We start from the raw sequence: 65,159 nt of genomic DNA, 5'->3' as shown, positions 1-65,159 counted from the left end.
CACACAAGCATGATCCCAGGGAACACAAGCAATGACAGGAATGCAGCACCCAGGCATCCCCCTTGGAACACAAGCATCCCCCTGGGGTCCCAGGCATTCCCCTGGAGCAGAGGAATGTCTGAGGCTGAGCAGGGCCAGAGTCCCGCTGCAGCCTGAGCAGGGGCTGGAGCTCAGCAGCTGCTCGAGCAGGGGCTGGCTTTGAGCAGCCCCCACAGCACAACGGGAACCAAGTGTTTGCTGCAGAAACGGTGTTGCAGACCTTCCACCCAAGTGGTGGTATGAAGGTTTTTGGGTGTCCTAGGAAGATGTTTGGGTATCCTGGCGAGACGCTTGGTTGCTCCGGGAAGAGGCATGGGTTCTCCAGGGATATGTTTCGATGTCAAGGGAGGTGTTTGGTTGCCCCGAGTAAGAAAGCTGGGTGCTCCAGGAGGGTGCTGGATTCCCAGGGGAGTTGCTTGTCTGCTCCAAGAAGATGGGTGTTGTGCCCAGGGAGGTGCTTGCGTGTTCCACCGAGATGCTTAGGACCTGCAGGGAGATGCTTGATGGACCACGGGAGAACCTTGGGTGCAGCAGGGATATTCTTCTGTGCCCTGGGGAGGGAGGTGCTTGTGTGCCCGGGGAATGTCCTTGGGCTCTCTAGGAAGATGCTCTATTCCTCTGGGAGATACTTGGGCGCCCCAGGATGTGCATGAGTACTGCAGAGAGCAGTTTGTGTGCTCCAGGGAGGTGCTGGAGTGCTCCAAGAGTGTTGTTGAGTTCCCTGAGAAGGTGTCTGTTTGCCCCGCTGAGGTGCTTGCATGCTCCAACGAGACTGCTGAGTGCTGGAGAACGATGCGTGGGTGCTGTGGGGATCTGTGTGTTTCCTCAGGTGAGAAGCATTGGTTTCCTGGAAAGAAGCTTGTGTCCCCCTGGGAAGTGCTTGTGGACCACAGGGAAGTGCTGGGGGTCCCCAGGAAGATGCCTGGATGCCCCTGGAGGTGCTTGTGTACCCTGAGGAGATGCTCCCTTGCACGAAGGAGATGCTTGGGTGCTTTCGAGACATGGCCGGGTGCCCCTGTGTTGTGCTTTCTTGCTCCAAATCGATGCTTGGGTGCCCTGGGAATGTTCTTGGGTGCCTCCAGGAGAAGACTGTGTGCTCCTGGAATGTGCTTGAACGCCCTGAGGAGATGCCAGCATGGCGTGGGAAATGCTTGGGTCCCCCAGGGAGATCTTTGGTCTTCAAGGGAGGTGATTGCGTTCCCCAGCAAGGTGTTTGGCTGTCCCAGGGAAATGGGACCCAGGCAATGTGTGACCCAGGCGTCACAGTGGGCAGCGGGGCAGCGGTGGCTGTGTCACCCAGGCGTCACAGTGGGGCCGTGACACGGCAGCCCAGTCGGGATAAAAGGCCCCTGGTTGCGGGCAGGCCCCAGTCGGGATGGAAGCCCCTGGCAGCAGGCAGCAGAGGGCAGAGCAGGGCAGGACAGGGAGGTGAGTGCGCGATGGAGCAGGGGCTGAAGTGCAGGGCGAGCCTGAATGGTCCAGGAAACGATGTGGGGAGGAGATGCTTGTGTGCTCATCACAGTGCAGAGATGACGCCTGGGTGCCTCAGAAGATGCCCGCGGGACTCAGGAGACGCTTTCTTGCTCGATGGAGGTTCTGGGCTATGGCAAGAACAATCTGGGTGCTCCCCAGGCTTCTTAGCTGCTGTGTGCAGATGCTCCCTGGGTGTGCAGGGAGCTGCTTGGTTTCTCCAAGAAGACAGCTGGGTGATGCAGAGATTTTTTTGGAAGTGCCAGGAAGATGGATTGGTGACCCTGGACGTTTCTTGGTGGCTCCAGAGAAATGCTTGAGTGCTATTTGGGGATGCTTGTGTACCCTAGGAGATGTGCTTGTGTGCCCAAGGGAGAGGCTAGTTTGATCGAGGGTAAAGCTTTGTTTCTCCAGGGAAGCTTTTGGGTGCTCCAGGGAGATGGTTGGGTGCTTTTTGTGTGATGCTTGGCTCCAGGGAGATGCTGGAGTGCTGTGGGGAGATGCTTGGTTCCTGCTCTTTGGTATGTGTGTCCCCTGGGGGATGCCTGCATGAGCACGGGGACATACTTGAATGAGCCTGGTAGGTACTTGTGCAGGCCTCGGAAGCTCTTGGCTGCCAAGGGAGGTGCTTCCCATCTCCAGTGAGATGTTTGTGTGCCCCAGGTGGTGTTTTGGTGCCCTGGGGAGATGCTTGGGTTCTCCAGTGAGATGTAGGACTGTGGTGGGAAGATTCCTGTGTGAGGTGCAATGAGGTGCTTGGGTGTTCCAGGGAGGTGCTTCTGTGCTGCAGGGAGATGCTTGGGTGACTGGGGCAGAACTTTGTGTGATTAGGGGATAGATTTTTGTGCTCTAAGGTGCACCCAAACATTCCCCAGACCATTCCCCATCTTGGGAGCACGCAAGCATCTCCCCAGACCACCTAACTATCTGACTACGTGTACCCAAGCACCTCCCCAAAGCACACAATCTTTTCCAAGGAGCATTCAGGCACCTCCCTGGAGAAACCACGTACCTTGCTAGGGAAAGCAACCATCATCTCCCCTGGGAATACAAGCATCTTCCTGGAGCACTTGGGTCCCCCAGGGAGATCTTTGGTCTTCAAGGGAGGTGATTGCGCTCCCCAGCAAGGTGTTTGGCTGTCCCAGGGAAATGGATGGTTTCTCTCGGAACATGTTGGTTTGCCTTCAGGAGATGCTTGGGTCCTACAAGGATGTTCCTGGGTGCCCCTTTGAGACAGCTGGATGCCCACGGTTGATCCTACTGTTTCCCAGGGAAATGCTTGGGTCCTCCAATGAGATGCTTCTTTTCTAAGGGGAGATTCTTTGGGGTAATGCAAAGACGTGTTGGGATGCAACAGGAGAGATACTTGAAGGACGTACTTGGGTGCCCTAGGGAGATGCTTCCGTGCTCTAGGTAGATTCCTAACTTCTCCAAGGAGATGCTTTTGTGGTGTGGAAGAATTTTTCAGTGCATCCGGAGTGAGATGCTTGAGTGCTAATAGGAGATACATGGGTCCACCAGGAAAATGCTGGTGTCCCCTGGGGAGATGCCTGGGTGCCCTGGATGGACATACTTGAATGACCTAGGAAGGGGCTTCTGCACTCCACGGAAGCTCTTGGGTGCCAAGGGAGGTGCTTCCCATCTCCAGTGAGATGTTTGTGTGCCCCAGGTGGTGTTGCGGAGCCCTGGGGAGATGCTTGCGTTCTCCACTCAGATGCAGGAGTGCTGTGGGAAGAGTCTTGGGTACTCCAGTGAGGTGCTTGGGTGTCCCAGGGAGGTGCTTCTGTGCTGCAGGGAGAAGCTTGGGTGACAGGGGGAGAATCTCGTGTGATTAGGGGGTAATTTTGTGTGCTCCAGGAAGGATTTTCTTGTGCCTTAGATACGCTTTAGAATCATAGAATCATAGAATCATAGAATGGCCTGGGTTGGAATGGAACTCGAGGATCATCTAACTCCAAACCCCCTGCCATAGGCAGGGACACGACCCACTAGATCAAGTTGCTCAGGCATTCATCTAACCTGGTTTTGAATCAGCTAACCCGGTCATTTTACCTGGCCTTCTGTGTACTGTGGAGAAGCTTGTGTGCCCTGGGAATATCCTTGGGATCTCTAGGAAGATGCTCGATTATCAGGGGTTACTTGGATGCCGAAGAAAGTGGTTGGGTACTGCAGAGAGCAGTGTGTGTCCTACAGGAAGGTGCTGCAGTGCTCCAGTTGTGCTCTTGATTGCCTTAGGAAATTGCTTGGGTGTCCCTGTGAGATGTTTGAGTGCTTCTGGGAGGAGCTTGTGACCCAGAGGCAGGTGCTGGCAATCTCTAGGGAGGTGCTTAGGTGCCACTTGTGGTGCTGGCGTGCCATGGGAAAATGCTTGCATACCCCGAGGAGCTCCTTGGGTCCTCCAGGAAGGTGCTTGGGTGCCTCAGGGAGAAGCTTGTGTACCCAGCGAGATGTTGGCTGACCCAGGGCAATGTATGGTTTCTCCAGAGAGGTGCTTCATTGCTGGAGGGAGGTTCTTGGGTGCTTGAAAAGTATTCTTGGTTGCTCCCGAGAGGTGTTTACGTGCCCCAGGCATATGATTCTGTGCCCACAGGAGATGCCTGTGTGCCCTTGGAAATGCTTTTCTGCTCCTGTTGCTTGCTTGGGTTCTGAAAATATTCATTCTTGGGTGCCCAGCAATAATGTTTGGGTGGTCCAGGGAGATTTCTGGGGCCTTCAGGGACACACAAAGCGCCTTGGAATGCTCCTTGGGTGGTCCAGAAACATGCTGGGAACACCGTGGGAGATTCTAGGATCCCCCAGTGACATTCTTACATGTCCCAGAAAGTTACTTGAATGTTCCAGGGAGGTTCTTGGATACCCTGGGGAGATGCTTGGGTGCTGCAGAAAGGTGCTTGTATGCCCTGATGGAGATGCTTCTGTGTCCTGGGGAGGTACTTGATTGCTCCAGGGGGATGTTTGAGTATTGCGCAGAGATGCTTGGTGCCTCAAGAGAGGTGCTTGTTTCCCTTGGGAAGATGATTGGGTGCCCCGTGGAAATGCCTTGCTACCACAAGGAGGTCCTTGGCTCCTCAAGGAAGATCCTTGTCTACCCTTTGGATAAGCTTGGGAGCTCCAAAGAGATGGTTCAGTGCCCCAGAGACATGTGGTGTGCCAGGCTGAGGGGCTTTGGTAGTCCATGGAGGTTTGTGGGTGACCCAGGGAAATCCTGGGCATCCCAGGGAAATCCTGGGCATCCCAGGGAGATGCGTCTTCTCCTGGGAGGTGCTTGATGGCTGTAGGGAGGTGCTTGGGAGCTCCAAGGATGTTCATGCATGCCCTATGGAGATGCTGGGGTGCCCATGAGTGATGCTTTTGTGTGCCATGGAGGTGCTCACTTGCTCCAAGCTCAAGCAACTCCCTGTATCCCACACTCATCTCACCCAGGTACTGAGGCATTTCCAAGGGAAATCAAGCATCTCCACAACATATTGGCATCTTGCTTTGGCACCCAAGCATCTCCCTTTGGCAACCAGGTCCATGCTGTGAGAAGCCAGGCACCTCTGCTGGGCACACAAACATTTGCCTGGGGAACCCACGCACCTCCTGAGGCACTCAGAAATCTCCACAGGGCACCCAAGCACCTCTTTGGGGAATGTGAATGCTTACCTGCAGCACCCAAGCATCATCCCAAGGCACCCAAGCACCCCTTTGGAGTTCCCAAGCATCTCCCCAAGACTTGGAAGAAAACCTCCTTGGATGACACAAGCCTTTTGTAACAGCACAGAGGCGTCTTCCTGGAAAACACAAGGATCTTTGTGGTGCACCCAAACCTTCCCAGGCATCCAAACAATCCCCTCATGCTCCAAAGCAGATCCCTTGACATGCAAGATTCAAGCTATGGAACCTAAGCACCTCCTGAAGTCATCATGACAGGACGCACAAGCAGCTCCTTGGAGACATCAAGCACCTACCCAGAGCATTGAAGAATCTACCCTAGATAAGAATATCCTTCAAGCACCCAAGCATTCTCCATAGTTCTATCTAATACCTTCTTGGAAGACCCAAAGCACCTCTCTGCAGAAGAGTAGCATCAACCGTGGGCACCCACGTGTCTCCATGGTACACCCAAGAAAATCCTTGAAGGACCCAAGCATATCCACACAGCCGTGAAGTACCTCCTTGGAGAAACCACACAAGCACCTCCCTGAGGAACACAAGCACCTTCCTGGAGGACCCAAGGATCTCCCTGGAATCCCCAAGCATTTTTCCAGGGCACGCTAGCATCTCTTCGCTTGAGCCAAGCAACGTTCCTGGAGCACCCAAGCATCTCTCTGGACCACCCAAGCATCACCCCAGAGCATCCATGCGCTTTTGTGAGACACGCAGGTTCCTCCCATTGATGACAAACATGTCCCAGGGCACACAGGCACTACTTTGGGCACCCAAGTAATTCCCAGATCACACAAGCATCTCCCAGAGGCACCCAAGTACATTCTGAGAACACGCAAGCATCTAATTGGAGCAATAAAGCACTCACTGCAGCACCCAGGCATGTCCCTGGAGCACCCAGACGTGCCCCTGGGGCACCCAGGCACCTCCTTTGAGCATTGTAACATCTCCCCAGGGCACACAAGCACCTCCTGATACAAACAAAGATTGCCCTGGACACCCAAGCCTTTACACGGAACTCAGAAGCATCTCTCCAGGGTACACAAGCACCTCAAGAGACAGCTGAGATCCCCCGTGAGGACCTCCAGCCCCTCCCCATGGTTCACAAAAACCTCCCTGGGGTACACAGGCATGTCTCTGGGAACGCAACGCATCTCTATAGAGCACCCAAGGTTTTCTCTGGAGCACTAGGAACCTCCTTGGGTTATAAAAGCAATACAGGGGCACCCAAGAACCTCCCTGAGGCACCTAAGCATATCCCTGGGGCACACTAACATCTCCCTGGTGCACCCAACATTCTCTCCTTGTCACACAAGGTTCTCCTGTGGTCACCCAAGCTCCTCCCTGGAACACCAAAGCACCTCATTTGAGTCCCCAAGAATCTCCCCACTGCACTCCAACGTCTGAGTGAAAAACCCAGGCATCTCCTCAGGGATCCAAAACACCACCTGGAGCACAGAGGCATCTCATGGGAGCTTGTCAGAAACTTCCTCCAGTAGCCAAGCATCTCACAAGGGTACCCAAGCACACTGCATCACCCAAAATACTCTCTGGAGAAACAAACAAACAAGAGGGCCTCATCTGCTTGCTCTTCCTGATCAGGTGGCCTGTAGCAGACCCCCACTCCAATGTCCCCTGCCCCTGCCCTCCCTGTGATCCTGACCCATCAGCTCTCTCTCAGCTCCTCGCCCATCCCCAGGCAGAGCTCCAGGCACTCCAGCTGCTCATTGACAGGGAGGGCGATGCCCCCTCCTCGTGTCCCCAGCCTGTCCTTCCTCAGGAGCCTGTGTCCTTCCATTCCAACATGCCGGTCATGGGAGGCATCCCCCTGAGTCTCCTCAGTGTCAAAGAGGTCATTTCATAGCAGCGGGCACAGATTGGGCTGAGGGACTCAGTGCCTTCTTTTTGCCTTAGTGTTTGCCAAAAACCTCCCTCTCCTCTGTGCTCAGGGATATGGGAGAGAATCAGAAAATGGAAAAAACTGTGGGCTGAGGTGAAAACAGTTGAAGAGGACAGAAAAGGAAGGCAGAATAATAACAAAGAATTATAACAAGCTGGTTCTGTCCCCTCCCAGCTTCTTGTGCACACTCAGCCTCCTTGCTGGCAGGGCAGCATGAGAAGCTGAAAAGTCCTTAGTTCAGTGTGAGCACTGCTCAGCAACAACTGCAACAATCAGTGTGTTATCAACATTACTTTTCTCCCACATGCAAAAAAAAAGAGCACAATACCAGTCACCAGGAAGAAAATTAACTCTATCCCAGCCCAAACCTGGACATCTCATCAAGGCAGGTGCCAGTTTGTGGCCCTGAGGGGACCACCCCTGGACGTGGCACAGGCTGGGGGCTTTCTGGCTGGGAGCAGCCCCGTGGGAAAGGTCTTGGTGGGAAGGGAGCTGGGCAGGAGGCAGCCGAATGCCCTGGCAGCAAGGAGAGCCGGCAGCGTCCTGGGCTGTGTGAGCCGGGGAATGGCCAGGGGATGCAGGGAAGGGATGATCCAGAAGATGGCATCGAGATTTCAGGTCCCCAGGACAGGAGGGATGTCAGCAAGCTGCAGCGGGGTTAGCACAGGGCCCCAGGATGCTCTGCAGCACTCTTCCAGTGAGGAGAGGCTGAGGGTGCTGGGCTTGTCCCGCCTGGAGGAGGGCAGGATGAGGGGGACCTCCTCTGGCTGTATCTCTGAGGGGGTTGTGGAGGGTGCAGAGCCAGGATCTTCAGCTGGGTTCAGGGTGGAAGGACAAAAGACAACAGCTGTGAAGGTGAAAGAGGAGAGCTTCAGGCTGGAGAGAAGGCAAAAAGCCTTTTCACTGTGAGCTCAGCCAGGCGTCACGCAGAGGCTGTGCAGTCTCCGCCTTTGCTTGTTTTGCAAAATGCAACAGGATCAGGCCTTGAACAGCCTGTTCTGACCCCGTGCTTGTGACAACGTGGGCTGGAGGCCTCCTGAGGTCCCTGCCAACATGCCTTATGGTCCTTTGACCTCAGGCCCAATTTCTGGTGGTGACAGAGGAGATGCTGTGGGGCCTGAATCCTCCTGTGCTGTAGGGGACCATCAAGCCAGACAGGTGAACTCCTTCTCTTCTCCCTTGGCTGTAACTGAAGCCTGGCAGGCACTGCCTCAGCCATCTCTGCATGACACCTCAAGCTCCTATCTTCCAGCGCCGAGCACCTGAAAGTCCATTGCCTGGATGTGCGCTGAGATGTGGGAAGAGATCTGGGCTTTTCTGGGGTGTTAATTCTCTCCCTCTGCATTCTGCTTCTCTCCAAGATGGTGTCATTTTTCACCTTCTTTCCTACCCGAAGGGAAATGTATAGTCTGTCCTGGCCATAAAGGACAGCTGAGCATGTTTTCTACTTCCATCACACGTCCAAATCTCCTGCACTCTTCACCAGGAAAGCTGAACATTGCATGGATGTTCATAGCCATACTTTCCTCCATCTGTACAGAGAGGTCAACATCTCGGTGTGATTTACTTTTTTGCAAACACTGTGAATTGTCATGGACCTTGCTGGGCAGATAGGTTTTTGGGGGGCCACAGAGCTTTGTACTGGACACAAAATAATCTTATTTAAGGGTGTTGGCCTAACAATACTATAAATGTTTAGAAAACATCAATAAAATGAAAACAAAACAAAAAAGAAATAAAGGCAAAGTTCTAAAGCATCGGTACTTGCACATTTCAGCTTTTACAAATTTTGGTGATTTTGTTTTCTTTCCCTCTAATACTTAAAAATGGCCAGTGTTGATGCTTTGAGACACTGTCAAGCCTCCACCTGCAGCTTTTGAGGGCCTCTGGTCTCCCACAGGTCCTCTTGACAGCTACCATCCCCAGGCAAACACCTCCAGTACACTGGGGCCTCTGAACATGGCACTGGATGTTTGTGGTCAGACCAACACGGTCTGCCTGGAAAAGTGAACAAATTATTCCAACACAGGAAAAAAAATACAAATAAAACAGAGCACATGTTCATCACTTCAAACACTTGAGCTCTTTTTATGAAATGGCAATATTTTCTCACCATGCCAGACAGGGAGTTACCAAGAAGTGCATGAATTGTATGAGAAATATCAATCTTCCCCTCTCCTTGCATTACCGCTACTGTGTCCTGTGTCTGTTCTGATGTGAGTCCTGTCGCCCCCACTTTGCAGGTGTTCCCATCTCTCCTGATCAAATGACCATGTTTAAGGTGGTTTTTTTTTAATTATTTTTTATTTTTTTGAAGACTCCCTTCCCATTGCTCTCGACGGGAAGCCTGTCCCTCTCCATTGCGCTCAGTGCCTGTGGCCTGTGTGCAGGCAGTTCTCTGGGGAAAAGAGACAGGAATTGGTGCAAAGGAGCTGTCACCTGCAGCTGCAGGCCTGAGTGGAGAAGTCTGATGGCAGGAGAAGTGCTGCAAGTCCCAGGTGGGTCCTGAGAGAAATGGGGGGGTTGGGGAGGTAAGGAGCAAGGCTGCCCACAGAGTGTCTGGCCTCAAGGGACTGCTTTTCCAAGATGACCAGGCCTCCTTAGGAGACCCTCTAGATCAATAGCAACAGGAGAGGTCAGGCAATTGAAATAAATCAATAAAGAATTCAACCTGAAGGACGACTCCCTTATTATCAACTCCTCATTGAAATCTGCCTCATTAACTACCCTCCGGAAATCTCCAAAGTTAGATGTACAAGCCCTGAAGCCTTGAAGGAAATGCTGGGAAGAAAGAGGGCACAGGAGGGCTCTCTGCATTGTACTGAGCCCCAGGGTGTGTTTGGTGCTGAGTCCATGGAACTCTGATGCTGAGATTACACAGGCTGCTCAAGAAGGGAAGGCCAGAAGAAACACTGAAGTTTCTGGGAGTGTTAATTGGTCCCACTGGGGGCCATTACCACCACAGCTCCCCTATGGACTTGTTAGTGAAGAAGATGGGAGGCAGTGATGACGGACAGGCAAAGGCAAAGTAAAGGTGGCCCTGACACTGACGAAACCTTGATGTATTTTATCAAAGCAAACACCAAGGCCTGACACCCAGCCTCCGGGAAGAGAGCTTCTGTCCCTCACGCTGCTCTTCAAGGGGCAGTGGGGTATGGGGTGCGTGATGGCAACTAAAGGACAACAGTACAACACCACTGGACGGGGCTGCAAGGAGGCCACATGGTTCCAGTGCCAGGAGCACAATGTGTCATCTCATAGGCCCCAGTGGCAGAGACAACAGCCATAGCTAAGTGGACAAAGACCTCTGCTCTGTCAGGGCCTTCCAGCCCTGTCAGTGCCCTTGGCCATCTCCCCACAGGTTGTCCTACTCCTGAACCATTTTCCCTGCAGCCTGGAGACATCCAACCTGCTTCCCCACCACAGCATCTCCCTACCTATACTAGGGACTCCTTGTCCTCACTGCCTCTCACTTGAAACACAAAGCCATGAGCAGAACCAGACTCCGAGTCACCACAGCACTGCCCTTGGAGTGGTATTTCTTTCTCGTCACCGCGTCAGACCTCCAAAACAGCAGACTGTGGTGGCTTTCCTTTCTCACGTTCTTTCCCTCTACCCAAAATGGGCCATCATCTCTGAAAGCAGATTTCCAGCTCTCAGGAGCTCCTACAAGAATGCCCTGAGCCTGTGCTTCACCAGGCCTAAGAAGCGCAGGTCTCTCAGCCTCCTCACCCATGACCCATAGCCCTGGATTGGCACACCTGCTATGAAACCTCTCCTTTCCTCCCTATTCCTTTAGAAAAGGAGCCCCACACCACGAAGTATTCTTCCAGTTAGGGCCACACCAGTGTGGAGTCATGGAAGATGATAATTGCCTTGCCTGCATGAACAAACTCCTACTAGTGCAGCCCAAAGTGGACATGACCATATTCGTCTTTAGCACTGCCAGCTCGTATGGCATCCCTGGTTGTGCCCAGGCTCTTCTCCTCCAGGTTGCTCTTCCTGAAGTCTGGTCCAAGCCTGCTGTGGTGTATGGAGCTGTTCTGACCCTGATGCAGAGCATCGCAAGATGGGAAAGAGGCTCTCTTCTCCTTGGAAGACGGAATGAGATTTATTCACCAAATCCTAGATTTTCACAAGTTCCTCTGCAAGGAAGACCTACCCTTGATGGACGCGTCTCAGGTTAGGAACCATGTAAAGAAACTGGGCATCCTGAAGTGCATGGGTCCTGATGGGATCCCCCACGAGTGCGGAGTGTGGTGGAGGAGCTCTTTCCCCAGCTCGGCTGTACTTCAGGGTTCACTCCTGTTTTGTTGTCCCTCTGTTGTCAGTGGGCAAAAGACATAACAGGTGAGAATGAAAAGACACTCCCTGATTGTGTCTTGGACCCTGTGACCTAGATCATAGCTTAATATCGGAAATACCAGAACTGCACATTCTGGAAGGTACCAGAATAGAACTGGTCATGGAGGTCATCTTCAAGCATGTGGAAGATATGTTGATCAGGAGTAGTCAGGATGGATTCCCCAAGGGGAAGTCATGCTTAACCAATCCAATAGCCGTCTGTGATGAGATGACTAGCCGGGTAGATGAGGGGAGAGCGGTGAATGTGGTCTACGTTGACTTCAGCAAGGCTTTTGACACTATTTTCCATAACATCCTCATAGACAAGCTCAGGAAGTACAGCCTAGATGAGTGGACAGTGAGGTGGATTGAAAATTGACTGGATGGCAGAGCTCAGAGGGTTGTACTCAGTGGTGTGGAGTCCGGCTGGAGGCCTGTAGCTACCGGTGTTCCCCAGGGGTCAATACTGGGTCCAGTCTTATTCAACTTACTCATCAATGACTTCATTTTCTTTTGGCTCTGTATCAAGACCTGCCTTTGTCCCAGCAGCTGCGGTGCCTTCCAAGGGGCTGGGGCTGTGGTGGCCATGCCCCGAGCTCTACAGCAGCCTGTGGCAAGGCAACCGTGAGTGCAGCAGCCATGAGCCCTGCCTGCCCTCCTCCTGCCACGCTCCGTCAGGCGGCTGCAGCAGAGGGGACCCACAGCCAGCCCCTGGCTGGGCTCTGCCACCCGCCTCTCCAGTCCCAATCCCTGCTGCCTGGGGTGCTCTGTGACATACTGAGTGACCTCACAAGGCCTGCCGGCCAGCACATCTCCTGCAGGGCAACCAGGCCGCACAGCGGCAGGGACCTCACCACCGCCCTTCCAGCCCCCTCCCCTCCCCTCGGCCCCGGCCTTGTCTCTGCTGGCAGGAGCGGCCTTGGGAGGTGCTTCCTGGCCTCCCCTCAATACTGAGCCGAAAGGACAAATGGTCTCTCCCTTGACAGAACAATGGAGTCAAATTTGAAAAGCTTCATTAGCAGATAGGTGAAACCTTTACTAGGTTTTGTTAGATAGAAGGAAGTTTAGAAATTTTGTATCCCTGATGTTACCTTAGTCACTAATTAGTCAGCTTTATCTATAAGAGCCTACAGACTTGTATCTCAGAATGAGGGCAAGGTGACCTGGGCCTGGAGGATGTGTCAGAAGAAGATTAGGTGAGGAACTCATGCTGTGCATATATTCTTGGATGTGTAACTGACTAAACTTTGTATGCATGCCTAAGATGAAAGAATAAGAGAAGAAAGGTTTAGACGGTTTGAGCATGGACAAGAACTGGGTTCAACTAGCAAACATAGTGAGGAAGACTACCAATGACCACCAGAGAACCCTGAAAGACAGCGGAAATAAATGTGCATGTGTCAGAGTCATTTACATATTTTAATGAGTTACTGGAAATAGTATGAATATGTTAATCTTTTTTTTTTTTTTTTTGAAATCTGATTAATATGTATGTTTTGAATGTATATAACCCCTATAGCTTGACCAGTTCTGTATGCACACTAGGCGGAGTGACACTCAGTGTGTCCAGCACGGCAGTAAAAGAATGAATGCTTTCTAAACCTCCAAATTGAGTCTTAGAGAATTTCTTTGACTGGCTCGTACAGTATCACCCTCGCCTCCTGCCAGCTGTTACCCACTCAGGCTCCTGGCACAAACATGGCCCCCCCACCAACACCACCACTCATGCTGCCTTTGCTGCTTTACCCTGACCTCTCCCTCAACTCCTTGTCTCTGCCAGGCCCCATGTTCCACACCCAAATGCATCCCTTTGCTGTCACCACCCTCTCCTCTGCCCAGAGGGATGGCAGAGCCAGGCCAGGACATGGTAGAGTTAGGCCCTGTAGTGCCCATGCAGAACACTTGTGGCAAAGTGGGAGCTGAGACTGGGTTCTTTGGTACGGAGGAGGCCCCATGCAGAAAAGATGAGGTTAAACAGCAACTTTGCAGTTGGGGTCTCCATCTTGGTTTGTCACGGGAGGTTTCTGGCCACGAAGGGGCAAGGGATGGGTGAGCCACAACTTCTCCGGACAACCTGTTCCAGTGACCACCACCCCCAAAGGAAAGAATTTATTCCTTATATCTAATTTTAAAGTACCCTCTTTTAGTTTTAAAACATTATGTAAAGGCCCCCTTTAGGTACTGGAAGTCTGCTATAGGGTTTCTCCAGGCTGAAAAGAACCAGCTTTCTCAGCCTGTCTTCATCGAAAAGGTGCCCCGGCCTTTCTATCATCTTTTGGCCTCTTCTAGACTCGTTCTAATACTTCTATGTCCTTCTTGAGCTTGGGGCCCCAGAGCTGAATGAAGAACTCCATGTGGGGTCTCACAAGAGCAGAGTTTGGGGGGAGAATCACCTCCCTCGACCTGCTGGACAAACTTCCTTCAGTGCAGCCCAGAATACGGTTGGCTTTCTGGGCTGCAAACTCAGATTGGCAGCACAGGTTGAGTTTCTCATCCACCAACACCCCAGGTCCTTCTCCTCAGAGCTGTTCTCTATCCATTCTCCACCCAGCCTGCATTTGTGCTTGAGATTGCCCCCAACCCAGTTGCAGGACCTTGCACTTGGCCTCGTTAATTCTCATGAGATTCTCGCAGTCGTACCTCTCAAGCCTGCCTAGGTCCCTCTGCATATTATCCCTTCCCTCCCACATGTTGACTGTACCACGCAGCTTGGTGTCATTGGCAAACTTGCTCAGGTGCACTTAACCTCACTGTCCATGTCACCGACAAAGATGTTAAATAGTGCCAGACCCAATAATGTCCCCTGAGGAAGACCACTCATTAATGATCTCCACTGAGACATTGAGCTGCTGACCGCCGCTCTCTGAGTGTGACCATAGAACCAATTCTTTACTAGCCAAGTGGTCCATCCATCACATCCATGTCTCTCCAATTGAGAGATAAGGATGTGATGTGGGACACTGTCAAATGCTTTGCACAAATCAAGGTATATGATGTGAGTTGCTCTTACCCTGTCCACCAGTAACCCCATCATAGAAGGCCACCAGATTTGTCAGGCACAATCTGCCCTTAGTGAATCTATCACCAACAGCCACCAGTGGGCCGTCACCAGCAATCCAGAAAGGCAGGGTTGCAACACATAGCAGTGAACCTGTGCAAGGGGGGTGACAGAAATCTCACGGGAAAACTGGGGGTCATTTCAGGAGTCCTACAAAGAGAAATCATAGAATCATAGAATAGCCTAGGTTGGAAGAGACCTTCAAGATCATATCGTTCCATCACCCCTGCCATAGGCAGGTGTGGGATATGTAATCATATAGAAAATGTAGACTTAATTAGCAATGTATATGGATAAATTGTGGGAAATGTAGAAAAAGTAGGTTTAATTAGAAATGTGGATAAGACTTGTGAGAATCCAGGAAGGGAGTTGTGGAAGACAAGAGAAACGTGGAGGATGAGAGACACCATGGAGCCTGAGGCATACATAAATAACAAGAGAAGATAACTGCAAAGACTGTTACGAGGCCCAGGAAAGAGGAAAGTAACCAAGTGTTGGCCAAAACCTCGAACGGGAAAGGAGGTTGCGATAAGGTACCTAGCAGCCTGAGAAATACAAGGATCAAAGGACTGTAAAGGAGGACCGGAGGGTTTTTTGGAAGGAAAACCTCTGGAAGGAAAGTGTATAAAAGGAGCATAGCCAAACTGCAATAAAGACACTTACTTGCTCACAAAAAGAGTCCATGCATTCAGTCGCCACAGGCAGGGACGCCACTCAATGTAACAGGTTGCTCAGAGCCTCATCTAACCTGGTGTTGAACACCTCCAGGGATGAGGCATCCACAACCTCTCTGGGCAACCTGTTCCAGAGCCTCACCACCCTCTGAATGAAGAATTTCCTCCTAACATCTAATCTAAATCTCCCCTCCACTAGCTTAATGTCATTCCCCCTTATCCTATCACTATCTGTCCTTGTACAAAGTCTCTTGCCATCTTTCAGATGAACTCTTTATAAGTACCGAAAGGCTGTAATGAGGTCTCCCCCAAGCCTTCTCTTCACCAGGCTGAACATCCCCAGCTCTCTCATCCTTTCTTCATAAGAGAGGTGCTCCAGTCCTCTGAACTTCCTCGTGGCCCACCTCTGGACCCACTCTAACAGGTCCACATCTTTCTTGTGATGGGGGCCCCACACCCAGATGCAGCACTCCATGTAGGACCTCATAAGGGTAGCATATAGGGGGCATTCACCTCCTTCGACCCAGAGGCCATTCCTCTGTTGATGCATCGTAGGACATACTTGGCCTTCTGGGCTGCAGGTGCACACTGCTGGCTCGTGTTGAGCTTTACGTCCACCAGAACCTCCAGGTCCTTCTCTGAAGGGCTGCTCTCAATGAGTTCTTCACCCAGTCTGTCCTCATGTCTGGGATTGCCCTGACCCAGGTGCAACAACTTGCACTTGGACTTCTTGAAAAATCATTAGGTTCTTGTGGGGACACTTCACAAGCTTGTTCAGGTCCCTTTCTTCTGTCATATCAACTGCACCGCTCAGCTTAGTGTCATCTGCAGACCTGCTGAGGGTGCACTTGATCCCAGAGCCTTTCATTTATAAAGATTTTAAGGGTTGGTCCAAAGGTTTGGTCCAAAATGGACCCCTGAGGGATGCCACTAGGCCTCCACCCTGGAGACAGTGACACCACCACCACCAGCCAGTGACAGCAACTCTCAGGCTGTGGCCATGCAGCCGCTTTACAGATCAGGATATTATGTGGAACCATGTCAAAGACCTTACAGAAGTCCAGATAGACGATGGATGTTAATCTACTCTTGATGGAGAATTGCCTCAATTGACTCAGATTTATCCCTTCCCTACCTAGTGGCAAAGGAGATCCCTCCTAGGCCCTGTCTGGGTCTCCTGCCTAATGATGGGACAAACAATGATGGTTCCCATGCCTAGGTCAGCTTCTGAGAGAAGAAATGACATTGCTGGCCAGAAATGTCCCTGCTGAATGGGCAGAGACAACGTCAGTGATGACTTCAGTCTCTTTCCCAGGAGGTTTCTGGGGAGCTGCAGGGATGTCTGAAGGGAATTCAGGGTAGAGAGGGGAGGGTAGAGAAAGTGATGCCTGGCACTGGGATTGTGCTGCTGAGTGGGGCTGGGCTCCTGGGAGGGAGGGAGAGAGCTCCTGGCAAGTAGGCAGCACTGCAGAGGGAGAGAAACAAAGGGAAGTATAAGGCAGCCTGGAGTAGGTGTACAAAGGAGAGCAGATAGTGGCAGAAAGCTTCACAGACCTTGACAAAGTAAGTCTCTGCGTGCAGGGCAATAGAGCTGTGTTTCCTGGAGGGACCTCCTCAATGGAGCACATGCCACAGCGTGTGGGACCTGCAGGAAGGACTGTCACAGCTTGTTTGGTGCAGAGGAGGAGGACGTGCTCCAGGGCAGGGCTTGTGTGCTGCAGGGTCAGCGTGCAGGGCCCGAGGGCTCCCTTCTCTTGGGGCTGGCTGCAGGCTGTGCAGCCGGGGATGCAGGCAGGGGTGCCCAGGGCTGTGGTGCAGAGCAGGGTCCCTGCTGTGCCCCAGGGGCTGTGCCGGGGCAGGGCCTCTGCCGCCTGCCAGGCTCAGCACTCATCCTGCCCGGGGAGCTGCCCAGGGGCTGCAGGGGGAAGCTGCGGGTGGAAGGAGGCCCCCCCGGCAGGGCAGGGCAGGGCAGGGTCCTGCTGCTGCCCAGAGCCTGCTGCTGGCTGCTCACAGCCCCACGCCTCCCCAGGGCATTGCACAGGGGACTTTTCCATAGGAAGGTCGAGGCACAGGCTGCCTTGAAGGGAAGGCCCTTGAGGAGTCTCTGCCTTCATTTTCCAGCTGCGATAAGGAGGAATTTTGTGTGGTAATGGCGTGGGGAGACGTGTCTAGGAGACTGAGGCTCCTAGAGCATTACACTGAGATACAGAGATTGTTGAGGAGCCTCTGAAAGTCCGTTTGCTCATCTCTGCTTACCAATGGCACCAACATCAGCTTTGTGCTGTCCTCGGGGCATTTCCAAGCTGCTTGTTAGGACCTGCAAACAGAACAACGTCCCCAGACCTTTCCCTATCCTAGGAGGTGTCTGCAGGGCACAGCTGAGCACACAGCCTGTGGGACGGGCTGTGTGAGCATGGACAGGGAGAAGAGGTCAGGGCAGAGAAACAGCTCCCAGTAGGGGCAGCTGCAGGCAGCAGAGACAGGAGAAGGGGATGAGAGGAAAGTGCTGAGAGCAAAGGCTGGGAGGGGGAAATTGGCACCTCCCTGCCAGCCCCTGCAGTGCAGGCGCCTTCCCTGGAACATTCCTCAGTCTCCCCTCCCTCACAGCAGAGCCCTTCTCCCTGAATCCCCTCCAGCAGGAGAAACACTTGAGTGTCCAGCTGTGTCTGCCCTTCCTGCCCATTACCTGGCCAATGTCCCCTCTGGTTCTTGTTGTTCCTGTCCTTGCCATTGGTCTCCTTGTGGAGGGGTCGGGTGAGGATTCACCTGCAGCTCAAAAGCCAGTGCTCCAGGTCCTGTCATGCGTATATGCCGTGGAGGAACAACATCCATGTCCCCTTCTAAATGTTGGGTCTCTGGGAACAACAGTGTGGGGGGTTTAAAGGAGCTGACCCTCCCTTCAGGGCACTCATTCTCTAGGGCATTTGAGCCATTTCCTGGGGTTCCTGCCGGGCTGCAGCCTTCCTCCCGAATGACACAGCTCTCCCATGGCATCAGATTAGATATAAGGAAGAAATTCTCTCCTATGAGGGTGGTGAGGAACTGGGATAGGTTGTCCAGAGAAGTTGTGGTTGTCCCTTCCCTGGATTGTTTCAGGGCCATGTTGGATGAGGCCTTGGGGAACCTGGTCTAGTGGAAGGTGTCTTTGCCCACGGCAGGGGGTTGGAATTAGATGATCTTTAACGGCCCTTCCAACCCAAACCATTCTATGATTCTATCATTCTATGATCTCCATAGGATCTAGGAGTCCCAGGGACATCTCAGATAAACTGCTGTATGTATGCATCTGCAACGATCCCCCTGTGTCCTTACCTAGGAGAAGAGAGGTGAGTTCCTTCTCGGGTAAAATGAGAGAGGGTGAGGAGTCTGTTGATCTGCATTTTGAAACTGTTCTGAGGGTCAGTCCCTTGGCCTCTCAACACCTTTCTTTTGAAGGTCAGCAGAACTGCCAAGGATTTCTGCCTTTAAAAAAAAAAAAAAAAAAAAAAGCCTCCTCTGTTATGGTGGGGAAAAAGGAGCAAAAGAAAAAATACAGAATCCCCATGGTCCTGCTCTGCAGTTGGTTGAATTGGGATGGCAAATGCTAAAGAGACCTTGGGTATCACAGGTGGATTTAATCTGAGATCAACCCTTGTTTCTATTTGCCTGTTGCTGTAGAGCAGCGCTGACGCCTTCTGTGCCATTGGCAGAGTCCCCAGCTTCCTGTGTCTCCTTCTGCCGACACCGACCAGAGCTTCTGAAAGGGACCTGCCAAAGCCCTTCCTGAGAGAGGGCAAGTATTTTGGTGAGTTAGATGAGGAATGGAGTAGTTTTTATCTTAGAGAAGTCTGCTGGAAGTTCTCATTGCCTTTCCTCCTTGAACAGGCTCTTGTGCCCAGTGGCACCAAATGTCCAATGACAGCAGCTCCATCACCGGGTTCCTCCTCCTGGCATTCGCAGACACGCGGGAGCTGCAGCTCCTGCACTTCGGGCTCTTCCTGGGCATCTACCTGGCTGCCCTCCTGGGCAACGGCCTCATCATCACAGCCGTAGCCTGCGACCACCGCCTCCACACCCCCATGTACTTCTTCCTCCTCAACCTCGCCCTCCTTGACCTGGGCAGCATCTCCACCTCTATCCCCAAAGCCTTGACCAATTCCCTCTGGGACACCAGGGTCATTTCCTATGTAGGATGTGCTGCACAGGTCTTTCTCTTTCTCTTCTTCATTGGAGCTGAGTTTTGTCTTCTCACTGTTATGGCCTATGACCGCTATGTCGCCATCTGCCAGCCCCTGCACTATGGGACCCTCCTGGGCAGCAGAGCCTGTGCCACCATGGCAGCAGCTGCCTGGGGCAGTGGCTTTCTCAATGCTGTCCTGCACACAGCCAATACATTTTCACTGCCTCTCTGCCAGGGCAATGCCCTAGACCAGGTCTTCTGTGAACTTCCCCAGATCCTCAAGCTCTCCTGCTCAGACTCCTACCTAAGGGAAGTTCGAGTTCTTGTTGTTAGTGCTTTTTTATTTTGGGTGTGTTTTGTTTTCATTGTTCTGTCTTACTTGCAGATCTTCAGGGCTGTGCTGAGGATTCCCTCGCAGCAGGGACAGCACAAAGCCTTTTCCACGTGCCTCCCTCACATCGCTGTGGTCTCTCTGTTCCTCGGCACTGCCATGTTTGACCATCTGAAGCCACCCTCCATCTCTTCTCCATCTCTGGATCTGGCAGTGGCAGTTGTGTACGCGGTGGTGCCTCCAGCACTGAACCCCCTCATCTACAGCCTGAGGAACCAGGAGCTAAAGCATGCCCTCAGGATATTGATAACTAGTGTTTCAAAAAGAACAAGCTACTTATCTTGTTACAAGCCACAAAAATGGCTTGTAATGTAACTTATTACAGGACTACCTGTCTTCTGTTGGTATTGTAGTTGTCTTAATTCTTGATTTTGCTTTCCTTAGTTTGGTAAGTTTTCAATTATTGTTGGGATTTTTTATTTTTTGGTGGTGTTTTTTGTTTGTTTTTGTTTTGTTTTGTTTGTTTTTCCTTTCAATATATAGTTTTTTGATTCTCATAATGTTGCCCATTAAAATGTCATTATTCATCACACTCCCAGTTCAGTGTCTACCTGTCTAGAATAGCCCAGATGTTACTCTAAAAGAGGAGCCTTTGTGAAAATAAACAAAACAACAAAACTTGCATGGACTTGTTTGTCGGACATCCTTTTTGTGAGGCCATTTCTGTATCTGCAGGGACAGTGCCTATATGCAGAGGAGGAGGGGAAAAGAGTCGGGCCCAGCAGCACGGCCAGGGAGCACCAGCACTGGGTCCATGCAGAGCTGCTCCCTTGCCACTGCCACCCTCTCCTTCTGAGCCCTGCTGGTGGTGTAAGGCCTGGCTGCTCCTGCAGCTTGCTGCCAGTGCTGCTGTGTGGCCGTGCTGAAAATGACCGCAGGCAGGGACAGGCAGTGGGCACTGCAGTGACACACCTGGCCTACAGAGAATCATTTCTCTCCTAAAAGGGCCGTGCCTGAAGGCTCACGGCATCTTCTGGAGTTGCTGTCAGATCCGAACGTGCCCGAGGAAGAGCGTCCAAAGAGGCTCCTCACTCTGCCAGGCTGGGCACCTCTGAGCACCCCATGGCCACAGAAGAGCTGTGGGAGGCGGTCAGTGGCAGGGCCCCCACCAGCTGGCTCTGCCCCTCAGCCTGACCAGCACGGCCCTGCAAAGTGCCCCCGTGCCCCGGGCACCACAGCCCCCTCGCTCTGCAGAGCAGCACTGCCAGCTGGAGCTGTGGGGAGCATGGCCAAGGGCTGCAGCAGTGGCTGGCCAGGCCAGCACAGACGTGCTCACCTGGGAGAGGCTCCCTGGGAGATGGGGTGGCTTAGAAGAAGAGCAGGGGCCTGTGTGTGTGCAGGGGAGACACGGGAACAGAAATCCTTTGCTGCTACTGCTGCCAGCAGGCAATTCGTATGTATGTGGAGAGAGGGAAATGAGTGAGCACAAAGGCCATCAGATATCCCTAGGGGTGTCATGAAGGTCAGTGGGGCAGACAGCGTCTTCAGGTCCCTTCATTGTAGCATAACAGCCACGGGGCTTCTGCCTGAATAACACAGAATAGTTCAGTTGGAAGGCGCCTTCAGAGACCGTCTAGTTCAAAGTGCAAGACCTGAATGCAGCTCTGCGATGTGCTTCCTTGAAACTCCAAGGTCCATGTGCCCAGTCCTCATGCCTTGGGGCATCCCAGAAGAGGGCAGAGCATGGCGATGCACCCACCACAGGGCTGAGGTGCCTCCCAGCCTCTGGCAGTGTTAGCGTACATGAAAACACATAATCCACAAAGTGATTATATGAAGGTGCTTTATTAGGCGCCAGAAGTTAGGGGCATGCCTGCCCAAATCTAACTTCGTCCGATTTGTTCACTCAGTTCTCTTTTATCTCCTAAAATATTACATATGCATTAAGTTTCACAACACATCTATACATATTCATTTCCTAGCTCCGCCTAGCCCCGCTTCGTATGCTAATTATCTTCTCAGTCCTTCTACACTTGCGTGTCACTCTCTGGTGGTCGTCCGGGAGGTCGTCGGGATGAAGTAAGATGTCTTCATCAGAGTTGAACTTTTCAACCTTTTCTTCTTACGCATGCTCTCTGAGCCCTTGGTCTCAGTCCAAACCGCAAGGTTGGTTTGATCCAGTTCTCAGGGTCTGAGAGGCCCCAGTTATCTAGATGTCTTGCAATTTTGGCATTCTTTTAGTCCTCCTTACTCCTCATCATGAATCGGTGCATTTTCTCATGCTATCCTTGCACATATATTTTGTATCTTCCAAGCGCAGCCCCGGAACAGTACATCGCAAATGTAACACATTAAGCAATATTGTATTATTTCATCTTCTATTACCAACAGCAGTGGTACCAACTGCAGGAGCAGTTACCAACTGCAGGAGCCGGAGGGACCCTGCAAGTGCTGCAGTGCACTGTCAGTGTGTGTGCAAGGCAGGGACTCGTGTCTCTGAGCAGCCCTGTGTGTATGAGCAGTGCACGAAGCCAGCTCAGATGTGGGCACCTCACAGAGCCCTGACATTACTCTGAATGGGTCTCTAGAAACAACCTAGAAACAACCCCCAGCGTTCCTGTGAGATTTCTGCCACCCTTCTTGCACAGGTTCGTTGTGAATGCCCTTCTCTGCTATGTCACGCTACCCTGCCTTTCTTTCGGGTACCGCAGGGGTATGCTTGTGTTCCCGTGGAAATGCCTTGGAACTCCAGGGAGATGCTTGGATGTCTTGGGGACATCCTTGAGTTGAAATCTTAAAATGTGTTGGAGTTCTCAGGGGACATTCTAGGATTCCCCGGGGAGTTGCTTGGTTGTCCAAGCAGAAACCTCTTTGCTCCAGGCAAGTTCTTGAATGTCCCGGGGAGATGCTTGTGTGCCTCAGTCCCCTCTGGAGATACTTGGAGGCTCCAGAGAGATGCTTGAGTGCTGTGCAGAGATGCTTGTTTCCACTGGGAGTATATTGAAGTTCCTCAGAGAGGTGCTTCAATGGGAACAGTAATTGTTGGCTCCTGCAATGGTATGATTTTGTTCCTGCTGGGCATGTTCCTGTGTCCAAGAGAGGTGCTTGGTTGTACCAAGGAGATGCCTGGGTTATGCAGGAGGATCTCTGTGTTCCCTGAAAGAAATCCTCAATGGGTACACAGTGGAGGTGCTGGGGTGACTCAAGAAGATGCTTGGAATCTCAAGGATGTTCTTGGTTGCCCCGGGAAGATTCCAGGGTGCTCCAGGGAGGTTCCTGAGTAACCTGCTGAAGAGCCTGGTGTGCCCAGGGAAATCCTTGTCTCCTCCAAGGTTCTGCAGGGCAGATCCAGGGAGTATGCCCTGGGGACATGCTTTGGATCTCCAAAGGAATACTTGGGCTCTTTGGAACCATGCTTGGGAGGTCTTTTGGTGGTTCAGAAAGATGCTGGGTTCCCGGAATATATTTGAGGGTGCCCCAGGGAGATGCACCCAAGATCCTCCCAGGCAAACAAAGCATTGCCCTGGTTCACGCCAACATCTCCCTAAGGCAAACAAGCACATCCCAAGGGTACACAGGCTTCTCCCTGGAGCACCCAAGAATCTCCCCAGACAACCCAAGAATCTCCCCAGACCACCAACCTATCTTACAAGGAGGACCCAAACACCTATTGAAAGCACAAGAGATTTCCACGGAGCATTCAGGCACCTCCCTGGAGAAGTCAAGAACCTCCTTGGGAAAGCAAAAATCTCCCCTGGGAATACAAGCATCTTCTTGGAGAACCCTCCATAGAATCCAAGAAACTCCCAGGAGCACCCAAGCACCTCCCTGGGGCTGACCATAAAGCAGCCTTTCAGTAGCTAAAGGGGGCCTACAGAAAAGCTGGGGAGGGACCTTTTCTCAGGGACTATCATAATGAGACAAGGGGTAGCGTTTTAAACCTGAAGGAGGGTACTTTTAAATTAGATATAATCGGTAATAGATTCCACAATCAGTAATAGTCTGAGGGTTGAACCAAGCTGGGAAGTCTCCTTGTGATGTCCTTAACCTGGGCCCCAGGAAGGCAGCAGACTTCCCTTAGAGGAGGGTCCCCTCTCTGTATTGGACCCTCTGTTCCCCCGATTGTGGAATCACCCCCAACTAAAACCCGCCTTTTCTTCCTCCTGCCTGTGGTCACTATACAGGGGGTTGGCCTTTCCAACCCTAGCAATATCTCTGGTGGAAGAGGGATTGTCACCTTCTCCATCCATCGATTGCCTTTCAGCCTCCAGGGCCTTATACTTGTTGCTCAGGTCTACCTTTTGTGGCAGGATTTTGCCTGCCACCTCGAGCCTGGACTTGTTTCCACTCATTCATATCCTTGTAGCTTCTGCCTTGTGTCTGCTGAGGGATGGATACTGCATTCTCTTTGTGTTGGGGAATTCCTGGTGCCTGTTCTTGTTCCGCAGAGGCCAGAGTTAGGCATCAACAGTCTATCTCCTTCTCTGAATCCTAGATGTTCATAAGTTTTTCAACCTCTTTTCATAGCTCAGCTACCATGCAGAGCAGGTCTTCCACCTGCTCACGTCTCACGCAACTGCTGTCTCTGCAGCTGCCCAACGGTGGTGTGAAGCTTTGGCATTCCCTGCAGCCTGACACCTGGACAGCTGCGTACTTTTTGGAAGCTCAGTTTGGGTCCCCACCTCCTTTTTGGCAAGTGTGGAGGTGGCCTTCTGCTGACCGTTTGCCAGGACTGGTCTGTCACGGGAGCTCGCTGCAGCACCCTGCCTGCATGAACCGCCACGCAGACTGCCGTGCCGTACCCTGACCGATGCCCCACGCCCTGTTTGCCTGCTCTGTTCGCAGCACTCCTGGTCGCTCGTACTCCCTAGGGGCTGCCTTCGTCCTACAGAGGGGGGCGCTCCTGAAGGGAAGCCCCTGCACACTGCCATCCCCCGCTCCTATGCAGAAGGTGTCTGCACCGGAGCCAATCACCTCGGCGAGTGAGAGTCATTATAATTGGTTTAAATTGTTTTAAATACACAGGCACAATGAATAATGAGGTCTAATGGTGAACAACAATTCTAATAAAACTGGGAAAAAAATACCACAAGACAAGAATATAAAACAGGCTTGGCTTATCATGAGTAACATTACGAGAGATTTTCAGAAAAATGCAGTCAGCTTATGGCTTATGAAATACACCTAGTCATCAGTTTCCACATTACATCCTTGAGGTCCTGGTTCCTCATGCTGTAGATGAGGGGGTTCACTGGAGGCACCACTGAGTACAGAACTGCCAGCGCCAGGTCCAGAGAAGGGAAGAGATTGAGGGGGGCTTCAGGTGAGCAAACATGACTGTGCCGACAAACAGTGAGACAGTGACCAGGTGAGGGAGGCACGTAGAAAAGGCTTTGTGCCGTCCTTGCAGCGAGGGGATCCTCAACACAGCTCTGAAGATCTGCACATAGGACAGAGCAATGAAAACAAAACACCCCAGCATTAGAAAAGCAGTAAGCACAATCATCCCAGCTTCCCTTAGGTAGGAGTCTGAGCAGGAGAGCTTGAGGATCTGGGGGATTTCACAGAAGAGATCCTGGGCATTGCTTCGGTCGAGAGGTATTGAAAATGTATTGGCAGTGTGCAGCAAAGCGTTGAGAAAGCCACTGCCCCAGGCAGCTGCTGCCATGGTGGCACAGGCTCTGCTGCCCAGGAGGGTCCCGTAGTGCAGGGGCTGGCAGATGGCAACGTAGCGGTCATAGGCCATGATGGTGAGAAGAGAAAACTCTGCTAGAAAGAAAAAGAGTAGCAGAAAGACCTGTGCAGCACATCCTACATAGGAAATGACCCTGGTGTCCCAGAGGGAATTGGCCATGGCTTTGGGAACAGAGGTGGAGATGCCACCCAGGTCGAGGAGCGCAAGGTTGAGGAGGAAGAAGTACATGGGGGTGTGGAGGCGGTGGTCGCAGGCTACGGCTGTGATGATGAGGCCGTTGCCCAGGAGGGCAGCCAGGTAGATGCCCAGGAAGAGCCAGAACTGTAAGAGCTGCAGCTCTCGCGTGCCTGCAAATGCCAGGAAGAGGAACTCTGTGATGGAGCTGCCATTACACATTTCCTGCCTCTGGGCAAGGGAGCCTGACAAAAGGAAGAAATGACAGTGCAAAATTTAAGGACTTCTTTGACTAAAATCCACTACATATCTCAACAAACACCCCACAAAGCAAAACACTGCCTCATTCAGTTCAGGAAGATCTTTCTGCCGTTCCTTGTCTTATGTCTGGTTGGTGCTCTGAGGGTGCCACAACAAGCAGGGAGCTCTGCTGTGGGCTCTGCAGCAGTCAGTCCTGGTCTGCAGCAACAGGTAGAAGGGAACCCGGAGTGATCTGAGAAGTCTGCTGGCCAGGGACATCTCCTCGTTTGCAGGTCATGAGGAGAAGGTCAAATAATTCCTCAAGAAACAACAAAGGTAATGTTGGTACTGTCTGTACATTGAGGTGTGCGAGGTGCCTCATATCTACAGCAATGCTCAAGGAGCCTTAGTTTCTAATACAGATACTACAGCTCCATTACCATCCCTCTGACTCACAACACAGGCAGGAAAATGGAAGCAGAGATTATAGAAGGTGCACTGCCTTCTGGTAGGTCTTGCCTTGCAGTTCTGCTGTGCAGTGCCCTGGGGAGGTGTGGGGCTGTGAGCAGCCTGCCCCAGGCAGCAGTCTCTGGGAAGCAGCAGGACCCTGCCCTGCCTGCCCTGCCCTGCCGTGCCGGGGGGGCTCCTTCCACCCGCAGCTTCTCCCCGCAGCCCCTGGGCAGCTCCCCGGGCAGGATGAGTGCTGAGCCTGGCAGGCAGCAGAGGCCCTGCCCCGGCACACAGTCCCTGGGGCACAGCAGGGACCCTGCTCTGCACCACAGCCCTGGGCACCCCTGCCTGCACCCCCGGCTGCACAGCCTGCAGCCGGCCCCAAGAGAAGGGAGCCCTTGGGCCCTGCACGCTGACCCTGCAGCACACAAGCCCTGCGTGCCCTTCAGCTCCAACACCGAGCGTCCTCCTGACAGCTCCCATTGGCTGAGGGCTGTGCCAGCTCCAGGAGAGCCTGGCAGGGTGCGTAGCGGCATTGCCCTGCACCCAGACACTTACCGTGGGGAGGTGGCTGTGAGGATTTCTCCCTCTGCCAGCTCTCCTCTGCCTTCCCCCCCAGGCTGCCCTGAACCTCTCTCCCCCTTCTCTCCTCTCCCCATGCCAGCTGCAGGCAGTGCCCCCAGCCCTGCTGCGCCTGGCAGAGGAGCTGCTCCTGGGCAGAGCTGTCTCTCTGCAGTGCTGCCCGCTTGCCAGGAGCTCCCTCCCTCCATCCCACAAGCCGTCCCAGCTCAGCAGCACAGGCCCAGCCCAAGGCTTTTTACTGACCCCCCCGGTGGGCTGGGGCAGAGCCCAGGAGCCTCAGGCACTCAGAGGAAATGGAAGACCTTTCTCAAGTAGAGAACGCAGATGCAAACACCAAAGCCTCTCACAGCGTTAATGAGTCCCACTGAGGGACATTACTGACAAAGCCTCCCCATGGCCTTCTTTGAGCAGAAAAGTGCAGGCGGGATGATGGGGAGACCAAGGCCAAGGAAAGGTGGCCCTGATGCTGAGGAAACCTTGATGTGTGCCATGAAGTCCAACAATCGGGCCCTGACCTTAGCCTCTGGGAAGGGAGATCCTGTCCCTCCGGCGGGGTTTAGGGCTCTTCTTGGGTCAGTTCGGTGTGGGGATGGGCAGTGCCAAGTACAAGGCTACAGGAGGACATCTCCCAGGCTCCCCAAGGAGGATGAGGAGGCAATGAGACTGTAATGCTTTAAGAAGAAGGTGTCTCCTCATAGGCATCCGTGACAGAGACTAAAGCCAGAGCCCAGCAGACAAAGCTGTTGGCTCTGTTGAAGGCTTTCAACCTTGCAAAATATCCCTGACCATAACCACCACAGGGTCTTCTATGGTATCCCATGCCTGCGCACCTGTTTCCTTCTTTGCTGGCCCCTGACATCCACCCTGCTTTTCACCTTGCCCTCACCTGAACACCTTCCTGCCTTGACTGATGTCTCTCCATCTGCCCTCAGTAATCCACAAAACACAAAGCCAAGGGGTTATCCAGAATTTTTCTGGGGGAGCTGTTGCACCACAGCTCTGCTCTTCAAAAAAGATTTCTCCTTAGACCCAATCTCAATGCCCCAGGCCGCACTTGATACACTTGGTGTTTCTTATACTCTTTCCCACTAGAAAGAAAAGCTCCACCTGCTCTGAGACCAGTTTCAGCCTACCTCTACTGCCTCCATGCCACAGGCCCAAAGAAGCCCCAGTCCCTCAGCCTCCCCACACAGATGGGGAGCTTCAAACACTGAAGCCCTTCCTGGCAGACCTCCCTTCCACATTCTTCAGTTCCTCTGCACTCTTCCAAAACCAGGAGACGCACCCTGGGACACACTGCTCCAGAGGTAGCCACAGCAGCACTGAGTCGAGAGGGACGATAACCCAAGTGGTCTTGGTGGCCCCCGCTGCCCCTAGTGCAGCCCCGTAAGGAGCTGGCCTTGCTCCCTGTCAGCATGTCCCACTGGCTCCTATGGTGTCCTCGTAGCACCCAGGCCCTTTTCTCCAGGGTCCCCTCTCAGCTGCTCACATCCAGCCCTGCCCTGATGGATGCAGGTATTCTGCCCCACGTGCAGCACTGGCCACGTCTCCTTGCCACCTTCAGGGGCTTTCTGTTGGCTGAAGGCTGGAGATTCCCAAGGTCCCCCTGCCCTGAAGCTCCGTTTTGTCACCTGTTCATGGCTGGGTGCAGATGGCTCGCTCTGACTGTGGTGACTCTCATTATGTAACACCATGAGGAGTGTCAGGACTCTAGAGGCACTAAGGGAGGTACTTGTTTAGAGGAATTTCCGACCCAGGCAAGAATTACCATGAGAACCATCTCTGAAACACCCAATGACAGTACAAAGCAAGCAAAGCCTGGACCAGAGTCAATGAATGTTGGGCTGTTCGTATGCTAGGGTATTTTCTGGGGAAATATATACCTCTACAGACACACATGCAATGTGGATTCTTCCAGCAGCTGGTCTTGGACCCTGTGTAAAGCCAGGAGCAGGGCCCAAGATCCCCTCACGTTCCCTGAGCAGATAACTTCCAGTGGGAATCTCCCACATAGAATCACTGAACCTCTGTCAGCATCAACGATAATGGAAGGCACCCAGATGCAATGGTTTAACTGCTTCCTTCTTCTCTCTGGTTTTGGTTAGTAGCTCCTTTCTCATCCATGACAGGCTCCTGCCGCTTCTTCTTGACTTCATTTGTGTCTGGGTGGACGGCACTTGGGTTCAAAGAGAAGATCCTCAAGCATTAAACTGCTCCTTGCACCACTCCTCTCTGCAGTGCCATATCCCATGGGATTCCTCCAAGCAGGTCCACCAACAGGTCCAAGTTTGCTCACCTCAAGGCCTCCGCTCTGCCTTGTTCCCCTCTCTCAGCAGCCTCAACTCTACCTTCTCATCCCTGCCTTTTACACTCCTGAGCACCTCATCTCGGTTTATAACAAGAGGTCCTGCAGGGCTCCCCAGTCTTCCATTCCATCAAGATGTTATCAAGAAGCCCCAAATCCTCCTGGATGTTTTGTGTAAACGGATGCTGAAGCAGAGGACCTGCTCCTTCCAGTCTATCTGGTCAAGGACCTTTTCCAATGCACCAAGAGATGATGTAAGGGAGGCAGTGACGGGCACCAAACCTGGTCATTTGTGCCAACTGATAAGGAAAGAAACAGCATGTGGGGAAGTGAACACAACACAGGTCTTCTACACACCTTGCTTGACCTCTTTCGTCAGGATGCATCGATCCTGAGCTTAGAGGAAGTCTAAGTCCCCCAGCGACATTCTTAGGTGTTTCAAAAAAGTTGCTTGCATGTTCCAGGGAGGTGCTTGGATGCCATTAGGAGATGCTTGGGTGCTGCAGGAAGGTGCCTGTGTACTCGATGGGGATGCTTCTGGGGGAAATACTTATTTCTCCAGGAAGATGCTTGTTGTGCAGAGGTGCTTGGTGCCTCAAGCGAGGTGCTTGTTTCCCTTGGGAAGAGGATTGGGTGCCCTGTGGAAATGCCTGGTTACCCCCAAGGAGGAACCTTGGCTCCTCCACGGAGATGCTTGTCTACCTTTTGGATAAGCTTGCCTGCTCCAAAGAGATGCCTGAGTGCCCCAGAGACATGTGGTGTACCCAACTAAGGGGCTTAGGGAGTCCATGGAGGTTTGAGGGTGACCCAGGCAGATCCTTGGCCATCCCAGGAAGATGTGTGGCTTCTCTTGGGAGGTGCTTGATGGCTGTAGGGAGGTGCTTGGGAGCTCCAAGGGTGTTCTCGCATGCCCTATAGTGATGCTGGGGTAGCCATGAGTAATGCTTTTGTGCCCCCTGGAGGTGCTTGGTTGCTGCAGGCTCTAGCAATTGCCTGTATGCCACAATCACCTCACTTAGGCAGGCAGCAATTTCCCAGGAAACTCAAGCATCTCCACACGTCTCTGATTCTCTCATCCATCGAGGTGCTTGTTGGCCCCACGGCGATTCTAGCTTTCTCCAGTGTGGACCTTGGGTGTTCCAGGGAGATGCTTGATGAGTCAGCAAGAAACTAAGCAGCCGTAGGGAGATGTCTGAGGACATCAGGAGGAGCATGGTTTTCCTGGGGATATGCCTAGGTGCCCAAAGAGGTGCTTGTGTTCCCCCAGAGGTGCCTGGGTGCTCCAGGGCAGGAGCCTGCTTCTTAAAGATTGAGTACTCCAGGGAGATACTTGTACGTTCAGGGAGACAGTCAGGTGCTGCAATGAACTGCTTGGGTGCTCCAGGGTGGTGCCTTCTTTTCCCCAAAGGTGCTTGGGTGCCCTGGACTGATAGTGGAGTCCTCAAGTGAGTCCATTTGTTCCTCAGTAAAGCTGATTGCATTCTCTGGGGAAATGCCTGAGGTGTTTGGGTGCTTGAAGGATGTTCCTTCGTGCCCTGGGTAGATGCTTCAGCGCTCTTGTTAGGTTCTTGACTTTTGTAAACAACTCTTCAGTTGTCTGGGAGAATTTTTCAGTGCATCTGGAGTGAGATGCTTGAGTGCTAAGAGGGAACGCATGAGTCCCCCACTAAAATGCTGGTGTCCCCTGGGGAGATGCCTGGGTGCCTTGTGGACGTACTTGAATGACCCTGGCAGGTACTTGTGCACCCCACGGAGGCTCGTGGGAGCCAAGGGAGGTGCTTCCCATCTCCAATGAGATACTTGTGTGCCCCAGGTGGTGTTTTGGAGCCCTGGGTAGATGCTTGGGTTCTCCACTCAGATGTAGGAGCGTGGTTGGAGATTCTTGGGTACTTCAATGAGGTGCTTGAGTGTTCCAGGCAGGTGCTTCTGTGCTGCAGGAAGATGCTTGGGTGACTGGGGCAGAATCTTTTATTCTGACGGAAGAAATCTGTGTGCTCCAGGGAGGCTTTTCTTTTGCCCCCGTGATATACTTATATGCCCTGGGGAGAAGAAGCTTGTGTTCCCTGAGAATATCTGGGGTTTCTTGGAAGATGCTCAATTCCACGTGGTCACTTGGATCCCCCAGGAGATGCTTGAGTACTGCACAGAGCAGTCTGTGTCCTACAGGGAGGTGCTGGAATGCGCCAAGTTTGCTGTTGAATTCCTTAAGGAAGTGCTTGTCTGTTCGTGTGAGATGCTTGGGTGCTCCAGAGAGGTGCTAGAGAACCACAGGAAGGTGCTGGTGGTCCCCAGCGAAGTGCTTGGGTGCCTCTCCAGGTGCTTGGGTGCCATGGGAAAATGCTTACATACCCCAAGGAACTCCTTGGGTCCTCCAGGAAGGTGCTTGGATTCCCCGGGGAGATGCTTGTGTACCCAGGGAGATGTTTGGTTGACCCAGGGTGATGTATGGTTTCTCCAGAGAGGTGCTCCATTGCTGGAGGGACATTCCTGGGTGCTTGAAAGATGTTCTTGGGTGACCTATGCAGATGCTTGGGCACCCATGGTTTTATTCTGCTGTTCCCCAGGGAGGTGTTTCGTTATTCCAAGGAGGTGCTTGGGTTCTCTGTTCAGGTGCCTGGGTTTTTCAAGTAATACTTGTATGTCTTTGGGCGATGTCTTAGTGCATCAGAAGGCAGTGGGTTCACAGTGGAAATTCTTCAGTGCTCTAGTGAGATGCTTGAGTGCTGTGGGAGGTGCATGGGTCCTCCTAGAATATGCTTGGGTTTCCTGGGGAGAAGATTGATACCTCAGGGATGATATAACTGTGTTCCCAGGGAAATGTGAGAGAGCTCCACGGAGACGTTTGGGTGCTCTAGGTAGATGCTTGTGTGTCCTGGGGATGTATTTGTGTTGTCAAGAAAAAAGTTGGAGTTCCCAGGGGACAGTTTAGGATGCACCAGGAACTTGCTTGGGTGTCCAAGAGAATGCTTTGTTCCTCAAGGAGGATGCTTATGTTCCTTTGGGAGATGCTTCTTTTCCCCAGAGAGATGCTTGGATGGACAGCGTGATGCTCGCCTCCTGCAATGAGGTGCTTGTGTTCCCCATGGATATGCTTGTGTGTCCAAGGGAGGTGCTTGGGTATACCAAGGAGATGCCTGGGTTATGCAGGAGGATCTCTGTGTTCCCTGAAAGATATCCTCAATGGGTACACAGTGGAGGTGCTGGGGTGACTCAAGAAGATGCTTGGAATCTCAAAGGATGTTCTTGGTTGCCCCGGGAAGATTCCAGGGTGCTCCAGGGAGGTTCCTGAGTAACCTGCTGAAGAGCCTGGTGTGCCCAGGGAAATCCTTGTCTCCTGGAGGGCTCTGCAGGGCAGATCTAGGGAGTATGCCCTGGGGACATGCTTTGGATCTCCAAAGGAATGCGTGGGTTCTTTGGGACCATGCTTGGGAGATCCTTTGGTGGTTCAGCAACATGTTGTGTTTCCCAGAAGACATTTGAGGTGCCACACTAGGAGCAACAAGATCCATCCTGAAGAAGCAAAGCATTGCTCTGGTTCACACCCTTAGGCAAACAAGCACATCCCGAGGGTACCCAGGCTTCTCCATGCAGCACACAGGCACCTCCCTGGAGCACCCAAGCATCTCCTCACACCACCAACCTGTCTTCCTCGGAGGACCCAAGCACCTCCCCAAAGCACACGATCTTTTTCAAGGAGCATTAAGGCACCTCCCTGGAGAAACCATGTACCTTGCTAGGGAAAGCACGAGATCCCTACAGCACCCTGAGCACCCAAGGTTCAGGTTGAGTAACCCAGACATCTCTCTGGAGAACCCAAGCATCTTTGCAGGGCAACCAAGCATTCCAGAGCAGGAGCAAAGCATCTCCCCAGGAACACAGATATTTCCCTGAGGCACCAACCATCACCTGAGAACCCAGGCATCTTCCTGGAGGACCCCACATCTCCCCACAGCACTCAGGCACCCCACTGCAGCGTTATTGAAACATCTCCCCAGGGAACACAAGCACATCCCAAGGTACTCTGACGTCCCTCCGGAGCTCCCAAGCAAGTTCTTTCAGCATCTCGGTCGGTCAAAAAGCACCTCTGTGAAGCATGCAGAGACCTCTCTGGAGTCCCTCCTTGGATCACCCAAGCATATCCTATGTCTGACTCAAACATCTTGCCAGGGAATCCTAACGCTGGCCTGGAAATATAAATCAAGTCCAAGCATCATTCTGGGACCCCATCTTTTCTCCTTGAGCACCAAGGGGCACCAAAGGATCACCTGGGGGCACCCAAGCATCTCCATGGGGCACCCAGGAGCATCTGAGGAACACCCAAGCACCTCCACACAGCAGCCATGCACCTCCCTGGAGAAAGCATGCGTCTCCCTGGGGCACAGAAGTGTCGTCTTGGAGCTCCACAACATCTCCCTGCATTGTTCAAGCATGGCTCTGCAGCACCCAAGCAGCTTCCCACATCCCCAAGCATTTCAGCACGTCACTCAAGCACCTCCCTGGATCCCACAGGCATTCCCCAGGTAGCCAGGCATTTCTCAGGGATCTCAGGCATCTCCCAGAGCACTCCAGCACCTCCACAGGGCACTGAAGCACTTCCCTGGTGAAGCTAAGCACTTCCGTGGAGCACCCAGGCATCACCCCAGGCACCCAAGCACCTCTCTTAAGTTCCCAAGCATAGCCACAGGGCACTAAGAAAATCTCCTTGGATGACACAAGCATTTCCTCAGAGCAAACAAGCATCTCCCTGGAGTGCCCAAGAACCTCTGGAGTGCCCATCCATGTCGCCAGGATCCCAACTCTTCCCCTGGTGCTCGCAAGTAATTCCCTTTGCACCCAAGTATAAAGTCAGGGGGAAAAGGGAAATCGTCCCAGGGCATCCAAGCACATAACCATAGAACGCGAGCTCTCACTTTGAGCACTGAAGCATCTCCCCATGCCATGCAAGCACCGTTCTGGAGCACTCAAGCATCTTCTAGGACACGCTCTTAAACTACCAGAGGATTCGTTTCCATTAGATAGTAGGCGTGTTCCTGGAGCACCCAGGCATGTCCCAGGGCAACCAAGGTTGAAACGGAGATTCCAGGGTGCTCCAGGGAGGTGCTTGAGTGCCCTGGGAAGACCCTGGTGTGCCCAGGGAGCTTCTAGTCTCCTTCAAGCATGCTCTGGAGTGCCCAAGCAGCTTCCCACGTCCCCAAGCATTTCAGCACGTCACTCAAGCACCTCCCTGGATCCCACAGGCATCTTCCCCAGGTAGCCAGGCATTTCCAAGGGATCTCAGGCAACTCCCAGAGCACTCCAGCAACAGGGCACTGGGAGGTGCTTGCATGCCCTGGGAAGACCCTGGTGTGCCCAGGGAGCTTCTTGTCTCCTCCAAGGCTCTGTAGGGCTGATCGAGGGAGGTGCTTGTGTGCCCCAAGGCCATGTTTGGTTTCTCCAAGGAGGACCTTGCGTGTTTGAGGGGGATGCTTGGTGAATCACCCAGACACTGAGCAGATGGGGAGATGTCTGTGTGCCTCAGGAGGTGCTTGGGTTCCCAGGGGAAATGCTTTGGTGCTGCAGTGAAATGCTTGAGTTCTGTCAGGAAGTGTGTTGGTCCTCCAGGCAGATGCTTGGCTCTCCTGGTGAGATGCTTGGGTGCCTCATGGAGGTGTTTGTGTGTCCTAGGGAGGTGTTTGTGTGGCTGGGGAAATTCTGCTTATGTGCCCCAGGGACACATTATTTGATATGTATTGTGCCCGAAGGGAGGAGCCTTGGGGCTTTAGGAAGGTGTAGGGATGCCCTGGGTTGATGCCTGTTTGCCCGGGGAGATCCTGGGATGTCCAGGAAGATGCTTGGGTGAGCAGGGAGGTGCTTGGGTGACAGATGGGCATTGATTAATATCTCCAGGGAGGTGCTTGGCTTCCCGGGAGATGTTTGGGTAATTCAAAGGAGAGGCTTGTCTGTTCCAGGGAGGTGTTTGGGTGCCCTGAGGAAGTGCTTGGGTGCTCCCAGGGAGGTGCTTGTGATCCCCAGGGAAATGCCCAAGGAGGTGTTAGTATGCCTGGGGGAAATGCTTGGCTGCTGCACAGAGCTGTTTGCATGCTCCAGGAGACACCAGGGTGGCTTGGTGGGACAGCTGCGTGCTCCAGGGAGGTTCTTGAATGCCCTGGGCGTGGGGGTTGGGTGTCCTGAGGACATGCATGGCTGTCCCAGCAAATGGAACCAGGTAAATGCCTGGGTACCCTGGGAAGATGGTTGCTTGCCCCACAGAGAGACTTGGGTGACCTAGGACGTGGTAAGGTTCTTGGGGGTGATGTTGGGTGGCTCCAAGGAGAGGCTTGTTTTCCTGGCGAGAAGCTTGGGTATTCCTATGAGGTGCTTGCATGTCCTTGGGAGATGTTTGAGTGTTTCAGTGCCCGGAGGAGCTGCTCAGATACTCAATGAACTTGCTTGGGAGATCTGGGGAGACATCAGAGTACTTCAGAAGATGCTTGGGTGCCCTGGGGAGATGCTTTGGTGCTCCAGCAAGATGCGTGAGTGCTAAGGGGAAATGCATGGCTCCTCCATGGAGATGCTCTTTGGAGATTGTTGGCTACAAACATGATGTTGTTCAGCCCCAGGGAGGTGCTTGGGTGCTCCTGGGAGTTTCTTGGATTCTATGGAGGGTTCTCCAAGAAGATGCTTGTATTCCCAGGGGAGATTTTTGCTTTCCCAAGGAGGTTCTTGACTTCTCCAGGGAGGTGCCTGAATGCTCCGTGGAAATCTCTTGTGCTTTCAATAGGTGTTTGGGTCCTCCTTGTAAGATAGGTTGGTGGTCTGGGGAGATTCTTGGGTTGTCTGGGAGATTCTTGGGTGCTCCAGGGAGAAGCCTGTGTACCCTTGGGATGTGTTTGCCTTAGGGAGATGTTGGCGTGAACCAGGGCAATGCTTTGTTTGCCTGGGAGGATCTTGGGTGCATCTCCCTGGGGCACCCTCAAATATATTCTGGGAACCCAGCATCTTTCTGAACCACCAAAAGACCTCCCAAGCATGGTTCCAAAGAGCCCAAGTTCCTTTGGAGATCCAAAGCATGTCCCCAGGGCATACTCCTGGATCTGCCCTGCAGAACCTTGGAGGAGACAAGGATTTCCCTGGGCACACCAGGCTCTTCAGCAGGTTACTCAGGAACCTCCCTGGAGCACCCTGGAATCTTCCCGGGGCAACCAAGAACATCCTTTGAGATTCCAAGCATCTTCTTGAGTCACCCCAGCACTCCACTGTGTACCCATTGAGGATTTCTTTCAGGGAACACAGAGATCCCCTGCATAACCCAGGCATCTCCTTGGTACAACCAAGCACCTCTCTTGGACACAGGAACATGCCCAGCAGGAACAAAATCATACCATTGCAGGAGCCAACAATTACTGTTCCCATTGAAGCACCTCTCTGAGGAACTTCAATATACTCCCAGTGGAAACAAGCATCTCTGCACAGCACTCAAGCATCTCTCTGGAGCCTCCAAGTATCTCCAGAGGGGACTGAGGCACACAAGCATCTCCCCGGGACATTCAAGAACTTGCCTGGAGCAAAGAGGTTTCTGCTTGGACAACCAAGCAACTCCCCGGGGAATCCTAGAATGTCCCCTGAGAACTCCAACACATTTTAAGATTTCAACTCAAGGATGTCCCCAAGACATCCAAGCATCTCCCTGGAGTTCCAAGGCATTTCCACGGGAACACAAGCATACCCCTGCGGTACCCGAAAGAAAGGCAGGGTAGCGTGACATAGCAGAGAAGGGCATTCACAACGAACCTGTGCAAGAAGGGTGGCAGAAATCTCACAGGAACGCTGGGGGTTGTTTCTAGGTTGTTTCTAGAGACCCATTCAGAGTAATGTCAGGGCTCTGTGAGGTGCCCACATCTGAGCTGGCTTCGTGCACTGCTCATACACACAGGGCTGCTCAGAGACACGAGTCCCTGCCTTGCACACACTGACAGTGCACTGCAGCACTTGCAGGGTCCCTCCGGCTCCTGCAGTTGGTAACTGCTCCTGCAGTTGGTACCACTGCTGTTGGTAATAGAAGATGAAATAATACAATATTGCTTAATTGTTACATTTGCGATGTACTGTCCGGGGCTGCGCTTGGAAGATACAAAATATATGTGCAAGGATAGCATGAGAGAATGCACCGATTCATGATGAGGAGTAAGGAGGACTAAAAGAATGCCAAAATTGCAAGACATCTAGATAACTGGGGCCTCTCAGACCCTGAGAACTGGATCAAACCAACCTTGCGGTTTGGACTGAGACCAAGGGCTCAGAGAGCATGCGTAAGAAGAAAAGGTTGAAAAGTTCAACTCTGATGAAGACATCTTACTTCATCCCGACGACCTCCCGGACGACCACCAGAGAGTGATACGCAAGTGTAGAAGGACTGAGAAGATAATTAGCATACGAAGCGGGGCTAGGCGGAGCTAGGAAATGAATATGTATAGATGTGTTGTGAAACTTAATGCATATGTAATATTTTAGGAGATAAAGAGAACTGAGTGAACAAATCGGACGAAGTTAGATTTGGGCAGGCATGCCCCTAACTTCTGGCGCCTAATAAAGCACCTTCATATAATCACTTTGTGGATTATGTGTTTTCATGTACGCTAACACTGCCAGAGGCTGGGAGGCACCTCAGCCCTGTGGTGGTGCATCGCCATGCTCTGCCCTCTTCTGGGATGCCCCAAGGCATGAGGACTGGGCACATGGACCTTGGAGTTTCAAGGAAGCACATCGCAGAGCTGCATTAGGTCTTGCACTTTGAACTAGACGGTCTCTGAAGGCGCCTTCCAACTGAACTATTCTGTGTTATTCAGGCAGAAGCCCCGTGGCTGTTATGCTACAATGAAGGGACCTGAAGACGCTGTCTGCCCCACTGACCTTCATGACACCCCTAGGGATATCTGATGGCCTTTGTGCTCACTCATTTCCCTCTCTCCACATACATACGAATTGCCTGCTGGCAGCAGTAGCAGCAAAGGATTTCTGTTCCCGTGTCTCCCCTGCACACAACAGGCCCCTGCTCTTCTAAGCCACCCCATCTCCCAGGGAGCCTCTCCCAGGTGAGCACGTCTGTGCTGGCCTGGCCAGCCACTGCTGCAGCCCTTGGCCATGCTCTCCACAGCCCCAGCTGGTGGTGCTGCTCTGCAGAGCGAGGGGGCTGTGGTGACTGGGGCATGGGGGCACTCTGCAGGGCCATGCTGGGCAGGCTGGGGGGCAGAGCCAGCTGGTGGGGGGCCCTGCCACTGACCACCTCCCACAGCTCTTCTGTGGCCATGGGTGCTCAGAGGTGCCTGGCCTGGCAGAGCGAGGAGCCTCTTTGGACTCTCTTCCTCGGGCACGTTCGGATCTGACAGCAACTCCAGAAGATGCCGTGAGCCTTCAGGCACGGCCCTTTTAGGAGAGAAATGATTCTCTGTAGGCCAGGTGTGTCACTGCAGTGCCCACTGCCTGTCCTGCCTGCGGTCATTTTCAGCACGGCCACACAGCAGCACTGGCAGCAAGCTGCAGGAGCAGCCAGCCTTACACCACCAGCAGGGCTCAGAAGGAGAGGGTGGCAGTGGCAAGGGAGCAGCTCTGCATGGACCCAGTGCTGGTGCTCCCTGGCCGTGCTGCTGGGCCCGACTCTTTTCCCCTCCTCCTCTGCATATAGGCACTGTCCCTGCAGATACAGAAATGGCCTCACAAAAAGGATGTCCGACAAACAAGTCCATGCAAGTTTTGTTGTTTTGTTTATTTTCACAAAGGCTCCTCTTTTAGAGTAACATCTGGGCTATTCTAGACAGGTAGACACTGAACTGGGAGTGTGATGAATAATGACATTTTAATGGGCAACATTATGAGAATCAAAAAACTATATATTGAAAGGAAAAACAAACAAAACAAAACAAAAACAACAAAAACACCACCAAAAAATAAAAAATCCCAACAATAATTGAAAACTTACCAAAACTAAGGAAAGCAAAATCAAGAATTAAGACAACTACAATACCAACAGAAGACAGGTAGTCCTGTAATAAGTTACATTACAAGCCATTTTTGTGGCTTGTAACAAGATAAGTAGCTTGTTCTTTTTGAAACACTAGTTATCAATATCCTGAGGGCATGCTTTAGCTCCTGGTTCCTCAGGCTGTAGATGAGGGGGTTCAGTGCTGGAGGCACCACCGCGTACACAACTGCCACTGCCAGATCCAGAGATGGAGAAGAGATGGAGGGTGGCTTCAGATGGTCAAACATGGCAGTGCCGAGGAACAGAGAGACCACAGCGATGTGAGGGAGGCACGTGGAAAAGGCTTTGTGCTGTCCCTGCTGCGAGGGAATCCTCAGCACAGCCCTGAAGATCTGCAAGTAAGACAGAACAATGAAAACAAAACACACCCAAAAAAAAAGCACTAACAACAAGAACTCGAACTTCCCTTGGGTAGGAGTTTGAGCAGGAAAGCTTGAGGATCTGTGGGATTTCACAGAAGAACTGGTCCAGGGCATTGCCTTGGCAGAGAGGCAGTGAAAATGTATTGGCGGTTTCCATGAGAGCATTGAGAAAGCCACTGCCCCAGGCAGCTGCTGCCATGGTGGTACAGGCTCTGGTGCCCAGGAGGGTCCCGTAGTGCAGGGGCTTGCAGATGGCCACATAGCGGTCATAGGCCATGATGGTGAGGAGATAAAATTCCGCTGAAATGAAGAGGAGAAACAGAAGGACCTGTGCAGTACATCCTATGTAGGAAATGACCCTGGTGTCCCAGAGGGCATTGGCCATGGCTTTGGGGATAGAGGTGGAGATGCTGCCCAGGTCAAGGAGGGCGAGGTTGAGGAGAAGTACATGGGGGTGTGGAGGCGTGGTCGCAGGCTACGGCTGTGATGATGAGGCCGTTGCCCAGGAGGGCAGCCAGGTAGATGCCCAGGAAGAGCCCGAAGTGCAGGAGCTGCAGCTCCCGCGTGTCTGCGAATGCCAGGAGGAGGAACCCGTGATGGAGCTGCTGTCATTGGACATTTGGTGCCACTGGGCACAAGAGCCTGTTCAAGGAGGAAAAGGCAATGAGAACTTCCAGCAGACTTCTCTAAGATAAAAACTACTCCATTCCTCATCTAACTCACCAAAATACTTGCCCTCTCTCAGGAAGGGCTTTGGCAGGTCCCTTTCAGAAGCTCTGGTCGGTGTCGGCAGAAGGAGACACAGGAAGCTGGGGACTCTGCCAATGGCACAGAAGGCGTCAGCGCTGCTCTACAGCAACAGGCAAATAGAAACAAGGGTTGATCTCAGATTAAATCCACCTGTGATACCCAAGGTCTCTTTAGCATTTGCCATCCCAATTCAACCAACTGCAGAGCAGGACCATGGGGATTCTGTATTTTTTCTTTTGCTCCTTTTTCCCCACCATAACAGAGGAGGCTTTTTTTTTTTTTTTTTTTTTTTTAAAGGCAGAAATCCTTGGCAGTTCTGCTGACCTTCAAAAGAAAGGTGTTGAGAGGCCAAGGGACTGACCCTCAGAACAGTTTCAAAATGCAGATCAACAGACTCCTCACCCTCTCTCATTTTACCCGAGAAGGAACTCACCTCTCTTCTCCTAGGTAAGGACACAGGGGGATCGTTGCAGATGCATACATACAGCAGTTTATCTGAGATGTCCCTGGGACTCCTAGATCCTATGGAGATCATAGAATGATAGAATCATAGAATGGTTTGGGTTGAAGGGCCGTTAAAGATCATCTAATTCCACCCCCTGCCGTGGGCAAAGACACCTTCCACTAGACCAGGTTCCCCAAGGGCTCATCCAACATGGCCCCTGAAAACAATCCAGGGGAAGGGACAACCACAACTTCTCTGGACAACCTATCCCGTTCCTCACCACCTCATAGGAGAGAATTTCTTCCTTATATCTAATCTGATGCCATGGGAGAGCTGTGTCATTCTGGGAGGAAGGGGCTGCAGCCACGGCAGGAACCCCAGAAATGGCTCCAATGCCCTAGAGACTGAGTGCCTGAAGGGAGGGTCAGCTCCTTAAACCCCCCACACTGTTGTTTCCCAGAGACCCAACATTTAGAAGGGGACATGGATGTTGTTCCTCCACGGCATATACGCATGACAGGACCTGGAGCCTGGCTTTTGAGCTGCAGGTGAATCCTCACCCGACCCCTCCACAAGGAGGACCAATGGCAAGGACAGGAACAACAAGAACCAGAGGGGACATTGGCCAGGTAATGGGCAGGAAGGGCAGACACAGCTGTACACTCAAGTGTTTCTCCTGCTGGAGGGGATTCAGGGAGAAGGGCTCTGCTGTGAGGGAGGGGAGACTGAGGAATGTTCCAGGGAAGGCGCCCTGCACTGCAGGGGCTGGCAGGGAGGTGCCAATTTCCCCCTCCCCAGCCTTTGCTCTCAGCACTTTCCTCTCATCCCCTTCTCCTGTCTCTGCTGCCTGCAGCTGCCCCTACTGGGAGCTGTTTCTCTGCCCTGCCCTCTTCTCCCTGTCCATGCTCACACAGCCCGTCCCACAGGCTGTGTGCTCAGCTGTGCCCTGCAGAACCTCTAGGATAGGAAAGGTCTGGGGTACGTTGTTCTGTTTGCAGGTCCTAACAAGCAGCTTGGAAATGCCCGAGGACAGCACAAAGCTGATGTTGGTGCCATTGGTAAGCAGAGATGAGCAAACGGACTTTCAGAGGCTCCTCAACAATCTCTGTATCTCAGTGTAATGCTCTAGAGCCTCAGTCTCCTAGACACGTCTCCCCACGCCATACCACACCAAATCCTCCTTATCGCAGCTGGAAAATGAAGGCAGAGACTCTCAAGGGCATTCCCTTCAAGGCAGCCTGTGCCTCGACCTTCCTATGGAAAAGTCCCCTGTGCAATGCCTGGGGAGGCGTGGGCTGTGAGCAGCCAGCAGCAGGCTCTGGGCAGCAGCAGGACCCTGCCCTGCCCCTGCCCTGCCGGGGGGGCCTCCTTCCACCCGCAGCTTCCCCCTGCAGCCCCTGGGCAGCTCCCCGGGCAGGATGAGTGCTGAGCCTGGCAGGCGGCAGAGGCCCTGCCCCGGCACAGCCCCTGGGGCACAGCAGGGACCCTGCTCTGCACCACAGCCCTGGGCACCCCTGCCTGCATCCCCGGCTGCACAGCCTGCAGCCAGCCCCAATGAGAAGGGAGCCCTCGGGCCCTGCACGCTGACCCTGCAGCACACAAGCCCTGCCCTGGAGACACGTCCTCCTCCTCTGCACCAAACAAGCTGTGACAGTCCTTCCTGCAGGTCCCACACCGCTGTGGCATGTGCTCCATTGAGGAGGTCCCTCCAGGAACACAGCTCTATTGCCCTGCACGCAGAGACTTACTTTGTCAAGGTCTGTGAAGCTTTCTGCCACTATCTGCTCTCCTTTGTACACCTACTCCAGGATGCCTTATACTTCCCTTTGTTTCTCTCCCTCTGCAGTGCTGCCTACTTGCCAGGAGCTCTCTCCCTCCCTCCCAGGAGCCCAGCCCCACTCAGCAGCACAATCCCAGTGCCAGGCATCACTTTCTCTACCCTCCCCTCTCTACCCTGAATTCCCTTCAGACATCCCTGCAGCTCCCCAGAAACCTCCTGGGAAAGAGACTGAAGTCATCACTGACGTTGTCTCTGCCCATTCAGCAGGGACATTTCTGGCCAGCAATGTCATTTCTTCTCTCAGAAGCTGACCTAGGCATGGGAAACCATCATTGTTTGTCCCATCATTAGGCAGGGAGACCCAGACAGGGCCTAGGAGGGATCTCCTTTGCCACTAGGTAGGGAAGGGATAAATCTGAGTCAATTGAGGCAATTCTCCATCAAGAGTAGATTAACATCCATCGTCTATCTGGACTTCTGTAAGGTCTTTGACATGGTTCCACATAATATCCTGATCTGTAAAGCGGCTGCATGGCCACAGCCTGAGAGTTGCTGTCACTGGCTGGTGGTGGTGGTGTCACTGTCTCCAGGGTGGAGGCCTAGTGGCATCCCTCAGGGGTCCATTTTGGACCAAACCTTTGGACCAACCCTTAAATCTTTATAAATGAAAGGCTCTGGGATCAAGTGCACCCTCAGCAGGTCTGCAGATGACACTAAGCTGAGCGGTGCAGTTGATATGACAGAAGAAAGGGACCTGAACAAGCTTGTGAAGTGTCCCCACAAGAACCTAATGATTGTTTCAAGAAGTCCAAGTGCAAGTTGTTGCACCTGGGTCAGGGCAATCCCAGACATGAGGACAGACTGGGTGAAGAACTCATTGAGAGCAGCCCTTCAGAGCAGGACCTGGAGGTTCTGGTGGACGTAAAGCTCAACCGAGCCAGCAGTGTGCACCTGCAGCCCAGAAGGCCCAAGTATGTCCTACGATGCATCAACAGAGGAAGGGCCTCTGGGTCGAAGGAGGGTGAATGCCCCCTATATGCTACCCTTATGAGGTCCTACATGGGAGTGCTGCATCTGGGTGTGGGGGCCCCCATCACAAGAAAGATGGGACCTGTTAGAGTGGGTCCAGAGGTGGGCCACGAGGAAGTTCAGAGGACTGGAGCACCTCTCTTATGAAGAAAGGATGAGAGAGCTGGGGATGTTCAGCCTGGTGAAGAGAAGGCTTGGGGGAGACCTCATTACAGCCTTTCGGTACTTATAAAGAGTTCATCTGAAAGATGGCAAGAGACTTTGTACAAGGACAGATAGTGATAGGATAAGGGGGGAATGACATTAAGCTAGTGGAGGGGAGATTTAGATTAGATGTTAGGAGGAAATTCTTCATTCAGAGGGTGGTGAGGCTCTGGAACAGGTTGCCCAGAGAGGTTGTGGATGCCTCATCCCTGGAGGTGTTCAACACCAGGTTAGATGAGGCTCTGAGCAACCTGTTACATTGAGTTGGCGTCCCTGCCTGTGGCGACTGAATGCATGGACTCTTTTTGTGAGCAAGTAAGTGTCTTTATTGCAGTTTGGCTATGCTCTTTTATACACTTCCTTCCAGAGGTTTCCTTCCAAAAAAACCCTCCGGTCCTCCTTTACAGTCCTTTGATCCTTGTATTCTCAGGCTGCTAGTACCTTATCGCAACCTCCTTTCCGTTCGAGGTTTTTGGCCAACACTTGGTTACTTTCCTCTTTCCTGGGCCTCGTAACAGTCTTTGCAGTTATCTTCTCTTGTTATTTATGTATGCCTCAGGCTCCATGGTGTCTCTCATCCTCCACGTTTCTCTTGTCTTCCACAACTCCTTCCTGGATTCTCACAAGTCTTATCCACATTTCTAATTAAACCTACTTTTTCTACATTTCCCACAATTTATCCATATACATTGCTAATTAAGTCTACATTTTCTATATGATTACATATCCCACACCTGCCTATGGCAGGGGTTGATGGAACGATTATGATCTTGAAGGTCTCTTCCACCTAGGCTATTCTCTGATTCTATGATTTCTCTTTGTAGGACTCCTGAAATGACCCCCAGTTTTCCCGTGAGATTTCTGTCACCCCCCTTGCACAGGTTCACTGCTATGTGTTGCAACCCTGCCTTCTGGATTGCTGGTGACGGCCCACTGGTGGCTGTTGGTGATAGATTCACTAAGGGCAGATTGTGCCTGACAAATCTGGTGGCCTTCTATGATGGGGTTACTGGTGGACAGGGTAAGAGCAACTCACATCATATCCCTTGATTTGTGCAAAGCATTTGACAGTGTCCCACATCACATCCTTATCTCTCAATTGGAGAGACATGGATGTGATGGATGGACCACTTGGCTAGTAAAGAATTGGTTCTATGGTCACACTCAGAGAGCGGCGGTCAGCAGCTCAATGTCTCAGTGGAGATCATTAATGAGTGGTCTTCCTCAGGGGACATTATTGGGTCTGGCACTATTAACATCTTTGTCGGTGACATGGACAGTGAGGTTAAGTGCACCTGTAGCAAGTTTGCCAATGACACCAAGCTGCGTGGTACAGTCAACATGTGGGAGGGAAGGGATAATATGCAGAGGGACCTAGGCAGGCTTGAGAGGTACGACTGCGAGAATCTCATGAGAATTAACGAGGCCAAGTGCAAGGTCCTGCAACTGGGTTGGGGGCAATCTCAAGCACAAATGCAGGCTGGGTGGAGAATGGATAGAGAACAGCTCTGAGGAGAAGGACCTGGGGTGTTGGTGGATGAGAACTCAACCTGTGCTGCCAATCTGAGTTTGCAGCCCAGAAAGCCAACCGTATTCTGGGCTGCACTGAAGGAAGTTTGTCCAGCAGGTCGAGGGAGGTGATTCTCCCCCCAACTCTGCTCTTGTGAGACCCCACATGGAGTTCTTCATTCAGCTCTGGGGCCCCAAGCTCAAGAAGGACATAGAAGTATTAGAACGAGTCTAGAAGAGGCCAAAAAGATGATAGAAGGCCGGGGCAACCTTTTCGATGAAGACAGGCTGAGAAAGCTGGTTCTGTTCAGCCTGGAGAAACCCTATAGCAGACTTCCAGTACCTAAAGGGGACCTTTAGGTAATGTTTTAAACCTAAAGGAGGGTACTTTTAAATTAGATATAAGGAAGAAATTCTTTCCCTTGAGGGTGGTGGTCACTGGAACAGTGTGCCCAGAGAAGTTGTGGCTGACACATCCATTGCCACTTCGTGACCAGAAGCCTCCCATGCCAAACCAAGCTGGAGACCCCCCCACCCCCCCCAGCAAAGTTGCTGTTTAACCTCATCTTTTCTGCATGGGGCCTCCTCTGCACCACAGAGCCCAGTCTCAGCTCCCACTTTGCCACAAGCGTTCTGCATGGGCGCTACAGGGCCTAACTCTACCATGTCCTGCCCTGGCTCTGCCATCCTGCTGGGCAGGGGAGAGGGTGGTGACAGCAAAGGGATGCGTTTGGGTGTGGAAAGGGGGGCCTGGCAGAGACAAGGAGTTGAGGGAGAGGTCAGGGTAAGGCAGCAAAGGCAGCACGAGCAGTGGTGTTGGTGCAGGGCCACGTTTGTGCCAGGAGCCTGAGTGGGCAGCAGCTGGCAGGAGGCGAGGGTGATACTGTAAAAGCCAGTCAAAGTAACTCTCTAAGACTCAATTTGGAGTTTTAGAAAGCATGCATTCTTTTATTGCAGTGCTGGATACACAGGGGATTACTCCACCTAGTGTGCTTACAGAACTGTTCAAGCTATAGGGGTTATATACAATTGAAACATACATATTAATCAGATTTCCCAAAAAAGGTTGACATATTCATACTATTTCCAGTAACTCATTAAAATATGTAAATGACTCTGACACATGCACATTTATTTCCGCTGTCTTTCAGGGTTCTCTGGTGGTCATTGGTAGTCTTCCTCACTATGTTTGCTAGTTGAACCCAGTTCTTGTCCATGCTCAAATCATCTAAATCTTTCTTCTCTTATTCTTTCATCTTAGACGTGCATACAAAGCTTAGTCGGTTGCACATCCAAGGACATATGCACAACATGAGTTCCTCACCTAATCTTCTTCTGGCACATCCTCCAGGCCTGGGTCACCTTGCCCTCATTCTGAGATACAAGTCTGTAGGCTCTCATAGATAAAGCTGACTAGTGACTAAGGTAACATCAGGGATACAAAGTTTCTAAACTTCCTTCTATCTAACAAAATATAGTAAAGGTTTGACCTATCTGCTAATGAAGCTTTTCAAATTTGACTCCATTGTTCTGTCAAGGAAGAGACCATTTTTCCTTTCAGCTCGGTATTGAGGGGAGGCTGGGAAGCACCTCCCAAGGCTGCTCCTGCCAGCAGAGAAAAGGCCGGGGATGAGGGGAGGGGAGGGGGCTGGAAGGGCGGTGGTGAGGTCCCTGCCGCTGTGCGGCCTGGTTGCCCTGCAGGAGATGTGCTGGCCGGCAGGCCTTGTGAGGTCACTCAGTATGTCACAGAGCACCCCAGGCAGCAGGGATTGGGACTGGAGAGGCGGGTGGCAGAGCCCAGCCAGGGGCTGGCTGTGGGTCCCCTCTGCTGCAGCCGCCTGACGGAGCGTGGCAGGAGGAGGGCAGGCAGGGCTCATGGCTGCTGCACTCACGGTTGCCTTGCCACAGGCTGCTGTAGAGCTCGGGGCATGGCCACCACAGCCCCAGCCCCTTGGAAGGCACCGCAGCTGCTGGGACAAAGGCAGGTCTTGATACAGAGCCAAAAGAAAATGAAGTCATTGATGAGTAAGTTGAATAAGACTGGACCCAGTATTGACCCCTGGGGAACACCGGTAGCTACAGGCCTCCAGCCGGACTCCACACCACTGAGTACAACCCTCTGAGCTCTGCCATCCAGTCAATTTTCAATCCACCTCACTGTCCACTCATCTAGGCTGTACTTCCTGAGCTTGTCTATGAGGATGTTATGGAAAATAGTGTCAAAAGCCTTGCTGAAGTCAACGTAGACCACATTCACCGCTCTCCCCTCATCTACCCGGCTAGTCATCTCATCACAGACGGCTATTGGATTGGTTAAGCATGACTTCCCCTTGGGGAATCCATCCTGACTACTCCTGATCAACATATCTTCCACATGCTTGAAGATGACCTCCATGACCAGTTCTATTCTGGTACCTTCCAGAATGTGCAGTTCTGGTATTTCCGATATTAAGCTATGATCTAGGTCACAGGGTCCAAGACACAATCAGGGAGTGTCTTTTCATTCTCACCTGTTATGTCTTTTGCCCACTGACAACAGAGGGACAACAAAACAGGAGTGAACCCTGAAGTACAGCCGAGCTGGGGAAAGAGCTCCTCCACCACACTCCGCACTCGTGGGGGATCCCATCAGGACCCATGCACTTCAGGATGCCCAGTTTCTTTACATGGTTCCTAACCTGAGACGCGTCCATCAAGGGTAGGTCTTCCTTGCAGAGGAACTTGTGAAATCTAGGATTTGGTGAATAAATCTCATTCCGTCTTCCAAGGAGAAGAGAGCCTCTTTCCCATCTTGCGATGCTCTGCATCAGGGTCAGAACAGCTCCATACACCACAGCAGGCTTGGACCAGACTTCAGGAAGAGCAACCTGGAGGAGAAGAGCCTGGGCACAACCAGGGATGCCATACGAGCTGGCAGTGCTAAAGACGAATATGGTCATGTCCACTTTGGGCTGCACTAGTAGGAGTTTGTTCATGCAGGCAAGGCAATTATCATCTTCCATGACTCCACACTGGTGTGGCCCTAACTGGAAGAATACTTCGTGGTGTGGGGCTCCTTTTCTAAAGGAATAGGGAGGAAAGGAGAGGTTTCATAGCAGGTGTGCCAATCCAGGGCTATGGGTCATGGGTGAGGAGGCCGAGAGGCCTGGGCTTCCTAGGCCTGGTGAAGCACAGGCTCAGGACAGTCTAGTAGTAGCTCCAGACAGCTTGAAAGTTGCTTTCAGAGATGATGGCACATTTTCGGTAGAGGGAAAGAACGTGAGAAAGGAAAGCCACCACAGTCTGCTGTTTTGGAGGTCTGACGCGGTGACGAGAAAGAAATATCACTCCAAGGTTACTGCTGTGGTCACTCAGAGGGAGTCTGGATCAGCCCATGGCTTTGTGTTTCAAGTGAGAGGCAGTGAGGACAAGGAGTCCCTAGTATAGGTAGGGAGATGCTGTGGTGATGAAGTAGGTTGGGTGTCTACAGGCTGCAAGGAAAATGGTTCAGGAGTAGGACAACCTGTGGGGAGATGGCCAAGGGCACTGGCAAGGCTGGAAGGCCCTGACAGAGCCAAGGTCTTTGTCCCCTTGGCTGTAGCTGTTGTCTGTCCCTGAGGCCTATGAGAAGACACATTATCCCCTTGGCACTGGAACCTTGGGGCCTTCTTGTACCCCCCCAGTGGTGTTGTACTGTTGTCCTTTAGTTGCCATCACGCACCCCATACCCCACTGCCCCTTGAAGAGCAGCGTGAGGGACAGAAGCTCTCTTCCCGGAGGCTGGGTGTCAGGCCTTGGTGTTTGCTTTGATAAAATACATCAAGGTTTCGTCAGTGTCAGGGCCACCTTTACTTTGCCTTTGCCTGTCCGTCATCACTGCCTCCCATCTTCTTCACTAACAAGTCCATAGGGGAGCTGTGGTGGTAATGGCCCCCAGTGGGACCAATTAACACTCCCAGAAACTTCAGCGTTTCTTCTGGCCTTCCCTTCTTGAGCAGCCTGTGTAATCTCAGCATCAGAGTTCCATGGACTCAGCACCAAACACACCCTGGGGCTCAGTACAATGCAGAGAGCCCTCCTGTGCCCTCTTTCTTCCCAGCATTTCCTTCAAGGCTTCAGGGCTTGTACATCTAACTTTGGAGATTTCCGGAGGGTAGTTAATGAAGCAGATTTCAATGAGGAGTTGATAATAAGGGAGTCGTCCTTCAGGTTGAATTCTTTATTGATTTATTTCAATTGCCTGACCTCTCCTGTTGCTATTGATCTAGAGGGCCTCCTAAGGAGGCCTGGTCATCTTGGAAAAGCAGTCCCTTGAGGCCAGACACTCTGTGGGCAGCCTTGCTCCTTACCTCCCCAACCCCATCATTTCTCTCAGGAGCCACCTGGGACTTGCAGCACTTCTCCTCCCATCAGACTTCTCCACTCAGGGCTGCAGCTGCATGTTACAGCTCCTTTGCACCAACTCATATCTCTTTTCACCACAGAACTGCCTGCACACAGGCCACAGGCACTGAGCGCAATGGAGAGGGACAGGCTTCCCGTCGAGAGCAATGGGAAGGGAGTCTTCAAAAAAATAAAAAATAATTAAAAAAAAACCACCTTAAACATGGTCATCTGATCAGGAGAGATGGGAACACCTGCAAGGTGGGGGCGACAGGACTCACATCAGAACAGACACAGGACACAGTAGCGGTAATGCAAGGAGAGGGGAAGATTGATATTTCTCATACAATTCATGCACTTCTTGGTAATTCCCTGTCTGGCATGGTGAGAAAATATTGCCATTTCATAAAAAGAGCTCAAGTGTTTGAAGTGATGAACATGTGCTCTGTTTTATTTGTATTTTTTTTCCTGTGTTGGAATAATTTGTTCACTTTTCCAGGCAGACCGTGTTGGTGTGACCACAAACATCCAGTGCCATGTTCAGAGGCCCCAGTGTACTGGAGGTGTTTGCCTGGGGATGGTAGCTGTCAAGAGGACCTGTGGGAGACCAGAGGCCCTCAAAAGCTGCAGGTGGAGGCTTGACAGTGTCTCAAAGCATCAACACTGGCCATTTTTAAGTATTAGAGGAAAAGAAAACAAAATCACCAAAATTTGTAAAAGCTGAAATGTGCAAGTACCGATGCTTTAGAACTTTGCCTTTATTTCTTTTTTGTTTTGTTTTCATTTTTATTGATGTTTTCTAAACATTTATAGTATTGTTAGGCCAACACCCTTAAATAAGATTATTTTGTGTCCAGTACAAAGCTCTGTGGCCCCCCAAAAACCTATCTGCCCAGCAAGGTCCATGACAATTCACAGTGTTTGCAAAAAAGTAAATCACACCGAGATGTTGACCTCTCTGTACAGATGGAGGAAGTATGGCTATGAACATCCATGCAATGTTCAGCTTTCCTGGTGAAGAGTGCAGGAGATTTGGACGTGTGATGGAAGTAGAAAACATGCTCAGCTGTCCTTTATGGCCAGGACAGACTATACATTTCCCTTCGGGTAGGAAAGAAGGTGAAAAATGACACCATCTTGGAGAGAAGCAGAATGCAGAGGGAGAGAATTAACACCCCAGAAAAGCCCAGATCTCTTCCCACATCTCAGCGCACATCCAGGCAATGGACTTTCAGGTGCTCGGCGCTGGAAGATAGGAGCTTGAGGTGTCATGCAGAGATGGCTGAGGCAGTGCCTGCCAGGCTTCAGTTACAGCCAAGGGAGAAGAGAAGGAGTTCACCTGTCTGGCTTGATGGTCCCCTACAGCACAGGAGGATTCAGGCCCCACAGCATCTCCTCTGTCACCACCAGAAATTGGGCCTGAGGTCAAAGGACCATAAGGCATGTTGGCAGGGACCTCAGGAGGCCTCCAGCCCACGTTGTCACAAGCACGGGGTCAGAACAGGCTGTTCAAGGCCTGATCCTGTTGCATTTTGCAAAACAAGCAAAGGCGGAGACTGCACAGCCTCTGCGTGACGCCTGGCTGAGCTCACAGTGAAAAGGCTTTTTGCCTTCTCTCCAGCCTGAAGCTCTCCTCTTTCACCTTCACAGCTGTTGTCTTTTGTCCTTCCACCCTGAACCCAGCTGAAGATCCTGGCTCTGCACCCTCCACAACCCCCTCAGAGATACAGCCAGAGGAGGTCCCCCTCATCCTGCCCTCCTCCAGGCGGGACAAGCCCAGCACCCTCAGCCTCTCCTCACTGGAAGAGTGCTGCAGAGCATCCTGGGGCCCTGTGCTAACCCCGCTGCAGCTTGCTGACATCCCTCCTGTCCTGGGGACCTGAAATCTCGATGCCATCTTCTGGATCATCCCTTCCCTGCATCCCCTGGCCATTCCCCGGCTCACACAGCCCAGGACGCTGCCGGCTCTCCTTGCTGCCAGGGCATTCGGCTGCCTCCTGCCCAGCTCCCTTCCCACCAAGACCTTTCCCACGGGGCTGCTCCCAGCCAGAAAGCCCCCAGCCTGTGCCACGTCCAGGGGTGGTCCCCTCAGGGCCACAAACTGGCACCTGCCTTGATGAGATGTCCAGGTTTGGGCTGGGATAGAGTTAATTTTCTTCCTGGTGACTGGTATTGTGCTCTTTTTTTTTGCATGTGGGAGAAAAGTAATGTTGATAACACACTGATTGTTGCAGTTGTTGCTGAGCAGTGCTCACACTGAACTAAGGACTTTTCAGCTTCTCATGCTGCCCTGCCAGCAAGGAGGCTGAGTGTGCACAAGAAGCTGGGAGGGGACAGAACCAGCTTGTTATAATTCTTTGTTATTATTCTGCCTTCCTTTTCTGTCCTCTTCAACTGTTTTCACCTCAGCCCACAGTTTTTTTCCATTTTCTGATTCTCTCCCATATCCCTGAGCACAGAGGAGAGGGAGGTTTTTGGCAAACACTAAGGCAAAAAGAAGGCACTGAGTCCCTCAGCCCAATCTGTGCCCGCTGCTATGAAATGACCTCTTTGACACTGAGGAGACTCAGGGGGATGCCTCCCATGACCGGCATGTTGGAATGGAAGGACACAGGCTCCTGAGGAAGGACAGGCTGGGGACACGAGGAGGGGGCATCGCCCTCCCTGTCAATGAGCAGCTGGAGTGCCTGGAGCTCTGCCTGGGGATGGGCGAGGAGCTGAGACAGAGCTGATGGGTCAGGATCACAGGGAGGGCAGGGGCAGGGGACATTGGAGTGGGGGTCTGCTACAGGCCACCTGATCAGGAAGAGCAAGCAGATGAGGCCCTCTTGTTTGTTTGTTTCTCCAGAGAGTATTTTGGGTGATGCAGTGTGCTTGGGTACCCTTGTGAGATGCTTGGCTACTGGAGGAAGTTTCTGACAAGCTCCCATGAGATGCCTCTGTGCTCCAGGTGGTGTTTTGGATCCCTGAGGAGATGCCTGGGTTTTTCACTCAGACGTTGGAGTGCAGTGGGGAGATTCTTGGGGACTCAAATGAGGTGCTTTGGTGTTCCAGGGAGGAGCTTGGGTGACCACAGGAGAACCTTGTGTGACAAGGAGAGAATGTTGGGTGCACCAGGGAGATGCTTAGGTGCCTCAGGGAGGTTCTTGGGTGCCCCTGTATTGCTTTTATAACCCAAGGAGGTTCCTAGTGCTCCAGAGAAAACCTGGGTGCTCTATAGAGATGCGTTGCGTTCCCAGAGACATGCCTGTGTACCCCAGGGAGGTTTTTGTGAACCATGGGGAGGGGCTAGAGGTCCTCACGGGGGATCTCAGCTGTCTCTTGAGGTGCTTGTGTACCCTGGAGAGATGCTTCTGAGTTCCGTGTAAAGGCTTGGGTGTCCAGGGCAATCTTTGTTTGTATCAGGAGGTGCTTGTGTGCCCTGGGGAGATGTTACAATGCTCAAAGGAGGTGCCTGGGTGCCCCAGGGGCACGTCTGGGTGCTCCAGGGACATGCCTGGGTGCTGCAGTGAGTGCTTTATTGCTCCAATTAGATGCTTGCGTGTTCTCAGAATGTACTTGGGTGCCTCTGGGAGATGCTTGTGTGATCTGGGAATTACTTGGGTGCCCAAAGTAGTGCCTGTGTGCCCTGGGACATGTTTGTCATCAATGGGAGGAACCTGCGTGTCTCACAAAAGCGCATGGATGCTCTGGGGTGATGCTTGGGTGGTCCAGAGAGATGCTTGGGTGCTCCAGGAACGTTGCTTGGCTCAAGCGAAGAGATGCTAGCGTGCCCTGGAAAAATGCTTGGGGATTCCAGGGAGATCCTTGGGTCCTCCAGGAAGGTGCTTGTGTTCCTCAGGGAGGTGCTTGTGTGGTTTCTCCAAGGAGGTACTTCACGGCTGTGTGGATATGCTTGGGTCCTTCAAGGATTTTCTTGGGTGTACCATGGAGACACGTGGGTGCCCACGGTTGATGCTACTCTTCTGCAGAGAGGTGCTTTGGGTCTTCCAAGAAGGTATTAGATAGAACTATGGAGAATGCTTGGGTGCTTGAAGGATATTCTTATCTAGGGTAGATTCTTCAATGCTCTGGGTAGGTGCTTGATGTCTCCAAGGAGCTGCTTGTGCGTCCTGTCATGATGACCTCAGGAGGTGCTTGGGTTCCCTAGCTTGAATCTTGCATGTCAAGGGATGTGCTTTGGAGCACGAAGGGATTGTTTGGAAGCCTGGGAAGGTTTGGGTGCACCACAAAGTTCCCTGTGTTTTCCAGGAAGACGCCTCTGTGCTGTTACAAAAGGCTTGTGTCATCCAAGGAGGTTTTCTTCCAAGTCTTGGGGAGATGCTTGGGAACTCCAAAGGGGTGCTTGGGTGCCTTGGGATGATGCTTGGGTGCTGCAGGTAAGCATTCACATTCCCCAAAGAGGTGCTTGGGTGCCCTGTGGAGATTTCTGAGTGCCTCAGGAGGTTTCCCCAGGCAAATGTTTGTGTGCCCAGCAGAGATGCCTGGCTTCTCACAGCATGTACCTGGTTGCCAAAGGGAGATGCTTGGGTGTCAAAGAAAGATTTCAATATGTTCTGGAGATGCTTGAGTTCCCTTGGAAATGCCTCAGTACCTAGGTGAGATGATTGTGTGATACAGAGAGTTACTAGAGCTTGGAGCAAGCAAGCACCTCCATGGGGCACAAAAGCATCACTCATGGGCACCCCAGCATCTCCATAGGGCATGCATGAACATCCTTGGACCTCCCAAGCACCTCCCTACAGCCATCGAGCACCTCCCAGGAGAAGACACACATCTCCCTGGGATGCCCAGGATTTCCCTGGGATGCCCAGGATTTCCCTGGGTCACCCACAAACCTCCATGGACTACCAAAGCCCCTCAGCCTGGCACACCACATGTCTCTGGGGCACTGAACCATCTCTTTGGAGCTCCCAAGCTTATCCAAAGGGTAGACAAGGATCTTCCTTGAGGAGCCAAGGACCTCCTTGTGGTAGCAAGGCATTTCCACGGGGCACCCAATCATCTTCCCAAGGGAAACAAGCACCTCTCTTGAGGCACCAAGCATCTCTGCGCAATACTCAAACATCCCCCTGGAGCAATCAAGTACCTCCCCAGGACACAGAAGCATCTCCATCAGGGCATACAAGCACCTTTCTGCAGCACCCAAGCATCTCCCCAGGGTATCCAAGAACCTCCCTGGAACATTCAAGTAACTTTCTGGGACATGTAAGAATGTCACTGGGGGATCCTAGAATCTCCCACGGTGTTCCCAGCATGTTTCTGGACCACCCAAGGAGCATTCCAAGGCGCTTTGTGTGTCCCTGAAGGCCCCAGAAATCTCCCTGGACCACCCAAACATTATTGCTGGGCACCCAAGAATGAATATTTTCAGAACCCAAGCAAGCAACAGGAGCAGAAAAGCATTTCCAAGGGCACACAGGCATCTCCTGTGGGCACAGAATCATATGCCTGGGGCACGTAAACACCTCTCGGGAGCAACCAAGAATACTTTTCAAGCACCCAAGAACCTCCCTCCAGCAATGAAGCACCTCTCTGGAGAAACCATACATTGCCCTGGGTCAGCCAACATCTCGCTGGGTACACAAGCTTCTCCCTGAGGCACCCAAGCACCTTCCTGGAGGACCCAAGGAGCTCCTCGGGGTATGCAAGCATTTTCCCATGGCACACCAGCACCGCAAGTGGCACCTAAGCACCTCCCTAGAGATTGCCAGCACCTGCCTCTGGGTCACAAGCTCCTCCCAGAAGCACTCAAACATCTCACAGGGACACCCAAGCAATTTCCTAAGGCAATCAAGAGCACAACTGGAGCACTGCAGCACCTTCCTGTAGGACACACACTGCTCTCTGCAGTACCCAACCACTTTCTTCGGCATCCAAGTAACCCCTGATAATTGAGCATCTTCCTAGAGATCCCAAGGATATTCCCAGGGCACACAAGCTTCTCCACAGTACACAGAAGGCCAGGTAAAATGACCGGGTTAGCTGATTCAAAACCAGGTTAGATGAATGCCTGAGCAACTTGATCTAGTGGGTCGTGTCCCTGCCTATGGCAGGGGGTTTGGAGTTAGATGATCCTCGAGTTCCATTCCAACCCAGGCCATTCTATGATTCTATGATTCTATGATTCTAAAGCGTATCTAAGGCACAAGAAAATCCTTCCTGGAGCACACAAAATTACCCCCTAATCACACGAGATTCTCCCCCAGTCACTCAAGCTTCTCCCTGCAGCTCAGAAGCACCTCCCTGGAACACCCAAGCACCTCACTGGAGTACCCAAGACTCTTCCCACAGCACTCCTGCATCTGAGTGGAGAACGCAAGCATCTCCCCAGGGCTCCGCAACACCACCTGGGGCACACAAACATCTCACTGGAGATGGGAAGCACCTCCCTTGGCACCCAAGAGCTTCCGTGGAGTGCAGAAGCCCCTTCCTAGGTCATTCAAGTATGTCCATCCAGGGCACCCAGGCATCTCCCCAGGGGACACCAGCATTTTCCTGGTGGACCCATGTATCTCCTATTAGCACTCAAGCATCTCACTCCGGATGCACTGAAAAATTCTTCCACACCACAAAAGCATCTCCTTGGAGAAGTTAGGAATCTACCTAGAGCACGGAAGCATCTCCCTAGGGCACCCAAGTACGTCCTTCAAGTATCTCTCCTGTTGCACCCCAACACGTCTTTGCATTACCCCAAAGAATCTCCCCTTAGAAAAGAAGCATCTCATTGGAGGACCCAAGCATCTCCCTGGGAAACAGTAGGATCAACTGTGGGCATCCAGCTGTCTCAAAGGGTCACCCAGGAACATCCTTGTATGACCCAAGCATCTCCTGAAGGCAAACCAACATGTTCCGAGAGAAACCATCCATTTCCCTGGGACAGCCAAACACCTTGCTGGGGAACGCAATCACCTCCCTTGAAGACCAAAGATCTCCCTGGGGGACCCAAGCATTTTCCCACGCCATGCTGGCATCTCCTCAGGGCGTTCAAGCACATTCCAGGAGCACACAGCCTTCTCCTGGAGGCACCCAAGAACATTCCCAGGGCACCCAAGCATCGATTTGGAGCAAGAAAGCACAACACAGGGGCACCCGGCCATGTCTCGAAAGCACCCAAGCATCTCCTTCGTGCAAGGGAGCATCTCCTCAGGGTACACAAGCACCTCCAGGGGCATCCAGGCATCTTCCTGGGGACCCCCAGCACTTCCCTGTGGTCCACGAGCACTTCCCAGGGGGACACAAGCTTCTTTCCAGGAAACCAATGCTTCTCACCTGAGGAAACACACAGATCCCCACAGCACCCACGCATCATTCTCCAGCACTCAGCAGTCTCGTTGGAGCATGCAAGCACCTCAGCGGGGCAAACAGACACCTTCTCAGGGAACTCAACAACACTCTTGGAGCACTCCAGCACCTCCCTGGAGCACACAAACTGCTCTCTGCAGTACTCATGCACATCCTGGGGCGCCCAAGTATCTCCCAGAGGAATAGAGCATCTTCCTAGAGAGCCCAAGGACATTCCCCGGGCACACAAGCACCTCCCTCCCCAGGGCACAGAAGAATATCCCTGCTGCACCCAAGGTTCTTCCGTGGTCCATCAAGCATCTCCCTGCAGGTCCTAAGCATCTCGGTGGAACACGCAAGCACCTCCCTGGGCACAACACCCATCTTCTTGGAGCAGACAAGCAACTCCCCTGGGAATCCAGCACCCTCCTGGAGCACCCAGCTTTCTTACTCGGGGCAACCAAACACCTCCCTTGACATCGAAACATATCCCTGGAGAACCCATGCCTCTTCCCGGAGCAACCAAGCGTCTCGCCAGGATACCCAAACATCTTCCTAGGACACCCAAAAACCTTCATACCACCACTTGGGTGGAAGGTCTGCAACACCGTTTCTGCAGCAAACACTTGGTTCCCGTTGTGCTGTGGGGGCTGCTCAAAGCCAGCCCCTGCTCGAGCAGCTGCTGAGCTCCAGCCCCTGCTCAGGCTGCAGCGGGACTCTGGCCCTGCTCAGCCTCAGACATTCCTCTGCTCCAGGGGAATGCCTGGGACCCCAGGGGGATGCTTGTGTTCCAAGGGGGATGCCTGGGTGCTGCATTCCTGTCATTGCTTGTGTTCCCTGGGATCATGCTTGTGTGCCGGGTGCTCCATGGAGCATTCCCCAGTGACATGCTGGTGTTCTCAAAGCATGTGCTGCTGTGCGTGCTGGAGACGCTTTTGTGCACCCCTGAGATGCCTGGGTGCCTCAGGAGACGCTTTCTTGCTCCGTGGAGGCTCATGGCTATGCCAAGAACAATCTGGGTGCTCCCCAGGCTTCTTAGCTGCTCTGTGCAGATGCTCCCTGGGTGCGCAGGGAGATGCTTGGTTTCTCCAAGAAGACAGCTGGGTGAAGTTTGTTTGATCTGGGGTAAAGCATTGTTTCTCCCGGGGGATGCTTGTGTTCCCTTGTGTGATGCATAGCTCCAGGGAGATGCTGCAGTGCTGTGGGGAGATGCTTGGTTCCTGCAAGATGGTGTTTGTGTCCCCTGGGGAGATGCCTGGGTGCCCATGGGGACACACTCGAATGACACCGCCGCGTGTTTTTGCACCCCATGGAAGCTGTTGCATGCTAAGAGAGGTGCCTAAAATCTTAGTGAGTGAGATACTTCTGTTCCCCAGGTGATGTTTTGGAGCCCTGGGGAGCCCTGGCTCTCTAGGAAGATGCTCAGTTCCCCTGGGGGACTCTTGGATGCCCCAGGAGGCGGTTGGGTACTGCAGAGAGCAGTTTGCGTGCTCCAGGGAGGTGCTGGAGTGCTCCGAGTGTGCTGCTGAGTGCCTTAGAGAGCTGCTTGGTTGCCCCTGTGAGATGCTTGGGTGACCCTGGATGTAATTGTGATGCATAAGCAGATAATTGAGGTGCCAAGGGAGGTGCTCGTGTGCCCCAGGAGGTGCTTGTGTGCCGTGGGGAAATGCTTACATACCCCAAGGAACATCTTGGGTCCTCCAGGAAGGTGCCTGGATTCCCCAGGGAGATGCTTGTGTACCAAAAGAGATGTTGGCTGACCCAGGGCCATGTATACTTTCTCCAGAGAGGTGCCTCGTTGCTGGAGGGACATTCCTGGGTGCTTGAAACATAGACTTGAGTGACCTATGCAGTTGGTTGGGCACCCATGGGGTTTATTCTAATGTTCCCAAGGGAGGTGTTTCATTCTTCCAAGGAAATGATTTGGTTCTCTCTTCAGGTGCCTGGGTTTTTCAGAGTAATGCTTGTATGCCCTTGGGAGAAGTCTTAGTGTGTCGGGAAGTGATGGGTTCACGGTGGAAAATCTTCAGTGCTCCAGTGAGGTGCTTGAGTGCTGTGGGGAGGTGCATGGGTCCTTCTGGAAGATGCTTGGGTTCCCTGGGGAGAAGATTGGTACCTCAGGGATATAACTGTGTTCCAGGAAGACTTTTTAGAGCTCCAGATACATGCTTGGCTGCTCTAGGGAGATGCTTGTGTGTCTTGTGCATGTAATAGCGTTTTCATGAAAAATGTTTGTGTTTCCAGTGGACATTTTAGGATGCCCCAAGGAATTTGCTTTGGTGTCCAAGAGGATGCTTGGTTCCAAGAGGAGGATGCTTAAGTTCCCTTGGGAGGTGCTTGGTTTCCCCAGAAAGATGCTTGCTGCTAAGTGTGATGCTCGCCTCCTGCAATGAGGTGCTTGTGTTCCCCATGGATATGCTTGTGTGTCCAAGGGAGGTGCTTGGGTATACCAAGGAGATGCCTGGGTTACCCAGGAGGATCTCCGTGTTCCCTGAAAGATATCCTCAATGGGTACACAGTGGAGATGCTGGGGTGACTCAAGAAGATGCTTGGAATCTCAAAGGATGTTCTTGGTTGCCCCGGGAAGATTCCAGGGTGCTCCAGGGAGGTTCCTGAGTAACCTGCTGAAGAGCCTGGTGTGCCCAGGGAAATCCTTGTCTTCTGGAGGGCTCTGCAGGGCAGATCCAGGGAGTATGCCCTGGGGACATGCTTTGGATCTCCAAAGGAATGCGTGGGTTCTTTGGGACCATGCTTGGGAGATCCTTTGGTGGTTCAGCAACATGTTGTGTTTCCCAGAAGACATTTGAGGTGCCACACTAGGAGCAACAAGATCCATCCTGAAGAAGCAAAGCATTGCTCTGGTTCACACCCTTAGGTACACAAGCACATCCCGAGGGTACCCAGGCTTCTCCATGCAGCACACAGGCATCTCCCTGGAGCACCCAAGCATCTCCCCAGACCACCCAACTATCTGACTACGTGTACCCAAGCACCTCCCCAAAGCACACGATCTTTTCCAAGGAGCATTCAGGCACCTCCCTGGAGAAACCACGTACCTTGCTAGGGAAAGCAACCATCATCTCCCCTGGGAATACAAGCATCATCTTGGAGCACTCTCCATGACACCCAAGCCTCTCCCCAAGGAACATAAGCACCTCTTGAAATCACCGAGATTTTCCCCAGGGCACACAAGCCTTGTGTTGGAGTAGACAAGCATCTCCCCAGGACAACTAAGCACTACCTTCTACCTGTGAGGCATCACCCAAGGGCATTCCAGCACCTTCCAGGAGACCCCAACATCACCCTGAGCTCACAAGGTTCTCACTGGGTCAGCCAGGCATCTCTCTGGAGCACCCAAGCATCATTGCAGGGCATCCAGACATGACCCTTTTGAGGACCCAAGCATTTTGGGTAGACCTGTGCGGTGCCAGGGGTTGCACTTGATCATCCTTATGGGTCCCTTCCAACTCGGGCTATTCTAAGATTCTGTGATTCCCCAGCAGCAGCAAAGCATCTCCCCAGGAACACAGATATTTCCCTGAGGACAAGCATAACCAACGAGAAACCCAAGCATCTTCCTGGAGGACCCACGCATCTCCCCACAGCACTCAGGCACCCCACTGCAGCGTTATTGAAACATCTCCCCAGGGAACACAAGCACATCCCAAGGTACTCTGACGTCCCTCCGGAGCTCCCAAGCAAGTTCTTTCAGCATCTCGGTCGGTCAAAAAGCACCTCTGTGAAGCATGCAGAGACCTCTCTGGAGTCCCTCCTTGGATCACCCAAGCATATCCTATGTCTGACTCAAACATCTTGCCAGGGAACCCAAACGCTGGCCTGGAAATATAAATCAAGTCCAAGCATCATTCTGGGACCCCATCTTTTCTCCGTGAGCAAACCAAGGGGCACCAAAGGATCACCTGGGGGCACCCAAGCATCTCCATGGGGCACCCAGGAGCATCTGAGGAACACCCAAGCACCTCCACACAGCAGCCATGCACCTCCCTGGAGAAAGCATGCGTCTCCCTGGGGCACAGAAGTGTCGTCTTGGAGCTCCACAACATCTCCCTGCATTGTTCAAGCATGGCTCTGCAGCACCCAAGCAGCTTCCCACATCCCCAAGCATTTCAGCACGTCACTCAAGCACCTCCCTGGATCCCACAGGCATCTTCCCCAGGTAGCCAGGCATTTCCCAGGGATCTCAGGCATCTCCCAGAGCACTCCAGCACCTCCACAGGGCACTGGGAGGTGCTTGCATGCCCTGGGAAGACCCTGGTGTGCCCAGGGAGCTTCTTGTCTCCTCCAAGGCTCTGTAGGGCTGATCCTGGGAGGTGCTTGTGCGCCCCAAGGCCATGTTTGGTTTCTCCAAGGAGGACCTTGCGTGTTTGAGGGGGATGCTTGGTGAATCACCCAGACACTGAGCAGACGTGGGGTAGATGTCTGCGTGCCTCAGGAGGTGCTTGGGTTCCAGGGGAGTTGCTTCAGTGCTGCAGTGAGATGCTGGTGTTCTGTCGGGAGGTGTGTTGATCATCCATACTGATGTTTGGGTCCTTGGGGAGATGCTTGGGTGCCTCACGGAGGTGCTTGGGTGTTCTAGGCAGGTGTTTGTGTGGCTTGGGGAAATTCTGCTTATGTGCCCCAGGGACACATTATTTGATATGTATTGTGCCCGAAGGGAGGAGCCTTGGGGCTTTAGGAAGGTGTAGGGATGCCCTGGGTTGATGCCTGTTTGCCCCGGGGAGATCCTGGGATGTCCAGGAAGATGCTTGGGTGAGCAGGGAGGTGCTTGGGTGACAGATGGGCATTGATTAATATCTCCAGGGAGGTGCTTGGCTTCCCCGGGGAGATGTTTGGGTAATTCAAAGGAGAGGCTTGTCTGTTCCAGGGAGGTGTTTGGGTGCCCTGAGGAAGTGCTTGGGTGCTCCCAGGGAGGTGCTTGTGATCCCCAGGGAAATGCCCAAGGAGGTGTTAGTATGCCTGGGGGAAATGCTTGGCTGCTGCACAGAGCTGTTTGCATGCTCCAGGAGACACCAGGGTGGCTTGGTGGGACAGCTGCGTGCTCCAGGGAGGTTCTTGAATGCCCTGGGCGTGGGGGTTGGGTGTCCTGAGGACATGCATGGCTGTCCCAGCAAATGGAACCAGGTAAATGCCTGGGTACCCTGGGAAGATGGTTGCTTGCCCCACAGAGAGACTTGGGTGACCTAGGACGTGGTAAGGTTCTTGGGGGTGATGTTGGGTGGCTCCAAGGAGAGGCTTGTTTTCCTGGCGAGAAGCTTGGGTATTCCTATGAGGTGCTTGCATGTCCTTGGGAGATGTTTGAGTGTTTCAGTGCCCGGAGGAGCTGCTCAGATACTCAATGAACTTGCTTGGGAGATCTGGGGAGACATCAGAGTACTTCAGAAGATGCTTGGGTGCCCTGGGGAGATGCTTTGGTGCTCCAGCAAGATGCGTGAGTGCTAAGGGGAAATGCATGGCTCCTCCATGGAGATGCTCTTTGGAGATTGTTGGCTACAAACATTGATGTTGTTCAGCCCCAGGGAGGTGCTTGGGTGCTCCTGGGAGTTTCTTGGATTCTATGGAGGGTTCTCCAAGAAGATGCTTGTATTCCCAGGGGAGATTTTTGCTTTCCCAAGGAGGTTCTTGACTTCTCCAGGGAGGTGCCTGAATGCTCCGTGGAAATCTCTTGTGCTTTCAATAGGTGTTTGGGTCCTCCTTGTAAGATAGGTTGGTGGTCTGGGGAGATTCTTGGGTTGTCTGGGGAGATTCTTGGGTGCTCCAGGGAGAAGCCTGTGTACCCTTGGGATGTGCTTGTTTGCCTTAGGGAGATGTTGGCGTGAACCAGGGCAATGCTTTGTTTGCCTGGGAGGATCTTGGGTGCATCTCCCTGGGGCACCCTCAAATATATTCTGGGAACCCAGCATCTTTCTGAACCACCAAAAGACCTCCCAAGCATGGTTCCAAAGAGCCCAAGTATTCCTTTGGAGATCCAAAGCATGTCCCCAGGGCATACTCCCTGGATCTGCCCTGCAGAACCTTGGAGGAGACAAGGATTTCCCTGGGCACACCAGGCTCTTCAGCAGGTTACTCAGGAACCTCCCTGGAGCACCCTGGAATCTTCCCGGGGCAACCAAGAACATCCTTTGAGATTCCAAGCATCTTCTTGAGTCACCCCAGCACCTCCACTGTGTACCCATTGAGGATTTCTTTCAGGGAACACAGAGATCCTCCTGCATAACCCAGGCATCTCCTTGGTACAACCAAGCACCTCTCTTGGACACAGGAACATGCCCAGCAGGAACAAAATCATACCATTGCAGGAGCCAACAATTACTGTTCCCATTGAAGCACCTCTCTGAGGAACTTCAATATACTCCCAGTGGAAACAAGCATCTCTGCACAGCACTCAAGCATCTCTCTGGAGCCTCCAAGTATCTCCAGAGGGGACTGAGGCACACAAGCATCTCCCCGGGACATTCAAGAACTTGCCTGGAGCAAAGAGGTTTCTGCTTGGACAACCAAGCAACTCCCCGGGGAATCCTAGAATGTCCCCTGAGAACTCCAACACATTTTAAGATTTCAACTCAAGGATGTCCCCAAGACATCCAAGCATCTCCCTGGAGTTCCAAGGCATTTCCACGGGAACACAAGCATACCCCTGAGGTACCAGTCTTCTCCCCAGGGAACCCAAACATCTTCCAGGAGGACGCACGCACCTCCCCACAGCACTCTAACATCTCCCTGGAGCATTGAAAAAGCATCTGCATAGGTCATCCAAGAATATCTTTAAAGCACCCAGGAATCTCCCTCCTGCAATGAAGCACCTCTCTGGAGAAACCATACATTGCCCTGGGTCAGACAAACACCTTCCTGGGTGCACCAGCGTCACCCTGGGGAATACAAACACCTTCCTGGAGGACCCATGGAGCTGCTGACGGTAACCAAGCATCTTCCCACGGCCCCAGGCACCTCCCAAAGGCACACAAGAACACACCTGTTGCACTCCAGCACCTCCCTGGAGCACACAAACTGCTCTCTGCAGTACTCATGCACATCCTGGGGCACCCAAGTGACCCCAGAGGAATAGAGCATCTTCCTGGAGAGCCCGAAGATATTCCCAGGCCACACAAGCATCTACGCGGGGTACATGAGCATACCCCTGGGGCACAAGAAAAGCCTCCCTGCAGCACACAAAGTTATCCCCTAATCACACAAAGTTCTGCCCAGTCACCCAAGCATCTCCCTGCAGCTCAGAAGCACCTCCCTGGAACACCCAAGCACCTCATTGCAGTGCCCAAGATTCTTTTCTTCCCACAGCACTCCTGCATCTGAGTGGAGAACGCAAGCATCTCCCCAGGGCTCCACAACACCACCTGGGGCACACAAACATCTCACTGGAGATGGGAAGCACCTCCCTTGGCACCCAAGAGCTTCTGTGGGATGCACAAGCTCCTGCCAGGCATCATCCGAGGGGACACCAGCATTTTCCATCTGGCACCCAAGCATCTCCCTGGTCAGCCAAGCATCTTCCTGGACATCCCAGCATCTCCCTGGGGAAAACGGGCATCCATCCAGCTCACCCCTACACCTTCCAAAAGCCCCAAGGCTCCTCCCTTGGTCATTACATAATCTGTCCACGGGGAACACGAGCACTATCTTGGAGCACCAAAGAATCTCCCCAGGACACCCAAACACCTCCCTTGAATATGCAGACGCCTCCGTGAGGAACCCAAGCATCTCCCCAGGGGACCCAAACATCTGCCTGGAGGACCAACACACCTCCCGACAGAACTCCAGCATCCCACTGCAGCACCGGAGCATCTCCCCTGGGAACACAAGCACCTCCTCAGGCACACAGACATCTCCCCACGTCTGCTCAGTGTCTGGGTGACACCAAGCATCCCCCTGGAACATGCAATTTCCTCCTTTTGGAAACCAAGCCTGGCCTTGGGGCACACAAGCACCTCCCTCGATCAGCCCTACAGAGCCTTAGAGGAGACAAGAAGCTCCCTGGGCACACCAGGGTCTTCCCAGGGCACTCAAGCACCTCCCTGGAGCACCCTGGAATCTCCGTTTCAACCTTGGTTGCCCTGGGACATGCCTGGGTGCTCCAGGAACACGCCTACTATCTAATGGAAATGAATCCTCTGGTAGTTTAAGAGCGTGTCCTAGAAGATGCTTGAGTGCTCCAGAACGGTGCTTGCATGGCATGGGGAGATGCTTCAGTGCTCAAAGTGAGAGCTCGCGTTCTATGGTTATGTGCTTGGGTGCCCTGGGACGATTTCCCTTTTCCCCCTGACTTTATACTTGGGTGCAAAGGGAATTACTTGCGAGCACCGGGGGAAGAGTT

The 65,159-nt window shown here is 52.6% G+C and overlaps 1 protein-coding gene and 2 long non-coding RNA genes across 3 annotated transcripts in view; 2 read left to right on the top strand and 1 right to left on the bottom strand.

Annotated features, from left to right (window-relative positions):
- Positions 1-19,128: 19,128 nt before the first annotated feature.
- Positions 19,129-19,998, top strand: LOC121063222 (olfactory receptor 14J1-like; the record flags this gene model as incomplete). Its single annotated transcript, XM_040543589.1, has 1 exon — positions 19,129-19,998. A coding segment is annotated over one exon (870 nt), but the record flags the coding sequence as incomplete, so codon positions are not given.
- Positions 19,999-21,653: 1,655 nt separating this feature from the next.
- On the top strand, positions 21,654-37,814 carry LOC121063224. Its single transcript, XR_005815926.1, has 3 exons — positions 21,654-21,812; positions 29,045-29,050; positions 37,804-37,814. It is a non-coding gene; the product is annotated as an uncharacterized LOC121063224 (long non-coding RNA).
- Positions 37,815-64,486: 26,672 nt separating this feature from the next.
- Positions 64,487-65,159, bottom strand: part of LOC121063223 — a 16,728-nt gene continuing 16,055 nt past the window's right edge. The window contains exon 3 of the long non-coding RNA XR_005815925.1: positions 64,487-64,504. This is a non-coding gene — a long non-coding RNA (uncharacterized LOC121063223). The remainder of the gene's footprint in view (positions 64,505-65,159) is intronic.

This window comes from Cygnus olor, unplaced genomic scaffold (assembly GCF_009769625.2).
Source record: "Cygnus olor isolate bCygOlo1 unplaced genomic scaffold, bCygOlo1.pri.v2 scaffold_111_ctg1, whole genome shotgun sequence".
Taxonomy (NCBI): Eukaryota; Metazoa; Chordata; class Aves; order Anseriformes; family Anatidae; genus Cygnus; species Cygnus olor.
This window is presented reverse-complemented; position numbering and strand designations above follow the sequence as displayed.